A 72089-nucleotide genomic window follows, 5' to 3' on the forward strand; every position below is an offset into this window, starting at 1 on the left:
AATTCCAATATCAATCTGAGTAAGAAATTAACCAGTAATAGACCCCCATACGGTAGGAGAAAATACACAACTTAACAGCAGCAGTGACAATGTCGCACATTTCAGGGTTAGTTGTTTATAAACAGTTGCTACCTCGTCGTCTGCGATGTGCGCTGGCTTAACTCGGTGCTTCGCGAAAGGTCAAAGTAAACATTAAACAGTAAACATCTTTCATAGCTGTTCCTACCGCGGGGAGCATCGATTCTTGTAAAAAAAGCAGACACCGACTTTCCAAGAGAAAAACTATCTGTTTCGCTTTATATGTACATACTGGAGAAAAACTATTGTGTAGAGTTTAAGTAACAAATTCATGTATAAAAGGTTTCGAGATTGATATTGGAATTTTGGGTCTTTGCACGAGTACGGATTTCCAGATAGACTGACGCGATTGATCAAGGCGACGATGGATCGAGTGATGTGCGTTGTTCGAGTATCGGGGACATTCTCGAGTCCCTTTGAAACTCGAAGGGGGCTACGGCAAGGTGATGGACTTTCGGGTCTGCTATTCAACATCGCGTTAGAAGGTGTGATCAGAAGAGCTGGGATAGACACGAGTAGCACGATATTCAGGAAGTCCATGCAGCTCCTTGGCTTCGCCGATGACATTGACATCATGGCACGGAATTTTGAGACGATGGCGGAAACGTACATCAGACTGAAGGCTGAAGCTAGGCGGATTGGACTAGCCATCAACGCATCAAAGACAAAATACATGAAAGGAAGAGGTTCTAGGGAATACAATGTTAGCCTCCCACCCCGAGTTCATGTTGGACAGTGAAGTAATCGAGGTGGTCGATGAGTTCGTGTATTTGGGCTCACTGGTGACCGCTGAAAATGATACCAGCAGAGAAATTCAAAGACGCATTATGGCAGGGAATCGTGCCTACTTTGGACTCCGGAGGACGCTCCGGTAGAATAAAATTCGCCGCCGCACGAAGTTGACTGTCTACCAGACGCTGATTAGACCGGTGGTCCTCTACGGCCACGAGACCTGGACTATGCTCGTGGAGGACCAACGCGCCCTTGGTGTGTTCGAACCATCTACGGTGGAGTGCAGATGGATCACGAAACGTGGAGGAGACAAATGAACCACGAATTGCACCAGCTGCTGGGAGAACTATTGTCATGTGCATCCCTACAAATAACCACGACAATAACCATATCGTAAACAAACAAAGTCATTAACTTCAATCCGAACAAAGTTCATAGATTCAAATTACATAAAATGCAATTGCAACCATATGCGGCGATTGCGCCACAGCGTTAGAGTTATTTCATTTCCACTTTCCTCTCAACGCGTGAGGCCTATACCGAAGTGCCAACGCAAGGTGTCATGTTGCGCAGTCGGGTAGGACCACCAAGTCACCAAAAATGCAGACCTGGCAAAGATGCATATTTTGGGTATCGGCACTCCAGTCGTCTCGTTCTTACATGTAGACTAACTAGGATAAGCAAGAACATGTAAATGCTATATAAACCAAATATTTCATAATATACAAGACAATTATCGATCAGCAGTCAAACTCTCTTCACTGCGGTCCTCACTGGTAGATACTCTGTTTAGAGTCTACCATAGTTTGGATACCGCATATCAAAGAAAGCCCTTCTCCAAAGGAAGTCTGTTCGATCGATCCATGTAGGCTCAACCTGCTACATGGCGACCGTGACAGTGGGTCAGCTCGTTAAATTACTGACCAAAAAAATGCGTCGCGAATAACAAAAGTCCGTTGTAAAAGTGATAGTGCGTCGCGAAAAAAGTTCGTTTCAAAAAGCAACGCGCAGCGTGAAAGTGCCAAAAACTGTGCAAAGCTAACCGTAACATTTTAGTTCAATAGTGCGTCGCGAATACAAAAGTGTAAGCCATGGGATGGTTCAGTGCGGACGAGATTATTACGTCCAATGAGAATACGCACGATACACTTCAAACGGTGGCGTTAGCAACCATTGCATTGGTAGTTCTAGCATATGGAGTGCTGAAAATTCTGAATAATCACTATCGCAATCAATCCGAACGGGTGGCATCAACAGCCGTCCGGCTGAATGCAGCAGTTGTGTAAAGAGGATGAACATAGTGAAGTTGTTAAAACAGAAGAAAAGTGAACAACTAAATTGAAAAACAAAACGTTCGTGCAGAATTAGCATGGCAGCAAAAGAGGCCATAATAACAACGTTTAAAAGACTGCAGCAGGCAAATATCACCAACGTTCCAATAATAATAGAAACTAATCACGCGTACAAGAAAGAACTAATAAACAAACTTGAATCAACAAAAACATTAGTAATAGTAAAAAAATTCAGTAGTTCATTCTTAGTAAAAGTTTCATCAACGGTCACTAAAATTGAAGTTTTACCACGTTTTATCCATGCCAAGAAAAAGCACCTTCTTGTGTGGGCAAGGAAAATGCTACCAAAAACGAATGGGCATCTATTAGTGTCGACCAGTAAAGGAATCCTCACGCACAGTGAAGCTGTTCAACAACAGATTGGAGGACAAATACTAGGCTACGTCTATTAATGAGACTTTAAAACAATCAATAAACTGAACATATAGTGTCGAAAAAGTGAAGTAAAAATGAGTGCAGAAAAATTGACCCCCACAGAAGCAAAGGAGTTCTGGGCAGAAATAATAGCCCAAGCGGAAAAAGACTATATGGTCGAAAAAATAGCACGTTGGAAACATGAAAATGGCTTGTGCAACCCAGACAAATGTTGTACTAATCCAACAATAGTGTACATGAGAAAAGTACAAAAACTACCGTATTCATAAGAACGGTCTAGTGACTTTTGACTGAGTAAAACGTAGTAAAGAAGAAAAACTTGCATCAAGCAAAACAGTGCGCGAAGTGAGGTTTAAAAACAACACTCACCGGAAGAAATAGTGTTCAATATGATCCTGAAATACAACATGAAGATGATCTCAACGAAGACAACAAAAAGATGATCTCACCAAGGACAGCACGATGATGATCTCAACCAGGACAACACGATGATGAATTAATAAAGGTATGGACCAAATCATTGACGAAAAAATCAAAGAATTGATACACGTAAAAAATAATTTTGACAAAAACCCAAATAGAACATACAAAAGGGTTACGCTAGCAAATAAATTAAATTTGGTAGAAAAAACTTACAAATTAATCGTAGATTTACAAGTCAAAAATGAAAGCTAGTTAGATGGCACTAAATTAGAATTTAACATTAAATTAAGCCGACAATTATATAATGATCTGAAGGAATTGATCACATTCAAATTGAAAAATATCAAAGATAACTTCAAATTCAAAGCCGCAGTACACTGCGTTTTATTTTGTATAAAAGTATCAAAACCTGTAAAAATGGCGTCTATATTAGAAATAATAAAGGTTATTTCAACCTTAGTTCCAACATTTGATGGTACACAAAATAAATTAGCTAATGTATTGTCAGCGCTTAATGCATGCAAAGCATTAGTAAACGAAAACAATAAAGCAGTAGCCATACAGACTATTCTTTCAAAACTGGAAGGCAAAGCTCGCGCTGCAGTAACGGGAAATCCCGAAAGCATTGATGAAATAATTAATAAGCTAAAACTTAAGTGCAGTCATTCAACAGCACCAAATACTATTATTGCGAAATTGGGCGCAATTAAACAGAAAGAAAATTTCGGAAAATTTACTGAAGAAATCGAGAAACTCACGCTTGATCTTGAACGAGCGTATATAGAGGAAAATGTCCCACTAGAGACAGCCTCTAAACTTGCCACAAGTACCGGCATCAAAGCACTAATAAGTGGTGTAAAAAACGAGGAAACAAAGTTATTGCTTAAAGCAGGACAGTTTGCTACCTTGTCCAAGGCAGTAGAAAAGGCGTCCGAAAACGAAGCCGAGAAACAAACCAACACTGCTAATGTTTTTTCGATTCAAAGCAGAAATTTCCAAAGAGGACGTGGTTCCTCCAATAACTATAATAATAATAACTACCAAAACAACCGTGGAAATTACCAATCCAACCGCGGAAATTTCCAAAATCATCGCGGAAATTTCCAAAATCACCGAGGAAATTTCCACCAAAACAGAGGAAATTTCCAAAATTTTCAAAGTAATCGCGGAAATTTCCCTCGATTCAATAACAGAGGAAGAGGGTTTTATAACAATTCGGGACCTGGAAGCCGAGGTGTTTATTACTACATCTCGGAAAACCCGCAGGTCCCCCAACCAGAAGTTGGGGGCCAACAAATCATGCCGATTGCAACTCAGCAGCAATCACCTCGACAGCAGCCTCAACAACAACAACAACAATTCCAAATAGCTTTAGCAAACATGCAACATCCAAGACAATAAAAGGTATTTTTAATATCACGACTGCGTTTTCCAATTTTGTGATTTTGAAAACTGAATCATCACACTCCGAATGTACTTTTCTCGTAGATTCAGGAGCTGAAATTTCAGTGTTGAAACCCACAAAATTGAAGCAGGCGATACACATTGACACTCAACAAATTTGTTCGATTACTGGAATACAACATCAAGCCATTGATACACTCGGAACGATCAACGTTCCTTTACATTTACCCTATGAATGCAATGTTTCACATCAATTCCTCATTATACCCGAAAACTTACCAATACCCACAGACGGAATTTTAGGAAGAGATTTTCTGACTAAATTTCGTTGTGTAATTGACTATGACACATGGACTTTATCCAGCTTCATAAATTCCAAATTAATTGAAATTCCAATCCAAGATAATTTAAACGGTGATACACTGATACCACCACGTTGCGAAGTTTATAGACAAATTACCATACAAAACCCTCATCAAGACTACGTAATCACATCTAAAGAAATCCAACCTGGAGTATTCTGTGCAAACTCAATAATAAATTCAAACAATTCATTGATCAGATTAATTAACACAACAAACCATACAGTTAAAATTCGGAAAAATTTCCATGACCTAATACAACCTCTACAAAATTACAATGTATTTCAATTCAACCAAACAAACCAAAAGAACAGACAAGAAAAATGTTTAGCGGAACTAGATTTGACAAATACACCATACTACGTAAAAGACAAATTAAAAGACTTATGTACAAAATACAACGACCTATTTGCGCTTCAAACTGACATCCTGACTTGTAACAATTTTTATAAACAAAATATACATTTAAATGACCCAAATCCAGTATATATCAAAAATTACAGAATACCAGAAGTTCATAAGACAGAAATAGACAAGCATGTGACAAAAATGCTAGACGAAAAAATAATCCAACATTCAACATCTCCTTACAATTCCCCAGTATTGCTAGTCCCCAAGAAATCCACTGACAATGACAAAAAATGGCGTCTCGTAGTAGATTTCAGACAACTAAATAAAAAAGTAATAGCAGACAAGTTCCCACTACCGCGAATTGACGATATCCTTGACCAACTAGGTCGAGCTAAATATTTTTCAACGCTCGATCTAATGTCAGGATTTCATCAAATCGAGTTAGAGGAAAACTCAAAACAATACACAGCTTTCTCTACGAACTCTGGTCATTACGAGTTCAACCGACTACCTTTTGGACTAAATATTTCACCCAACAGTTTTCAACGCATGATGACGATAGCCCTTAGTGGACTACCGCCAGAATGTGCATTCTTATACATCGATGATATAATTATCGTCGGATGTTCTATCAACCATCATTTAAACAATCTAGAAAAAGTTTTTCAAAATCTAAGAAAACACAACCTCAAATTAAATCCAGCCAAATGTAAATTCTTTTGTGCAGACGTCACATATTTAGGTCACCACATTTCAGCTCAAGGCATTCAACCCGATAAAACTAAATACTCAACCATACTCAATTATCCACAACCACAAAATGCAGATGACGTCAGAAGATTTGTCGCATTTTGTAATTACTATCGAAGATTTATTCCATACTTTTCAGACAAAGCAGCTCCACTTAACGCTTTACTTCATAAAAAGGCTAAATTTGACTGGTCACAAGAATGCCAACAGTCTTTCGAAACTTTGAAAAATGAACTTCTTAGCCCTAAAATACTTCAATTCCCAGATTTTAGAAAACCTTTTATTCTTAGTACAGATGCTTCAAAACTAGCTTGCGGTGCTGTACTAGAACAGGATTACGACGGCATTAGACTACCCATAGCTTATGCCAGCAAGAAATTTACGAAAGGAGAAAGTAACAAATCGACAATAGAACAAGAACTTACAGCAATACACTGGGCAATATCGCACTTTAGACCTTATCTCTATGGACGGAAATTTACAGTGAAGACAGACCACAACCCCCTTGTACATCTCTTCTCTATGAAGGATCCCTCGTCAAAATTGACTAGAATGCGACTAGATTTAGAGGAATTCAATTTCGATATCGAACACGTTAAAGGAAAAGACAATGTTGGGCCCGACGCTCTCTCCCGTGTCATTATCGATTCTGAAGTTCTTAAAAACATGTCAATTTTACCAATGCAGACAAGATCTAAAACTCGAAAAATGACACAAACCCCAGTTAACGAATCTAAAGCCACTAAGATTGATCAACTTAAAGCTTATGATTCAATTAACAATATTGATGCTTTCAATTTACAGAAAGTTATATTTGAACCAAAACTCGACCATTTAAACATTATAATCAAAAATAAAAACCTGAAAGGAATTATTGCTCAAGCGCAACTATTCCATGAAAAGGGAATTATTTACTTAGAAAAATGCATACAAACGATAAATAATATGGCCAAAACGATGTGTATAAAGAAAATTGCGATCAGTGTAATGGATCCAATATTTAATTATGTTTCCCGGGAACAGTTTAAAGAAGTATGCAATGAAATTTTAAATGACGTCATAATAATACTATACACACCAGCAAAGATAATAAAAGATACAGATGAAATAAATAATCTTATCAAAGAAAACCACGATACCCCTTCGGGAGGACACGTAGGTATTAACAAATTATTACAAAAACTAAGAAGAAATTATCATTGGTCTAATATGAAAGACAGTATAAGCAAATATGTTAAAAACTGTATTTCATGTAGACAAAATAAACACAGAATTAAGACTAAAGAAATATTCGAAAAAACTACAACACCAGCAAAACCATTTGAATTAATTTCAATGGATACCGTTGGTCCAATAACGAGATCAACGAAAGGAAATCGTTACGCATTGACAATACAATGTGACTTAACGAAGTATATTATAGCAATACCATTAGTAGATAAGCAAGCTAATACTTTAGCAAAAGCATTCGTTGAAAATTTCATTTTAATCTATGGTTGTCCTATAGCAATCAAATCAGATATGGGCACTGAGTATAAAAATGAAGTGTTCCAGCAAATATGTACTATTCTTTCAATAAACCAAAAATTTGGAACAGCTTATCATCCAGAAACCATAGGAGCTCTCGAGCGAAGTCATCGTTGTTTGAATGAATACCTTAGGCAATTCATCAATGAGCAACATGATGATTGGGACTCATGGTTACCATTTTTCACTTTCTTTTACAATACAACGCCACATACAGAACATACTTTCACACCTTTTGAACTTATCTTTGGTACACAAGCAAACTATCCAACAAAACTAAAACTAGGAACTGAAATTGATCCAATCTACAATTACGAAGCATACTTTAAAGAACTAAAATACAAATTACAAATAGCAAATCAAAGAGCAAAAATGTTATTAGACAAAACAAAAGAGAAAAGAATATCAAATCAAGCAGAATATTCAAATCCAATAGAAATTCAAATAGGAGATAAAGTATGGTTAAAAAAGGAAAACCGTAGAAAATTAGATTCAGTATACACAGGACCATTTACAATAATTGATATTCAACATCCAAACGCAATAATTAAAAACCAAATAACAAATGAAAATCAAATCGTACATAAAAATAGATTAATAGTTTAAATATCTCATATAATCAAAAAAAATATTTGTAAGACAATTTAGTAAAGAATCCACCGAGCCTAGTTTCAAAAAAAAAAATGAAAATCAAAAAAAAAAAAAATTATAACGAAAATTGAAACAGGTGAAAGTTCCCAGTTTTATACTGAGGAGTGCGAAACTCGGTTAGTTAAATAAATTGTCGTAAAACCATTATAACATAATTATAAAACAAAATCAAATTTATATAGAGACATCTGGAGTAGTCACAAAATTTAGAATGGTTACATTTCATTTCATTTCATTACACCATTCTCCCAAAAAGGGAAGGTGTCATGTGCATCCCTACAAATAACCACGACAATAACCATATCGTAAACAAACAAAGTCATTAACTTCAATCCGAACAAAGTTCATAGATTCAAATTACATAAAATGCAATTGCAACCATATGCGGCGATTGCGCCACAGCGTTAGAGTTATTTCATTTCCACTTTCCTCTCAACGCGTGAGGCCTATACCGAAGTGCCAACGCAAGGTGTCATGTTGCGCAGTCGGGTAGGACCACCAAGTCACCAAAAATGCAGACCTGGCAAAGATGCATATTTTGGGTATCGGCACTCCAGTCGTCTCGTTCTTACATGTAGACTAACTAGGATAAGCAAGAACATGTAAATGCTATATAAACCAAATATTTCATAATATACAAGACAATTATCGATCAGCAGTCAAACTCTCTTCACTGCGGTCCTCACTGGTAGATACTCTGTTTAGAGTCTACCATAGTTTGGATACCGCATATCAAAGAAAGCCCTTCTCCAAAGGAAGTCTGTTCGATCGATCCATGTAGGCTCAACCTGCTACACTATCCATCGTCCACATTGCAAAAATTGGGCGACTACGGTGGGCTGGGCACGTCGTAAGAATGCCGCACGACGACCCAGTGAAAATGGTTCTAGAAAGCGACCCAACAGGAACAAGAAGAAGAGGCGCGCAGCGGGCAAGGTGGATCGACCAAGTAGAAGGTGACCTGCGGACCCTTCGCAGACTACGAGGCTGGCGAACTGTGGCCATGGATCGAGTAGAGTGGAGACGACTTCTTCGGACAGCAGAGGACAACAAGGCCTTAGCCTGATTGGTAAGGTAAGTAAGGGTGAAATTGACTAAAATTCATAGTCTGCACAGAATGGTGATGTATGAAACCATTTTAATAGATTCTCCAGACGTTTTTCTACAAGAGTGACAATATTTCAGAACGTATATTAACCACAATGAGGCATTTTTTAAGCCATTTATACAATATTTTAAGAAACTTGGGTAAATTGCTCCAAAACCCCCAACTTGCCCTATTCTGCACAGGATGAAACTATTTTCACTGGATTCCTGAGACGTTTTGCCATAAGAATGATTTTATTTGCAAAGGTTAAATCAGCGCTGATCAGAGATAATGAATTTTGCTCCTTTTATGTAGCTTTTTTCCCACAGTGCGACGCCAGGAAGGCAGCTCCCACACCTGGACCCTACCTATCGACCCATCAACTCATGAACCGGGGACCAACGGCTTTACTTCCCTTCCGAAGGAAGGCGTGATCAGAGATGTTATGCCTCAGAACATCCCGGCGGCGCCGACTGGGATTGAACCCAGGCCTGCTGGGGTGAGAAGCAATCACGCTTACCACTACACCACCGGTGCCGCTACATATATGTTGGTTGAGTGTGAGGATTGAATCCAATGGATTGTTTATAAATTGGAGTTGTTCCTAATGAATCTGTTTTCAAGCAAAATATATCAGAGTATTTGATACAAATGTTTAATATTATGTCTCGATCTGTTTCATTAAGGTGATTAAGATTTAATTCTGATCGAAGGGTATCAATTCTTTTTTTTTGTCATACTTTGGCGTTGGACCGAGTTCAAATATTTCATAATCTCTTGATTTTCGTATTTGAGGTGTAATAGATTTTAAATTAATGGGATAATTTTTCACATTCATTTTACGAACTGAAATTTTTCCATTTTCTGGTATAGCAAGAGTATTTGCAATAAATACATGATAATCAATCCGTTGTGCTAGGATCACACAAGGCTCTGTTTCGTTAGTAGAAATATATGTTATGATTTATTTTCTCGCTGGAATTGTTAAAAATGTTCCATTTGCTTTGCTCAGAGGGATGCAAATATTTGGTTGATTTGTTGTTAATGTTAAACTTGAGGTTTCAAAATCAATTCTTGATTTATACTGACTTAAAAAATCAGTCCCAATCAATCCAGTGATGTTATTTGGTAGGTTGTGGACAACATGAAATGTTAATGGAAATTTAAACTTACCATGCTTTAAAAATGTGTGCACACATCCTTGTGAAGTAGTTATTGCATTAACTCCCTTAATATTTATTTTATATTTGTCATTTATTTCAATCCATTTAGGTATGTATGTTTGGTCAATTATGCAACAAGAGGCTCCACTATCAATAACAAAATCTATACTATGATTGTATAGAATAAATTTAGCTCTAATTGCATGGTTCATTGAGAACAAGAAATAAATCATTCGAATTTGTTTCACAGTGATTTGAATTTAGTTGATCATCAGTAGCTCGCTGTGAAGAAATCAGATTAATTGAATTCCTTTTATCTTTGTAATTGTGAAAATTTCGATTATTATTTTTGTTCGGATTATAATTTTGGTTGTTTTAATAATAATCACGATTATAACGATCTTTATCAAAATTTGGCTTATTATAACTTTCGTATTTATTAAACACACTTTTTCGATTAAACCCAAATTTACGAGTATTAGGAAATGTGTATTTTTTTGGATTATTTTGGTTGTAATAAGATTGGTTAGAAAATCTTCTGCTTGTTCCAATCCATAATGCATTTTCTGGATTTTCAGCTGGAATTGAAGCTACTTCTAAAGCATCAGAAATTGCTTTATTTAGGTTTGTCGAATTTCTAGCCTTAATAAAAAAAAAAGAATTTTGGTTGTCACGAAGGCCTGCGGCAAAAGCATTCACAGCTATTGGCTCCACTATTGGTGCATCTGCAGATTCATTTACGAATGTTCCTTGTGAAACATGTGCAGCAGCAAGCTTAGCTGCAAGAATATTCATGTCATTTCCAAATTCTAAAATAGTCTTTTTGCCTTGTTTGAGGGCAAACATTTCATTTTCAATAGCTTTAGGTTTAATTTTTACACCGAATTTCAACTTTAATCTGTTAGAGACTTGATTCAATGTTGCAGTCCCATCAGTTGCTCCATGAGCTGAACCAATTAATCTGGTTTTAACGAAAACAATTATATCATTTACCGGTACTCCTGTGGAGTATGTTTGCAATAGATTTACATTTTCGATAAAGTTGAATTCCCATCAAAATGATCTACAAGCTTAAGTCAAGTTTTTCTTCATTAGCCATCTCGAATTTTCCTTCAGTTGTGTCAGTTGTTGTTTCAGATTCAGTAGCACCTTCTTCACTACCGTTTAATAATTCTATAGTATCATTAACAATTATTTTTATCCTCTTGTATCGATTGATTATTGGATTAAAATCTTTTATGTTAAAATTATTCTTATTCCCTAATAAAACTGCTTTAGCTTTTTTAATAGCTTCTCAAACATTGATTTTAGGGGTATAGTTTGGTTAAAGATGTTTTTGCATATGTTAATCTGCTTCTTTTGAAGTAGACGGTTTGGTGATTAATCTACCTAAAAGTGAGATAAAAAAAAAATTATCTGATTCAAATCCCAAGTAACATTTCAAGTTTTATCGAGGTTTTAAAGCATGCTACAAGTCTAAATCATGGTCTTCAGAACCCTAATAAAACCAAAATTGTTACTTGGGTATAGAGACTTAACGTCTTCAATAAAGTTGTAGCAAATGTTATTTTTGAATAAATATTTTAATTTTAAAAGATAGCATGTTACAATGTTCAGCGAAAATGTGTATTTTTGTACGGCAAACAACTTTGTAGAATATGTAAAAAATATCGAAAATCTAGGAAAAAAAGTTATACTTAAAAGAATGATTTGAAGGAGTAAACTCTCTGATTTTTTCCAAGAATTGCTGATTCTGGTTGCTCGCGAAGGTGTTGTTTGAGTAGCCTATTTAATAATTTCTGTCGCATCCTTTTGCTTTGCCTCTCGAAGCTTCATTTGCGTTGCAAATGCCAGCTGATTCGGTTGGTAGCGATGTCTAATACTAGCTGATTATTTCCTGTTCGTTGCATTGCAATCTTCGAAAGGAACTGCTCTTCGACCGATACTTACATCTTTCGGAGCTGATAAAACATTTGAAAGGTTTTTTGAAGTATTCGGAGCAACGTCCTAAAACCCTCTGCTTTGAGCGGCCATGTGCATTCCATTTTTAATTTTAAATAGATACAAAGATTTCCAGTATGTTTTTTATTTATTTTAGAAGGAACAACCAGAGACATCGGAATTGATTGTGTATGCTTCGATAACGTGCTCGTGGACATTTTGAAATTTCATCGTTGGCATGCCCTTCAATTCAAAGCGAGAAGAGACCAAGTTTATCAAATTCTATGGTAAAGAAGAAGAGGAGACCAAAACATTATTAAAGGGCGAACACGAAATTATTGCGACACCGAAAATGTCATGCCAATTTTCTTATAATGTTTAGAATCAAACCAAAATTTTAGGGTAGTTTTATACATATATTTACTTCAAAAATCAAAAGAAAAGTTAATCGATGGAGCCTTGAGTGTAAAATTGAACGCATTTTCGCTTGATGCCCTCCATCAAAGTCTTTACAGTGTCATCCGGTACCAGTTTCTCAGTTTTTTTTTTCCATTTTCTTAACATGTCCTTCTCGTCTTTGACTGTCTTCTTGCTCTTCCGAAGTTCCCGCTTCATTATTGCCCAGTACTGCTCCACCGAGCGCAGCTCCGGACAGTTTGGCGGATTCATCTCCTTTGGAACAAAATGGACAGAATTGGCCTCATACTACTCCAGGACACTTTAAGAATAGTGGCATGATGCCACATCTGGCCAAAATAGCGGAGTTTTGTCGTGCTGCTGCAAGAACGGCAAAAGGCGCTTCTCGAGGCACTCAGATTTGTAGATCTCGCCATTTACTGTGCCCTTTGTCACGAAAGGCTCACTCCTCAGTCCGCAAGAGCAAATGGCCTGCCAAATGAGATATTTGGAGGCGAACTTCGACATTTTCTTCTTCTTAAATTTGTCGTCCACATTGAACTTGCTCTTGCCGGTGAAAAACTCCAACCCCGGAATTTGCTTAAAATCGGCTTTTATATACGTTTCGTCGTCCATCACACAGCAGCCATATTTTGTCAGCATCTTCTCGTAGAGCTTCCCAGTTCAGCTTCGAACCTCTTCGGATACGGTTGTGTATATGTTTGTTTCTGTTTTGTGCCTGCGTTCGCTGATTTTGCCAGATTAGCGCTGGCACTCTGCCTCCCGGACGGTTATACGTGTGTGATTGGTGGTTTTCTCGCTTTCCGAGAAGTTTTGGAATCGAAAAAGAAAACGTGATGCATCATTGTTGCGACACCCCTCGTGTAGCAACGCACCTTCTCACCAGCTAAAGAAACTCCAACCTTTACTTGCCTTGGCTCGGCTGACAGTTGTTGAATGCCGATAAGGACGGTACGGGAAAATAATTGTCATTTAAGAACAAGTGAAACCATGTGACACGATGTCGCGATTACCTAAAATTATTCTTTGGATTTAGTTTAAAATTAATGAAATTGTTATCTATATTATCTGTGCTTAAATCTAAGTTGCTATTTGTAGTTGCAAAGTTGTAGGTTAAGTTGATTGGGTAAACGATCGAGCCTCTAAATTGAAACCTAATTTCGTTGTTTCTAATACGGACTCGGTTCAGGAGTTGGCCAGTTTCTTATAAAACAGTTTCGTTACCGGGTTACAACGACGGAGAATTACAAAACGAAATTTTAACGTATCCTCAATAAATCGTTAAACGTTCGGAGTCTACTTTCTCTTCGTTGGAAAACCAACAATTTAAAATTTCGTTTTTCCCGGACTGCGAAACGATGCCACTTGATCGAACCCCACAAGAGCCGGGATACAGCGAATTCGGCTGCCCGAGCTGCCCTATCTGCAAGTTGAACGATGATAGCCGGATGGTCCAATGCGATGACTGCAGCATTTGGTATCACTTTGGCTGTGTAAGTGTGACGCAAGATGTAGAGGACCACGACTGGAGCTGCCAACAATGCCAAGCAGCTAAAAAAGCAGCCAAATCCAGAGAAAAATCCCCGATTCAGAATAATCCACCCACGCAGCCCATCGAAGGTGCCACCGGTCAAATAAATTTGCAGCAGAAGGTATCGTCAAACGGCCAAGGAGATTTCGTTCCGAAGAATTTGCCCAGATCGACTAGTGGAAACATAGAACAGCTAGAGCAAAACACTACGAATGGTGGAGGAAATTTAACCGTAGCGCAAGCGGAGATACGATTGAAGATGCTTGAGGAGGAAAAAGCCCTCGAGCGCAAATATCTGGAAAGAAAGTACCAGATCATGATGGAAGCCGCCGGTGGTTCTTCCTCCCCGTTACAGGCTAGTATCACGAACGCTGGTTCCCCTGGTGCCCCACCGTTTCATTCGTCTCCGGTTACCACAAATTTACGACCGGAAGCACCTATATTTCACTCCCGCCACGAAAATTGCACTGATGCATACGATAATTCGATGATGTTGAACAGGAGCCAAATTGCTGCCCGTCAAGCCGTCCCAAGGGATCTACCAACTTTTAGTGGTGACCCTGAAGAATGGCCTCTTTTCGTGGCCACGTTTGAGAGCACAACACGGATGTGCGGCTATAGTCAGGAAGAAAATACGATTCGACTACAAAGATGCCTCCAGGGGAAAGCAAAAGAGGCTGTTCGAAGTCAGCTGTTGCACGCAACCAATGTGGACAACGTCATCTCTACACTAAGGATGCTTTTCGGTCGCCCGGAGATAATCGTGCATTCAATAATCCGCAAGATCCATGCGTTGCCAGCGCCGAGGGTCGACAGGATGGGTTCACTGGTAGACTTCGCAGTGGCCGTTCGGAATATGGTCGCTACTGTCCAAGCGTGCAATCTGGAAGGGTACCTGTACAACATATCTCTGCTACAGGAGCTTGTGGATCGTTTGCCCCCAATGATCAAATTGAATTGGGCCATGCATCGTCAGGCAATGAACCAAGTTTCGCTTGGTGACTTCAGTGCCTGGCTCAACAGTCTGGCAGAGGCGGCTAGCCTCGTAACGATTCCCCCACCGATCGCAACTGCTGAATCAAAGCCAAGGCGTGGTCGAAAGGATGACAGTTTTCTGAACGCACACCACGAAACGTCATCGTATCCGGAGCGAAAGCCGATTGGCGACGATAAACGTGAAGGATGTTTCGTCTGCGATGGGAAGTGTGCTTCGGCCGAGCACTGCAAGAAGTTCCTGAGTTATGATCACTCTACGCGATGGACGACTGTCAGAGAACGCAAACTATGCCGGCGTTGCCTCAAGAAACATCGAGGGTTCTGCAGGTCAACGAATGAATGCAGAATCAACGGGTGTACAAGCAAGCACAATCAGCTGCTACACAATAATTCGCCGCAAAAACCGCAAACGTCACAACAGCGAGATTCTGAGCCAATGCCTGCTACACCAAAGCCAGGTACGTCATCGGCTGTAACAACTACGCAAACCATCTGCAATACCCATCGTAGCGACGTCAAGGCAGTCCTGTTCCGATACGTACCCGTTGTACTGTACGGACGTGGGACTAAAATCGAAACCTATGCCTTTTTAGACGACGGTTCGTCGTTGACGTTGCTTGAGGAAGATTTGGCGACCGAATTGCAGCTCGACGGCGTCGATCACCCACTATGCTTACAATGGACAGCAGATATGTGCCGCTACGAGGATTCGTCGCAAAAGGTGTCCTTGCTAATTTCCGGTTCTCGCAATCAAGGGACACGTTATCAACTTCCGGAGGTACACACCGTCAAGCAACTCAAGCTTCCTCCTCAAACTTTGGCGTTCGACAAGTTAGCTGACACATACACATATCTCAAGGGCTTACCGGTCGATTCCTACACCAACGTGCGCCCAAGGATCCTGATTGGAATTAACAACTGGCGTGTAGGTCACGTTCTTGACAGCCGTGAAGGAAAAGAGTTCGAGCCTGTCGCATCGAAAACTCGCTTAGGGTGGATGGTATATGGCGTACATGCTGGCGATCAACACCAAGAAGGCTATACCACCCACCATAGTTACCACATCTGCCCGAACTCCGGTCAGGCTGATGACGATCTACATAGAGCTGTGAAAAGTTTCTTCGCTCTTGATAGCATTAGAATTACAAAGCCGGACAAACTGATCGTTTCCAGTGAGGATGAGCGCGCCTGGTCCATGATGCGTTCCATTACCACTCCACGGAATGGGCGCTACCAAACAGGGCTTCTCTGGAAATATGACGACGTAAGGCTACCCGACAACAAGACGATGGCGATTAAAAGATGGCAGTGTTTAGAACGCAGGATGGCCAGAGAACCCCAGCTTGGCGCAGCACTTAGAGCAAAAATGGAGGATTATTTGCGCAAAGGATACGCACGAAAGTTGACACCCGAAGAACTGACGCAATGTCATCGATTCCTGTGGAGCAGCGGTAAGGATCAAAACAACCCCGACGTATACGTCTTGATGGTTATGTCCTTCGGGGCGACGTGCTCACCCAGCCTAGCCCAATTCGTTAAAAACGAAAACGCGGAGCGCTTCCGGCGTCAGTTTCCGACTGCGGTGGATGCAATCGTAAAATAGCATTACGTTGACGACATGTACACGAGCGTCCAGAACGTGGAGGAAGCAATCGAGCTAGCGAAGGAAGTTAGAGAGATCCACTCTCGCGCTGGGTTTGAAATGACTAACTGGGTTTCTAATTCGCGTGACGTTCTCACGGCCCTTGGTGCAGTAGAAGTTGCTGAAAAGAACTTAGACACGGCGGTAGACGTCGCCAACGAGAAGGGTCTTGGCATGTGGTGGTCGACGAACTCGGATGTCTTCTCATACAAGCTGTTCCTGGAACGTAACATGGACATTCTCTCTGGAACGAGACGCCCAACTAAGCGGGAGCTACTGCGAACGATGATGAGCGTCTACGACCCACTTGGGCTCATCGCAAACTATATGATGTTTTTGAAGATGCTCTTGCAAGAAGTTTGGCGGTCTGGAGTAAGCTGGGACGAGTGCATTGCGGAACGTGAATGGGAGAAGTGGAAGATCTGGTTGCAGTTTCTACCGAAGCTTGAAAATTTGCGGATTCCTCGCTGCTACCGCCAGAAGACGTCGGTACATTCCTCCGTTCAACTCCACATATTCGTGGACGCAAGCGAGAACGGTTACGCTGCTGTGTGTTATTTCCGGTTTGAAGAGGATGATCAAATCGAATGCTCATTGATCGGAGCCAAAAGTCGTGTCGCACCGCTCAAGTTTGTATCCATACCCCGCTTAGAACTGCAGGCAGGGGTCATCGGCGCCCGATTGGCAAAAGCCGTAGAACAAGGCCACTCGTACAACATCACCAAGCGATTCTTCTGGACAGACGCTCGTGACGTCTTATGCTGGCTGAATTCCGACCATCGACGATATAGCCAGTTCGTCGCTTTCCGTGTAAGTGAGCTGTTGGAGACCACGGATGTTGCTGAATGGCGATGGGTGCCTACGAAATTGAACGTTGCCGACGAAGCCACGAAGTGGAAGCGTGCACCAAGCCTTGATTATGATAGTCGGTGGTTCAACGGCCCTGAATTTTTGCTGCAACCGGAAGAAAACTGGCCGAAGCTCCCAGCTTTAGAATCCACCAAAGAGGAGCTCCGTCAAAACCGTCAAAACTTGCTACACCACCGTGACGTTGATGATTGGGTTCTTACTCCAACAGACTTTTCATGTTGGAAACGTTTGCTTCATGCTGTGGCGTTCGTAATGCGGTTTCCCAGGAATCTCCGGAAAAAGATAGCTGCCGAACAACCTGATACTGGTCCATTGAGTGCTGATGAATTGAACGACGCTGCCAGTTATATCTATCGCCGAGCTCAAGAGGACATCTACAGTGAGGAACGAAAGCTGCTTGCGAAACCTGGACCGGCTCTTGGTACGCGGATTCTACCTAAAGATAACTCTCTGTATAAAGTGGAACCATATCTCGATAGTGCTGGGGTGATGCGTATGCGTGGTCGCATTAGCGCTTGCGATTTAATTGATGAGTCTACGAAGCATCCTGTCATCCTTCCTCGAGAGCACTACATCACATCACTGGTCGTTCAAAAAGTTCATGAGGAATTCCATCACCAATGCCACCAGACCGTGCTGAACGAAATACGGCGAAGATATTACATTCCTCGTTTGCGGGTAGTTCTCAACAAAACTCGTCGAAATTGCCAGAAATGTAAAATCATGACTGCTAAACCACAGCCTCCTTCAATGGCCGATTTACCGAAAACTCGACTCGCGGCATTTGTTAGGCCTTTCTCTTACGTGGGCATTGACTATTTCGGCCCGATGCAGGTAGTAATCGGTCGCCGTGTTGAGAAGCGCTGGGGCGTGCTAGCTACGTGTCTGACCACTCGAGCTGTGCATATCGAGCTGGCTCATTCGTTGACGACGGACTCCTGTATAATGTGCCTGCAAAACATCATAGCGCGACGGGGATCTCCAATCGAGATTGTTAGTGATCGAGGAACCAACCTGGTCGGTGCGAGTAAAGAGCTGAAGGAAGCTTTAGCTCAGGTAGATCAAGAGCGGCTGATGAAAGAGTTTACGACCGAGAACCTCAAATGGTCGTTTAACCCACCTGCTTCTCCTCATATGAGAGGAAGCTGGGAGAGACTGATACAATCAGTAAAGAAGATTTTGACCAGCATACTTCCAACTCAACGGCTGCCAACAGACGAAGTACTCAGGAACTCTCTTGTGATGATTGAGAACATCATCAACTCGCGCCCTCTGACCTATGTACCAGTTGACAGCGAGGCTGCCCCGGCTCTTACCCCGAATAGCTTTCTGCTGGGCTCTACAGATGGCTCGAAACCCCTAGTACTTCACGATGATAGCGGCTTAGCTCTCCGAAGTGCTTGGAAATCATCACAAGTCCTAGCCAATATGTTTTGGAAGAAGTGGTTGGCGGAGTACCTCCCTGAAATTACTAGAAGAACTAAATGGCTTTCGGCCGGTCGACAGATCCAGATAGGAGACATCGTGATTATCGTGGACCCAAGTTTCCCGAGAAATTGCTGGCCCAAAGGCAGGGTAGTCAACACGAAGGTATCCAAGGATGGTCAAGTACGATCGGCGACGGTACGGACGGCTTCAGGTATGTACGAGCGCCCGGCAGTTCGCCTGGCAGTGCTGGACGTCGGTGCAGACAAGAGTGATCGGGACCAGGGTCCAACCACTGGGGGGGACTGTTGCGACACCCCTCGTGTAGCAACGCACCTTCTCACCAGCTAAAGAAACTCCAACCTTTACTTGCCTTGGCTCGGCTGACAGTTGTTGAATGCCGATAGGGACGGTACGGGAAAATAATTGTCATTTAAGAACAAGTGAAACCATGTGACACGATGTCGCGATTACCTAAAATTATTCTTTGGATTTAGTTTAAAATTAATGAAATTGTTATCTATATTATCTGTGCTTAAATCTAAGTTGCTATTTGTAGTTGCAAAGTTGTAGGTTAAGTTGATTGGGTAAACGATCGAGCCTCTAAATTGAAACCTAATTTCGTTGTTTCTAATACGGACTCGGTTCAGGAGTTGGCCAGTTTCTTATAAAACAGTTTCGTTACCGGGTTACAACGACGGAGAATTACAAAACGAAATTTTAACGTATCCTCAATAAATCGTTAAACGTTCGGAGTCTACTTTCTCTTCGTTGGAAAACCAACATGCAGGCATCAGAAGAGATGTCGCTATCTGCGTTGTTTGTTTTTTCTTCGCTTGTGCTCCCGGTACAGAAATTTGTGGCGTCGCGAGTGATAGTTTTTGATTTCAGTTTGTTTACGCGTTGTATGATTTTGTGAGCGGTCGCTTCGTGTTCGCGTCATGGAGCAATCGACTACATTCGACCAGAGGATTGATCCCCGTAGGGCGGGTCTATGATCGAAGCTACTACACCAAGCGTGACATAGCTGCTTGCAAGGGATTCAGTTGGACTGATTTGGTGAGATTGTTCCTTTCTCCTACTTTTGTCTATTTAAACTTAATTTCTATGAATTCGTTTGGAATCATTTGATTCGGATGAGACTCTTAACTTTTATTTGTTTACATTGTGTTTCAATCGGTATTCTTAAGAACTTCGCAAAATAAGGTTTCAATATTTAAATTGAGCAGCTCGACTAGTCTGGTGGCTGCCGCTTTTGCTTACTGAGTAGAAGACCGTGGGAGATCCACATTGTAAAGATTCCCTATTTTCAGCTTTTTTACAGGCTGGAGTTGTTGTTTGAACCATTTAGTTTATCAATTTAATTTATCTGTATAACAATTATTCACAAGCATTCTTCCAGGTCAATTCAAGAATAGTTTGATGATGATAAATCTTTCTAATATTCACATTACAGTTATGACCCGATTCTGTCAACCTCTCCGCGCATCAGACTGTTATTTTTCAATAATTCCACATAATTGTAATTTCATACCTTCCTCCTTCAAGATGAATGTTTAAGATACACATACTTTGCTAGCTGGCAAAATGGGGTCATTGCTGTATAATTATTCTCTTTTTGCAGCTTTCATTCAGACTGGATCTATTGATTTAAATTATTTGAGTTTTCTTCCAGCTCTTTGATGACGGAACATCACTAGATTTATACTGTAATGATTCACTCTTACAGCTTTCACCCTGGTTTTGTCTGTTGATTTGATTTGTTTGAATTGGTTTTCAGCTCTTTGGTGTTGGCAGTCGCGGGCGATCAATTTTGCTCATGCTCATGCTCTAAGTTTATTTTCAGCATTTCGATGATGGAACGTCTTCAGATTTATATTATAATGGGGCTTATTACGGGTGTCACATCACGGTGAAAAGTTGTCACTTGTCGTCACGGTGAAGTGATTCCCATTTGATTTGTACGGTAATCACGGCTCTTATTCTGAGTATCACTTGCTTATCACCGTGTAGTGACACCCGAAATAAGGCCCAATGATACACCATTTGGTTTTGGCTTCGGGCAAATCCAAGTATAATGCATGATAACACTGATACATTTAAAACCATGGTCGCATCACTTATCAAGGTGAATCCTGATCCAACAAACCCAACTTACTAACAAAATCTCATTTTCCGTGTTTTTTGTTGGAGTGCAGAGGTATACACTGCCCACAAACAACAAAGGTCACTCTAATATTCCTTCCCTACTCCCACCTGATTGCAAGGACGTGGCCGGCGCCGTTATTGATCTACAACATTTAGAGTCACTGAAATTTGTACAATGAGAATGGACGGTCACTCCCAGCCCCATTCAGTTGATTCATTGTACAATTTCACTGATTCTGATCAATCACGGAGTAGCAACCAATCTAAGCTAAGCTAAGCTAGCTATTGGTTATCGTATATGTATAGTGTTTATAGTACTACATATCTTTCATTATTGACTTTACATCATTTAATATTATTGTAAAGTACATTTTATTATACTTAATTCTTAATGTTAGCTATTATGAGCGGCTCCAGGGAAGCATAGTGCCAGCTTGAAAAGAAATCTGAATCGTTCATTATCTGTTTTGTAAAAATATTGTGTTTATTGTATCTTGTTACATGGCATTATAACGCATTTTCAATATTACATTACATTTAAATAAGTATTAACCCGGTTTCACACATTTCAGGTCATCCAGGTCTTAAATAAGATGGGATCCGTTCCTTTTATCAACAGTTGTGATATTGCATCATATGCTGAAAATATATGAATTATCGCGAATTTATGTTTTTCATTACATACCAGGTGAGGGCTTAATCACAGACAAACAGACGTAACTCTTCATTAGGTATCTTCGTTCACGCATTTAACGGTTGATTTGATTATTATCAGTTCCGCGAACTACTCGCCGCAGCGCTGGCATCGGATCACTATAGAACTTTAATGCAATATTGTTTGCGAGTTAGCGAGCAAGCATGTTTTCCGCGAGAAGCCCGAGAGATGTCGTTACTGAGGTTCTATGTTTGGAGATACTATGTTTTCAAGAAAAACTTTTTCAAAGAGTTACGTCTGTTTGGCTGTGGCTTAATCATGTTTTGCCGTGGAGTGTTTTGGTTTTGAGATGCTCGATAACCTTAGAGGGATAGGTTTTGCTTAATGAGCAGAATATCATGGGTTTAATCCCAAGCTCTCCCACAACATAACACAACACAAACATATCAAGTATCATTCTAGCTAAAAATATTTATTTGCATAATATAACCTGGAAATTTCAGGGTTACATCTTCCCTATTGGAAGCTGAGGAGACATAGAGCTGCATCATATTGTATGTAAAATAATTATTATTTTCAATGCGGAATACCAGTTTTTTTTTATCCATATAAATGTATTTTCATTATAACGTATTTTAATGTTCTGATATATTTCATTTCTCCATAACATATGTTTACTATATATATAAATAAATACTGGGTTGGGAGGGAGCATCAGGGTATCATTTGACCTGAAACTGGACGATTGGAGTGGTATGACAACCGGAGTCTAGGAGGGAATAAACACTATCATTTTCTTTATCCTACCGATTCGATTGTGATGGTGTGAATTCTACTCCAACAGTTTCATGGAGATTGACGCGCCCTTCTTAACAAACCATCCTGTAGGAAGCTTAATAAGTATTGCGAATTGCGTTATTGGATTTGTTGGATCGTATCGTTGGAAGGAGATTCTTAAATTCCCGTGGATTTCGCGTAAGTGCCTCTGCTTATGGGTCCACCCCACCGTTTTTGGCCCTTCATACAGCGATATTGTGAATTCAGATCGGTAGCTCAAATTGATCTTGCTATTAAGTGGAGCTGCATACAAGACAAGATCTTCGAAGGGATGGTAACTACCTTACATACATACATACATACATACATACATCTTCTCGTAGAGCTTCCGTGCCCGAGTTTTAGCCATCGATTGTTGCCGCTCATCGCGGTTTGGGAAGTTCTGTACCTTGTATGTATGTAGTCCAGCTCTCTTCTTTGCATTCTGGACGTAGCTCTGCGACATGCCGATCTTTTTAGCCAAATCACGGCTTGAGACGTTGGGATTTGCTTTAATCATCCGCTTCACCTTTCCCTCCGTCTTTTTGTTCTGCGGTCCCGGTTTTCTTCAAGCTCCTTTGCCGTGGTCCAACGTCAACCGCTCCTGGAACCGCTTCAACACTCTGGAGACGGTTGAATGGTGAATGTTCAACATTTTTCCCAACTGCCCGTGCGACAGGTCAGGAAATTCCAGGTGTTTGGAAAGAATTTGTTCTCTCAACTCGCGTTGGTTCACCTTCATTTTCGTTGAATCGAAAAACACGACTTCGAGTTTGACAGCGTGTACACAATACACATCAATGAGAAAGTGTGCAAAATTTGGTTGATTTTTACCCAATGGTAAAAAAGTTATGCCCTGTTGAATGTGTCGCAATAATTTCGTGCTCGCCCTTTATTAGCATATAAATTTTACAAAGGAAATCACTTCTTTGCATTGCGGTTCTTGAAATTATCACATGCGCATACCTGAAGTTGATGATTCCGCCATTTTTTAACGGTTTGCAGCAGTTCACCTTTTCCGTTTCTACTCTTATAGAATTTGAAAGCTTACTATCAATAAAACGCATAAATTTGTTTACTCAAGATAAAGTTAAATTTAATTCTCCTTAAAATAATTGTTTTAAGTATAACTTTTTTCCTAGATTTTCAATATATTGAACATATTCGGCAAAGTTGTTTGCCGCACAAAAATACATATTTTCGCTGAACATTGTAACATGCTATCTTTTAAAATAAAAATATTTTTTCAAAAATTAGACATTTGCAGGAGTTTTTGAGTTATTAAAAACACCTAAAAGATCGCGTGCTGCCACATGTTCTTATAACTTTTCGGCAGTAAAATAAGTATAGATTCAGAATCCTTCCTAGAATTTTGCGCCAATTTGCGCCGGAAGTAGTTATTTGAGAAGCAAATACCACTAATATTCTTCAATTTTCTTCTCTTTAGTTGGTTGTGTATGGTTACGGCTTTTCTTCACATTGCTCTGCAATTGTAATATAATATCCTGTGTGTCTAATAACTCTTTCATACATCTTTTTATTATAACTTATATGATTTTATTTTATTTTTTTTATTTCTATAAATAGCTACAACTAACTAAATTGCAACTGAATAATGTTAACAAAATTGATTGCTGGGTAATTAAGAATATTAAAGAACTGATTTTCCAATTTCAAAAATAGTAAAAATTTATGCAACAACCGCCCAACTTAAAAAATAATAATAATGAATTTTTAATTTTGGAGTTAATTTTCTAAATCATTTACATAAACATAATCTCGTAGTCCTCCGTCAACAATGCGGTCGTGCCTTGGATACCACACTCAACTTTTTTGCATTTGATTAGAAAATAAAGTCGCTCAAAGTCCTTTGATCTTAAGTTAGTTTTCCGAGAGGAATTAAAGCTTTTTGCCAAGCTTCAACACGTGCGATGAGTAAAAACAAGTTATCCTAATATTAACTTTGATGATCTAGTAAAAAAAAAAATCGCAAATTAAATTGGAAACTCAATTCCAATTTGCATGACACAGCTCCAATTCAGCAACTTTGTATTCTTTCGTCGTCAAATATGCTCCCACGGCTAATCCAAACAGTCGAGCATTTCTGCAAAGTTTTAGGAACTCAATCCAATTTAAAACCAACTTCCACTGCAATTCCATCGTACCTATCACGACAAACGACAACGACGACGAGCGGACGCAACTTGAAACCGACCCCGTTCCTGGGAAGTGTGCAAACAGAGCAAACAACTTCTGCCAGGGATTCAGAGTTTTGAGCGAGCAGGGGAAAAAAATTGTATATAATAAAACTCGCCCGACGAACGGGGTTAAGTAGATCTCCGGGGAAAAGTTTACCCAACAGAAGCAGCATGGCCAGTAGTTCGTAGTATTAGTTGTAGGTGGCATCCGCAGCAGCAGCAGCAGAGAAGCAAACATATTTTGCTCCATCCCAGAAGAAGTGCGATGATGATGCTATTTTGCTGATGTGATGCTTGCACGGTTCGGTCTCGGGCGCTTCTCTGTTTAAGATAAGCGAACTAGAAAATGCGGCAAACTCCAAGAATGGAATCAAACAAAACAAACAGCAAAACAACCAGTCGGTGCAAAAAAAAAATAAAAAATAAAGAACGAAAATGGGAAAACAGTGGCACTCACCGGGGTGGGAAAATCCGAGCGAGAGAAACTTTCACGTTTGGCTGAGGCCACACAAACGGGAAACCGTGTGGAAAAAAGAAACCGTTGCTTTCGAGGATCACGATGATGTGGGCGACTGAGGTGCTGAAGACAATAGCATTGAAGGCTGAACGCTGAACTCTGAGCGGAAAATAAAAGGAAAAACAGTTGATCAAATATTTTGCAGCATAAAACGTATGCTGTTGTTTTTTTTTCCTAAATAAGCCAGCCGCATTAACTTCAGACTTGGAATGCATTTGGAATTTTCCTTGGAAGGCAACGGCAGATGGACGGATGTGGCATGCAACATTTTTCGAGCTGAAAGCTCAAGATTCTCCCGTAGGCACTAAATACCGAGTCGAGTCTTTGTGTTTGTTTTATTCGCTTGACGATGCGAGGAATCACCACTAACCTACTTTGAAAAGAAGTCTCAGTGAAGGAGAAAAAAAAAACTTCCCTCTTCTTGAAACGGGATGCCAGCCTATACACATCCTCTCACATCTCGTCGCAAAATAGCTGCAAAGTGGATGCAGGCTGCGAAACGAACATAAACAATGGAGCTTTTAAATAATTTGAAAAACTCATCCCCCTCTTCCATTCGGTCCGGTTTCTGGCATTTTTTTTCCCTCTCGCACACAAGCTGTAGCTCACTGACACATAGCCCCATTTTTTCCCGTTCATCCATATTTTTTTTCTCCGTCGACGGTGGTTGTTCGGTTTCGATAAACTACTCTGCTAAACTCTTCCATAGCAGCTAGCCTCCAGTCCACTCACCAGCAACAACGGGAGGGGGACCATGGACTGAGGGGTGCTGGGACGGACCAGGAATCTTTTGTTTATCCTTTCAGGCTATCGTTTATTTTCCAATTCAACTAGAAAACTTGCCAATGATGCTGGTGCTTCTGGTGCAGTGAGCGATGCCAGTCCTGGTTTTTTCATCCGTTTAGTTTTATGGCCACTCATTTTGTCGGTGGCGATGGCAAGCAAAGCACCGTGGTTCGCGTGGATCGGTGAATCGGTGAAAAGCAATATAAACATCAACTTTCATTGGGAGCGCGAAATTGTTTGCTGCTCGTCCGATGATGTGGCGGTGTTGGTGGAAGAGAACTGGAACCGACCGGAGTTGTTCGATGTTGTTTTTTGGTGTCTATATTCCACACTAGGGTAAAAATTTCGGAAGCGATGGATTCATGCTGTGTGATCAGAAATCGAATGAATATCAATCGTTTTATGGGAACGATTGATTGATTAGGTTTGCTAGACCGGTAAAATCGTATCCAAGTGTAGTAGATTGTGTTGATATTCATTGTATTTTTCTTCGTAACATGATTAATACTAGAACTAAAATTTCCAGAAAAAAAGATAGGTTAATCCAACACTACTTAGAATAAGTTGTACACTCTTTGAAAATAGTAGATCGCTTCGGCTGGTAACGGTTGAGCTGTGACCATCTGACCAAGGTATCGTCAAAATGATGTATTTCTCACTTCGAACAGGAAGGACCCAGGCGTTAACAATTAGTGGCCGATAGGCCGAAGTTGCATCCATTTATAGACCCAATTTGAGTACAGTAGACCGCCATTACATCCACGTACCTGGAGAGTTATCATGTTAAAATTGTGAGTTTTACAAATTTCGGTCCTGCTTATATAACATCCAAATAATAAGAATATCTAAACTTGCATGTTGCCTGTGAAATACCATTTGTAGCTCATGTAGCAATTACATAAAATGTTATTAAAGGCTGCATATAAGACAATAGACATATAAGAGGTTTGGAACATGTACCCTACTTAGCTCCAAACCGAAAAAAAATGTGGGGTTGTGTACAAGACACGACTGCATGGATGACACCGGGACGGAATTTGAAAATCGATCTTCTCACTCTTCGTAATGTTTTTGAAGAATGTCCTTCGGAAAGTTGTGCACTGAAAAAATAAATCACATTTCCAATAAATCACAATTCCATTAGAATTTCATATAACTTTCATGTGATTTCATAATTGGGAATCGCACTACAAAATCACATGAACCTTATGTGTTCAATGAAAATTATGTGATTTATCACATAGAATTCATTTGATCATATGAATGTTATATGAATTTCAGATAAAAATCATTAATTTTATTATTGAAAAAATATCATGTGCGTTTCCAATGGAAACTATATGAAAACGTTATCCGGTGTGCGTGGTGTTTGCAAGGGTGGGATGTACTGTGAAATTGCCTACTGATCATACATCAACGATGTGTAAATAGGTAAGGCGCAGTGAATTTGCCGTCTCTTTCATCCTCCCGCTTTTTAAATGGTTATGCGAGAGTGACGTCAAACTCCGTCTTCCATTTAAACAACCGAATAACGAAAGAGACGACAAATTCAGTGGTCCTAACCTGTTTACACTCATTGATTTTCCATATGTGAATTTGGTTCCAAACATCAACAAACCATCGTTGCTTGTTGTCGTTTGGAACCAGTTATGTGAGGTAGGCGACTATTGTTCGTATTTGTCAGTCACCTTTCCCGCTTGGGTGTTTGACGGCGTTGACCAATGATGCCATGGAGTTTCTACCACAGTTTAGTAGCTTTGTTTCAGTTTTGCTCATCACAATAGAAACAACCATAAACAAAAAACAATATCCATCGCTTTAAACACGCAGTGCACCAAATTATGATATTTCTTTCGAAAATATAAACAATTAACAACGCCATTGACGTCAAAATTGATTCCGGCATCACTGCCAGCCAGATTGATGTGATCCCACTAGTGGACCCTACACGATTGCTTTTATTGACAAGAATCGTATTGTCAATACATTCAATATTGACGTCAATACATCGGTATTGACAATATTTCTATATTCACATCATCAATATTAATGTCAATAATTCCCCTTCGCGTCAATATATTGGTACGTGAGGGGTTCGTGTTTGTGTGTCCTTTTTATTCCACGATTGCTACTGTCAAATCGACCAATCAGAAAATGCCTCGGATTTGACAGAAATTGGCTCGAAATCGCTACCCGATTGTCAAGTCCCGTCCCAGGTATTTCGGTCCTGTGTGCATATTTAAAATTTCATACTAGGATACCCTATCGCCTATTGAAGAAACGACTTCTTCGCGATTTTATTCAAAGTGCATGCTTAATAATACTTGTACTTTTTTAATAATAACTTCAGTTCAGGCTTTGTTCTTACAAATCTGGAGAATTTATTCAACCACAATCAAAAGCAGGAAATGTTGCGAAAAATCAAATATATTATATTAACAATATGATCCACTCTTTCACTTAGCTGGCGCACCGAATTTTTAGCGATGAAAGCACCTCTGTGGCCAAAAAGGCTACCAATTTATTTGTTTATCGTCACGAGGGGTAAAATATATGAAAATTTGATTAATATTTCAAATAAATGTATTCCAGCATTTTATTTTATTTGATGACAACAGTGACATGACAGACAAATTTTAAAATAATATACACAATGTAATTTATGAAAATAATTTGACTCTTACTTTTGTAATAAGTACTATATTTGCATCCCTCGATTGTAATTGAATGATTGTTGCTGACCTTTTTCAACGCTAGATGGTGCGTGAAGTAATATTTTGCGGGTCGCCATTGCAACATTTGGAAAAGGCATGAGTGGATCATATTGTTAATATCTTGATAGAGCTGGAATTAGGGCGTAACAGCTTTTGTAAACAATGACTTCTTTCGATGATTTGTAGAAAGTCAAGGCTAGTTAACGCAAATCAACAGCACCATCGGGTAGAGGAAGACTTCCTCTACCCGATGGTTATGTAGGTTTGCGTGGGCGTGCCCTGAATTCCTATAAATCATCGAGAGAAGTAATTGTTTACAAAAGCTGCTACGCCCTAATTACAGCTCTATCTGCAACACCCCAAATTGTGCGATCAATGTGATCCACAAAGTTTTCGTGAAATAATACATGCCTTGCAAACATGTGTGAGTGGCTCGCTGTGCTCAGCGTTCTCACAAATGTTTTTTTTTTTATTATTGGCAATAATGGCGACTCTGTAGCTCTTTACTCTTATGACGAAAACAATCGTGAAACATGGCAAACATCGTCGTATCCTTTCACTCCACTGAAAAATGCTATATGTGAGAAGAGATGCTGGCTCGTCGGTGCCGTCAACTCCCAATGTGATACAGAGAGAGGTAATGCAGATCGTGAAATATTGTTGTATTAGTAAACCAAAAAATCAACGTAAACGCAAGTAGTGACGTCACTCATTGCTTGTATCGTACAGGGGTTTTTCTCACACAACTTAACCGATTGCTTCACCTCGGTAATCCAGCTCATTGGTCAACTCCAACTTCTATCACAGAATGGCATACAACCTCGACAATCAAAGAAACTGTTGGAGCCGGATGTGCCGTTGCCATCATTGTTTGTAGACGTATTAAATATGAAATTCTTTCTTAATTTGAAACCCAAGCTTTTGAAACTTTTGGAGTTTCTGTCTAAACAAAATTTGGAAATATAGCTGCCTATTTTCCATTTCAATGCGTAGGCCAGCAACATAATTTTCACAACGGTTAAATCTCTTCATTATCGGTGATTATGATGCAATAATGCTCAAAGCAATTCCAATGGCTATATCAAATGCCACCGTTGTAGATCCTTTTCTCGCCGGTCCACGCAAACCAACAACATCATCGGGAAGGGGAAAGCTTCCCCTACATGGTGATGTTAATGGTTTGCGTTGGTGTCATATGGGCGGCTAGAAAAGGGTTGATGCATATATTATGTCACGCTCTAGGGGTTCTAAGATTTTGTGACAAGCAATGCATTAGGTATAGGAAAAACATCACGATGGGTGGGATGGGGGTGGGCTGAATTTCTCCTCGATTTAGCGTGCCATAATTAATGCATGGGCCCAAAGTGCATAAGAAGGTTTGTTTACAAACAGCTTGTTTGCCCTTCTAACATGTTGTTCTTGATATACTATTTAATTATTGTTCTGCAGGTTATTACACTATTCAATATCCAAACAGCCCCACATGCATTTCTTCAGCAAGAAATCCTTCAACTATTGATTTGGTCTTAACTGTCTATTTACTTTGTAGCCAATTGGTTACCCATGCTGACTTCGGTTCTGATCACCTTCCAGTAACTTTTGAAATATCCTAAAAAATAATTTCTTATCCCAACAGCTCTACTTTCAATCACCATTGAGCTGATTGGGAGCAATATCGAACATTTATGGAATATAGCTTCGATCCAAACATTCCTTTGTAAACCAAAGTTGATATTAATCATGCTCTTGAATCTCTGGCTACTTCTATAGGTGAAGCAAGAGCTGTCTCAGTACCAAAATGGGAAGTTAAATTCGATTCAATTATAATAAACGACGATCTTCCGCTCTTGATATTTACGTCTGAAAATGTCCGTAGAAGGCAATATCAAAGAACACACGATCCTGCCATGAAAGTTATCTGGCGGGATTTGCAAAAACAAATTAAAAGGCGATTCTCTGTCCTGAGGAACAAAACTTTTGAAAATAATGCTTCGAAATTTGACCCAAGTTGAAAACCCTTTTGGAAGCTCACACACAATTTGAAATTCACAGTTCCCATTATTTCAGTTTGGGTCTTGTACTCGAAAAAAATGCAACACTTTCTTTTGTGTATAACTTTTTATGGCATGGGTAAAAATAGATAAAATTGTGAGTAAAACTAGTTTAGAGTGTAATGTTTACATAAGAAACATCTCGTCACAATCTGTCAAGTGGTTATTGAGATGGCATCCAAGCAAGAAGTGCTTCGACAAAAAATTATGGAACCGGTCGTGGAAAATCCAGGTCAGTCCCCGAGGGGGACGACTCTATCTACGATGTAAAAAAGATTGTGTTTTGCTGTGGCTAGCTGCACACACGCTGAGTAGATAGAAAGAAGATTGATGACGATTCTGAAGATTTCCTGCAAAAAGATGATGAGCGATGCAAGTAAATGCGACAAATGAAAGAAGATTTTTCGAAGATTGATTCGCTAGTGTGAGATTTGTTGAGCATCTAAACTTGAGATTTAGATATGTTGCCCCCCTCGTCAGTCCCACAGGTGGATCGCGAAACAGTTTGGAATCGACAATTCGACCGTTTCCCATGTGGTAAAATCTTTCAAGGATACCAAGACGGCCCAGCGGTGAGCTGGCAGTGGAAGAAAAGCGAAGACAACCGACCCCGTGAACGCAAGGAAGGAGGGGGAGAACTGAATATTGCTGATATTCTTACGAAATGGAAAAGCGGTACCTTTCTAGAATCTGATGGACCTTGGTACTGTTGCCCGGAGTTTCTTCAACATCCGGAAGAAGATTGGCCAGCACATAAACGTCCACCACCGAATAGCAACCTGCAACGAATGCCGATAGAAACGTTGACTGTTCGTACGTACAACGCCCAGTTTGTTCCATCGACGCCCCGCTTAAACAAGAGGAATATGAGATTGCTGAGCAGGTAATCTGGAAGCAGGCACAACGAGAAGGTTACAAGGATGAAGTGGCCATTTTGGAGAAGAATCAGGAACTGCTGCCAGAAGAATGGCTGCGGATCGAGAAGTCAAGTCAGCTATATAAACAAAGTCCGTTCCTCGACGAGTATGGAGCTCTACGTATGGATGGACGGACTAGATTAGCAGAATTCGTACCGTTCGATACCCGTTTTCCCATCATACTTCCAAGGGATCACATCATCACCTATCGTCTCATCGAATCATATCATGAACGTTTTGGGCACGGCAACAAAGAAACCGTGTTCAACAAGATACGACAGCGTTTTTCGATCCCGAAGCTAAGGGCATATATTGCCAAGGTAATGAAGAATTGTCAGTGGTGTAAGGTACGCAAAACCAGACCGGAGATTCCTCGAATGTTTCCACTGCCGGCCGAACGACTCGTACCGTTTGTTAAGCCGTTCAGCTACGTTGGGGTCGATTATTTTGGTCCCATAGATGTCACTGTCGGTCGAAGAACAGAAAAAAGGTGGATTGTCCAGTTCACATGCCTGAATATTCGGACAGTCCACCTGGAGGTAGCGTACCGTTTGAACGCTGAATCATGCATCATGGCCATCCGTCGGTTCGGGATGCGGAGGGGACCACCGATTGTTATCTTCTCCGATAACGGTACTAATCTGAAGGCGGCAAACAAGGAGCTACAAGGACAGATTCAGCGCATGGATGTTGAGTGCGCAAACGTCTTCACCAACGCAAAAACTCGGTGGAGCTTCAACCCCCCCTCTGCGCCACACATGGGAGGCGTACGGGAGCGCATGGTTCGCTCAGTAAAGGAGATTATGTCGACACTCAGCAACGGACAGCGACTGAACGATGAGATATTGCTCACGGTGATCTCGGAAGCGGAGGAGATAGTCAATGCCAGGCCACTTGTCTACGTGCCGCAAGACTCGGATACAGGAGAAGCTATAACACCTAATCATTTTCTACGTGGTACTTCGTCAGGACTTAAGGATTCATCCATCGCACCGACAAATGAAGCGGAAGCATTGCGCAACACATATCAACGTTCGCAGATCATCGCCGATAAACTATGGAAGCGTTGGCTCATCGAGTATTTACCATCGTTGAATGCTCGTTCAAAGTGGTTGGAAGAGTCCAGGCCATTAGCACCTGGGGACTTGGACACGGACGCAACGGTTGGATTCGTGGTAAAGTCGAGGAAGTCATCCAAGGCAGAGATGGGCGCATAAGGCAGGCTAAGGTGCGCACATCGACTGGAGTGTACAGAAGACCGGTGAGCAAACTGGCTTTGATCAAGGTGAAGGTGTCCAGTAAATCTCGCCGGTAACTTGGTTCCGGACAAGGTTTACGGGTCGGGGAATTGTTGAAACCGTACTCTATCAGCAGTGAAGAACGTTGGTTCGTTGACAGCCGGATGAGTGAAGATAGAGAAGAAGAAGAAGTAAACGTCAAGAACAAAAACAAAAGTGTGAAAGGACAGAAGTCAGATTATTCTTTGATCGCAAATGTTAATGATTTTGATGGTAAATTTGTGAAATCCTGTATAATTCAAATTTGATCGCTACCTGAACCGTTCCTGTTTATGCGGTCGATAAAAAAGTCTTTGTACTGGGGTTCGGCACACGCTTTCACGTTGTGAAAAATATATTGAAAAACGCAAATCTTTTGAGCTGTGACTACACGAGCTGCTACAGAAACTTATTTTTTTTTCTACAAGAACTCCGAACACCTGTGAAGTTCTCTGAAATTCTAGGAACTTCATAGAAGTTCCCGAAAATTTTCAGATGCCAAAAGAACCGCTTTGAGGTTATTAAAGCTTCCAGTAAGTTCCCCGTATTTTTAGCTTGGACTTACTCAAATTAAGTAAGTTTTTAACTTTATTAAGTGATAAATTAAGTAAGTGTTAAATTTCAACATTCAATGGATTTGATTGTAAAGCTATTTCTTTAAAACTGATAGCCATGTCTTAAAAACGTTTGGATTAATTGCTGTTGTTTTTAATCCACAAAAAAAAGCATATTTTTAACGCATTTTAAAATAGTATTTTTATTATAAAACTGGAATTTATCCGTTAAAATACTGGAAAAATTTTATTAAGAAAAATGCGTGGACACCCTGTAGATAGAGAAAGATGATTAAACGCCACAATGCAAAGATTGATCAATCTTGAAATAAATTCACGCTAAAAAAGGTGAAAATAGTGACTGATTACAAGACCAAGTGACTTAAGTGACCAGTTTGAAAAAAGTGACCAAGTCACTAAAAAGTGACTCGCTACCAGCTCTGGCGTAATGGACGACAAGACGTACATTAAAGCGGACGCCAAGCAAGTCCCGCCTGGATGTTCCGGAGAAGTTCAGGCAGGCGATCTGTGGGTGCGGCGAATTCAGCAAGCCGTACATAACGACCGGCACCATCAACGGTCAAATATATAAAGAAGAATGCCTCAAGAAGCGCCTGCTGTCCTCCCTCCGGTCTCACGAATGTGACATTCTGTTTTGGCAGGATCTGGTGATGGAGCGGTACGAAGCCAACTATGTTGTTTTTGTACCGAAGGAGGCAAATCCGCAAAACTCGCCGTCGCCAGAACTTCTCCCAATGGAAAAATTCTGGGCGATTATGAAAGAAAAGCTCCGGAAAATAGGGAAGGTCTTAAAAACGACAAGGATTTGAAGAAAGAGGGGATGAAAGTGTGTAAGAAAGATGACGCAAGTGTTGCACAGGATTTGATGGGTAGCATTAAGTACAAGATGCGGGCATTTATCCTAGGAGAGGAGTTTCAATAAACTAACTTTTCAAACTATAGCTAATATGTGTTTATTTAGTTTTAAGAATATCCGACTTAAAATGAATTTTAGGTGATAATTTTTATCTGTTGCATTTTTTTCGAGTACATTCTTACTAGTTCTATTGAAAATCAGGTCTCTCTGGATTATCTGAATATTTTCTCTCGGAAAAATATTTGTGATGTTTTCTGGGGGACTGATTTGGACGAATTATATATCTAAAACAAATCAAAATATGAAAACTCCAGGTGATGATAGAATTTTCTGTATCCTCCTTGACGTTCTTGGTAAAATTTAAAAGATGTTTCCATTTGGCGCATAGTACAAATCTTGATACTTGTATAATGAGACAGGAACAGGAACAAAGTCACGCCAACGAAAAAGAAATTCGGATTGTAAAGGAGCTAAAAGTATACTACGTGAAGGCAGACAAGGGAAACGCGGTCGTTATCATGGACAAGGACGATTACGATAATCAGATAACAACGAAGATTAACAACGGACCGTATAGACAGCATCGAGTAGACCCCTTACAGAACATAGTGAAACGCGTGGAGAAAGCACTGAAGGAGTGCAAATCGATATTAGGAGATGGAGCAGGTCGTTTACGGGAACCCAATTCCATTCTATCCAGGATCAATGGTCTCCCCAAAGTCCACAAACCAGGAAATGAAATGCGAGAGATCGTGTCTGCAGTTGGTTCCCCCACCCACAAACTAGCGAAGTGGCTAGTCAAAGAGTTCCAGAGTATGTCGAATCAGTTCCAGAGTAAAGCAGTTAGTAACACCCAGGAGTTCGCCCAGCAACTACAATCTTCAGGAGACATCAACGAGGACGAGATTATGGTATCTTTCGACGTCACAGCTCTTTTTCCCAGCGTAGCGGTCAAGGAAGCGATCAACCATTTGGAGGACTGGCTATTAACACAACGAGAGGACCCGCCTTTGTATGGAAGAGAACTACTTCTCTTTCCGAGGTAACTTCTACAAGCAGACGAAAGGAGCCCCAATGGGAAACCCTCTATCCCCCTTCTTGGGTGAACTTTTCATGGCCAACTTGGAGACAATCCTGAAGGAGAAAGGACTATTAGCAAACCGTTGGGGGAGGTTTGTTGACGATATCTTCAGCGTAGTTAAACAGGAAGCCCTTCCACAAAATTTAGATGAGATCAACAGAATTCACAAGGATATCAAATTCACTCACGAGGTAGAAAAAGACGGGAAACTCGCATTTCTCGATCTTCTAGTCATCAGGGAATCGTCATCATCTTCCTTGCTTGAATACGAAATTTACAGGAAACCAACAAACACCAAAAGAGTTATCCCCTATACTTCCAACCATTCGTTCCAGCAGAAAATGGCCGCCTTTCACCACATGATTCATCGAATGCAGACTCTTCCACTCAGCGATACAGGAAAGGTTAAGGAATTACAGTACATCTTTGAAACAGCAAGACTCAACGGATACAAGGAGACCACAATCCAGGCAATCATCGATAAAAAAGCGAGAATTCTACAAAGGAGATTATTTACAACCCTCACCGCAGCATCTGAACCATTGAAACGAGTGTCCGTTCCATTTGATCAAGATATTACTTGTAAGCTAAGACCACTGTTAAAACAATTCGGATTAGATTTAGTTTTCACCAGTAGACATAACCAGTTGAAATCATTGATAGGATCCACTAAAGACCCAGCTAATGTTTTAGGTAAAGCAGGTGTATATAAAATAAGCTGTAATCATTGTAACAAAGTATATGTAGGGCAAACCAAGAGAACTTTAGCAACTAGATTTAAAGAACCTATATAGCGGAGGTTAATAAGGCCAAAAAGCAAGAGGAAAAAGGCCTAACATATGATTTCAAATCAAAGGTTGCAGAACACATCTTCACAGAGGACCACCAACTATCGACGGAGGACATCACGATTTTACGAACCGTATCTACACCATGGAAATTGGATGTTGCTGAAAGCCTCGAGATCAACAAACAACGTAATTCAAAAAAAAAAATACGTATCTGTCATGGATACCAAAATTAATTAAGTGGAATTAAATGGAAGATAAACCCTTTTGCTGTTTTATTTAGCATTCCGCTAACAACCCAATTTCATTACTTCAACGTAATTCAACTTTACTCAACAGGGATCAAGGAAACGGACACACATGGCTTTTCAAGTTACTACCTAGGACTCATCAACGTGTAAGCAGCGGAGTACCTGTTCCTATAGAAAATTAAATTTAAGTTTTTGATTTACGGTTTAGCGACTTTGTAGTCAATTTAATTGTTTATAGGAAAGTTTGAACATACTGAGAGGTAAGCACATATAATCGGTAAGAGCTTTTCAAATTACTACCTAGGACACATCAACGAGTAAGCTAGTTTCTAAGTGAAAATGTACCTGTGCTAATATATATTCGGTAAATGCGATGTTTTTCTTCAGTCGAGTATTAGTACAAGACACTGAAGAAGTCTACACATTGTAGACGAAATACGCGTATCTGTCAAGGATAAGCAAATAAATTAGTGGAATTAAATGGAAAATACTAATCCTTCTCTCTCTCTCTCTCATTATACAGGTATTCCACTAAGACGCCCACATTCATCAGGATTCTTGATACTTACTTGATCAGCTAAATAGAATTCTTTGCATTTGAAATTATACAGAATTAAAAAGTATATCAAGCAAACCACACGTGTTATTTCATCGATTGTCCGAAAAGTGTCCATAACACACAGTCACAAATGACCTGTTAAATTGACTATAATAAAAATAAATAATAACAATAATAATAAAAAATTCAATAATAGAACATTATGATTTTCACCATGGTATTCGATGAGTTTCCGTATAAATCTGTGCTAATTCACTAAAGCATATGCTGGTAAAATGAGATGGATTTAACTTAATTTTTGGACAATAAAAACAAATCTTATTAAAATTCCCAAAATTTTGCGATCACATTGCTTTTTTAGCTCATACAATTTGACGTTCCACTGCATTCGGAAATAATTAGAACAAAGCATCCAATAATGTTCCTTCAAAGACACCATGAGGAAAATTTGAGGTTATTAAGCTTGAACAAGTCAAACATTAGACAGTTGTCGGACTTAGTTTCACTGCTACAACTAAATTAATTTAGTAGAATCACTTAGACCTAAATGTGGCCCACTTATCCTAACCCATACTTGATTATTAAATGGAGTTTGTTCCACTCAGTTTTTTCAGCTTTTATAAGAACGAGCATTCAAGCTCCCAGAATGCGACATACGATACACAACAATAATTCCGTGGAATCACTCTACAGCATTGAATTTTCAAGAACCGCTCAATTCAAGCACAAAGCAAGGTCACCCAGCCCCAATCTAAATAATCAGTTTCCCACTGAGTGCCGCAGTACTGATTCAATCAAATAAAAACGTCGCTAAAACGCAACAAACCAGGCACACAATTTGTCGTCTCCGATAAAAACGGCGGCAGCTTTGGTATTTTTTTTATCGCAAGCAATCACCCCGGCGGCCTCGGCGCTTTGCTGGTGATTCTCGAACCGGATCAACGAACCGAATCAAACGGAGAGTTGTAAAGAAGTTGTACAACATCAGTGCTCTTCCTTGCGTACGAGGCGTCCGATCGGCGACGGCAACGTCAGCTAAAGTGCCGTTCACCCCTCGCATGGCAGCAACCCACCTCCATCCGGCCAGGAGGAATCAAAGAATCTCGGAATGTGAAAGCTCGACAAGCGAAAGATGCAGTAGCAAAAAGGGGTTGGAAAATCTAATAAAGTATAAATTGCAAAAATATCGTTCATAGACTGTTGGGAGTGAATGGGTCTGTGTGAGTGTGCGTCGAACGGAAAGTGAAGCCTTAAAGCAAAAAGGCGACTGCATGGTGGGGAATCGATAGAAAAGAGATACCAATTTTATAACAAGACCGTAGTCAGGCTAGGTGAAGTCCTGCCATCGCCGTCAGAAGAGCAAAAATGCTGGAAGGCAACAAGGCGATGAATGGATCGAACACGACGAATACGAACACGACGACGACGATGAGGATTATAATAAATTTTTATATCGACGAATGAAGGCATGTTAATAAAAATAAAATGGAAAAGGAGGTTCTCCGGAGGGGAAGGCGTCTTCGTCGTCTTTTGATCCAGCATCGGACCGAGGGGAGGCGAGGAGTTGCTGCAGGTGGATGCCAAAGTGAAATCTAATGACGATCGAGATTTATATTGGCGCATCTTGAGGGGGTTTTTGCTGGCGAAGTTGGTGAAAACGGTGAACCAAATAAATTAGCAGCAGATTGTCTCCGTTCAGGTATTTACCTGCGTTCATGAAGAGGTGTTTGAGAGTCTCAGCTTTTCGAAGATTGGAAACAGAAAAAAAAACGCTACGTTAAATCCAAACTACACCGCTCGAAAATTCTTGTAAATTTCTGCGCTCGATTTGGCGTAAATTAACACGATAGTTTGCATGTATTTATGTGAACATCGTGTAATTGGCTAAATTAAATACAGTAAACAACCCAAGGGGCCAGGCCAAAAGTCTACGCTAGTCTACGATGGGGGAGGTGGGGTATTTGACAAAGTCTAAGTACTCAAGTAACAATTCAAGCTGAACTGTAAGAACAGAAGCTGGTTTTTGGTTGATTTAAGGTGTACAAAGCTGATTAACTGGGGCTTCCCTTAGCTCAGTCGGTAAAGGCGCAGCTACAAAGCAAGACCATGCTGGAGGTGGCTGGGTTCGATTCCCGGTCCGGTCTAGGAATTTTTCTGGTTGGAAAATTTCTCGACTTCCCTGGGCATATTGTATGATTGGACTTGCCACACAATCATATCAATGCAAAAATGGTACAGGCATCGAAAGCTCTCTATTAATAACTGTGGAAGTGCATCTTGAACACTAAGTTGAGAGCACGCAATAAGCTAATATGCGATATGCAATAAGCTTGAAATGCGAAGAAGAAGAAGAAAGCTGATTAACACCACGCTGAATATATAGTTGATGAGTAGTGCATAATTGATCTAAAGATTTAACAAGACTTATTCAAGCTTAACAGTTCTCCACAAATCAGCAAATGCGCTACAAATATTTTGATAGCCTGATATAAGATTAGTAATCTTTTGCAGAATTTCGTAAAATGTCGTCAGTGTCGCTCCTTGCATTTCCGGAGTTTAGTTCTTCTAAATTCACTGCCTGCCTTACTAATCCCAAGCTGCGCCAGCACTTGGAGACAAGGAAGGCAAGTTTTTTTAATGGCTCCAGTTGTAAGTGGACTACGACGTCGGTAGTATTAATATTTGTATGTCTGTGTTTTGACTGTTCGTCACTTTATATAACACTGAACTTTCAGACCGTATTCCAAAAATGTAACTCACTTATGGCCTCCAAATGACCTTCAAAATAATTCGCGCACTTGTGTCCACATTGTGTTGACTAAGCTTGAAAATGAGAGGAATGTTTTACTGTCACAATTTATTGCTTACAATTCTTCATTGCTGTATAATATTCTTCCGGTTGCTATTATTCAACTTAAATTTGACGTGCTTCAAGTGCTTTGCCACACATATGCCTAAGTGGTCCAGTAGGTATGGTTGACGTCTGTGAATCAGCGACTACTGTTTCGAATCCCAAAATGCAAAGGTACTTTTTAGACTTATAATATAAATATAAAGATGTAAATCCAACTAGTCAGCAACAAAATAAAGCAGTCCCATAAAAAAACATTAGATATGAAGTGGTGGTCATCCATTCCATTTTTTTAAATAAAACTAGAAGGTTGAACAAGGGTTGGAAAAGACTGTTATTTAATGCCTTAAAAAGCTTATCATTTGTTACTGTTGAGCTTTCGGCTGATTAAAATCACCAGATTTAGATGTTTAAAAGCTGAACAAAGGTTAAAGTGGTCTATGTACCGCAGTTATTCAAAATAAGGCTGAATTGAAATCGATGAAACAATACTTGTCAAACATCAAATTGTTACCTGGGTAGGTTAATTTTCGTCCCCAAAATATCAGATTTCTCATAGAACTACAAATAAAAATCTCTGCAGATATGGGAAATGAAGTAAATTTCCTGTTCATTCACGAAACATATTTGAGTCTTTTTTTCAAATCAAAGACATTTCTAGATAGAACTGGAATTAGGGCATAACCGAGGGGCACGCACTTCTAGGTACGAGTGCGTGATATTTAAAATACATCGTAGTAATTTAAATACTTTAAAGACAGTAATAATTTCAAATGAAATACTTTAGCGGTATTGAAAGTTATCAACAAATTATTAACGATAATTAATGTAATGAAAAATAATTAAACTGGATAGAAAAAAAAAATTAAAATATCAAATTTTGTCGGAAATTAAAGTATTTAATGAAATTAAGAGTGTATTTAAAGTAATGCATGCAGTGATGGCAAGATTTTAAATATTTGGTCAGTAAGATAAGTAGTATTGAAAGACTAGTGCGTGCCTCTCGGGTGTAACAGTCTTTGTAAACAACCCAACAAACAATTTTAGCTGCAGCTTAGCTTATACAGGCAAAAATTAGCTGCATAAGGCCAATTTTGGCTGTATAAGCTAATCTGCAGCTAAAATTGTTTGTTGGGAATGACTCTCTCGTTAATTTCTAGGAATTCAAGGCACGCCTACACAAACCAACATATCCATCTAGTAGTGGAAATCTTCCCCTACTCGATGGCGATGTCGATTTTCCAGGGAGAGCCATGACTTTTGAGAATTCATCGAGAGAAGCCATTGTTTACAAAAGTTGTTACGCCCTAATTCTAGGGTTGGGATGTGCTGTGAAATATGCCTATACTGATCATCCATCCACGATATGTAATACCCCGTTTACATTACAGCGTATATCACGTGAATCAGATTCTCTTACGTTGAACATGAACGTCCGAGATAAATCATCTTCCGGAATTGGTGTGAGGGGTCGAGAGTTAAGACACATCTCGACTTGCGCCAATAAGGTCAGAAGATCTTCATAAGCTATATTGACATTACCGATCGCCTCCAGAAGGTGTGTTTTCGCCGATTTGACTGCGGCCTCCCAGAGACCTCCGAAGTGTGGTGCTCGGGGCGGAATGAACTTCCAAGAGATTTCGTTGGATGAACCAGTCGAAAATTTGTTCACGATCGGAAGTTTCGACCTTCAGAATGCGGTAGATCCTGTTAAGGGCATGCGAAGCACCTTTGAAGGTAGTTGCATTGTCGGAATGGAGTTCGACGACCTTTCCTCGACGGGCGACTAGGCGACAGAGTGCAGCTAGAAAAGCAGTGGTTGTTAAGTCGCTAACCAGCTCAATATGGACAGCCCTGGTTGAGAAGCAGACGAAAATTGCCACGTACACTTTGGTGGGGCCACGCTTTCGAATTGCAGACTTTACGTAGAATGTTCCACAATAATCGACACCGCACACGGAAAACGGACGAGTCGGCGAAATTCGCGATACCGGCAGATCGGCTGTGCTCTGCTGGACTAGAGTGGGCTTGGATCGGAAACAAGTGTGGCATTGGTGGTAAACGGACTTGACAAGATTTCTACCGCCGAGGATCCAGAACTTCTGGCGAAGACTGGCTAACAGGAGTTGTGGACTTGCGTGCAGTAGTCTTACGTGGTAACTGCTAGCCAGCAGAGCAGCTAGCGGATGTTTGGCGGACACCGCGATTGGATATTTGATCACGTCGAACAGCGCGGCATTACGTAGACGACCACCAACGCGGAGAGTACCGTCTTCATCTACGAACGGTGTTAACCATTTCAGTGCTGATGACTTGGCGACACGGTCGCCGTTTGAGAGATCTGACAGCTCCTCAGTGAAACTATCGCGCTGTGCTAAGCGGCAGAGTAGTTGTTCGGCGTATTGTAGCTCGGCAGTGTTCAGTGGTAGAACGGAAGATGATTTATCTCGGACGTTCATGTTCAACGTAACAGAATCCGACCCGGAACGACGCAGCTGTGCGCGATCCTGCAATCGCTGCAGATAGCGACCGCAGAATGCTACTACTCGTTGTAGTTTTTTGTAACGAGAGTAACATGAAAACAAATCCTCGCAGAAGTTTGTTTGTGCAGTGGCCATTGCCACGATCGGAACCTTGCGCCCTTCTTCAGATGCCGTGGAGAAACATTCGATGATGGTCTTTGGCCAGCGATCAGAAGTGAGCTCGAGCCAAGACGGACCATTCCACCAACGAGATCAATTCAGGATATCCGACGGATTTAAGCCACGCGAAATGTCATCTGCGGGATTCTCGGAACCGGCGATTCCATTCGCAGATTCCGAACGTACGTAACAGCATACACCATACGCGACAGTGGATGCATCGGCAAAGAAATGCAGCTGAACAGTACCACCTCCGGAAGAAAACATTAGACAAGGAACACGGACTTCACCGAGAATATGGAGTGTGGTGTGAAACTGCTTCCATTCATGTTGTTGCTTTTCTGGTAGCAGGGAGTCCCACTCACAAAAAACTCCGTCTCGTTTTAACGACCATAGACGCTGCATGAATAGCTTCGCCTTTGTTATTACTGGACTAGGATAGTGGGTCGAATATCTGGGCGATGTATGAAAACACTTTGCGCTTAGTGAGGGTAGCAGCAGAAAGGGGTATTTCCACTTTGAAACGGAGATTATCTGCCTTTGGATCCCATAATATGCCCAGCGTGGAGATTGTCTGTTCATCTTGCAGATCATGGAGAGAATGAATGGCCAAATCTTCTGGCGGAACGTCCTGTAGTACTTCACGGGAGTTTGATGCCCATTTCTCTAATGTGACGCTTACTTGTCGACGGAGGGTTATGGCAGATGCTACATCCGGAGCCCCAGATAACAAATCGTCGACGTAAAAATCTTCTAAAACAGAATCAACTGCAGCAGGATACAATTCTCCATGATCCTTGGCAATCTGCTGGAGTGTTTTCGTTGCCAGGTACGGAGCGCTAGCCGTACCGTATGTAATTCGAATGTAGCGATAGGGTCGGATGGAAGTCTGCGATACCGTATACGTAGGAATGGACGGTCGTCGGGATGATGCAACACTTGCCTGTACATCTTTTCGACATCTGCTACAAATGCGATGAGTCGCGTTCGGAACCTCGTGTAGATCGTGTAGAGTTCTTGCTGAACCACCGGTCCAACAAGCAGGGTATCGTTTAAGGAGTGGCCTGATGAAGTCTTACATGATGCGTCGAAGACTACCCTGACCTTTGTGGTCGTGCTAGACTCTTTAAAGACGACGTGATGCGGAATGTAGCAGTGTGGATCTTGGTCATTAACCGGCTCTGGCACTTCCTTCATGTGGCCAAGTTGTAAATACTCCTCCATGAACCGATGATACGAGTCCTTGGTTGCGGGATCTCTTTCAAGTCGACGTTCCAGGCTCAGAAATTGTCTATCTGCAATTGACCTGGATTCGCCGAGAGCCTTTTCAAGGTCTTCAACCCTTGGGAGACGCACGATATATCTTCCTTTGGGATCGCGCGTAGTAGTTGTCGAATACAGCTCCTCACATCGACCTTCTTCTACAGATCGAACTGGCTCGGATGGAATCGTCTCCATGTCCCAAAACTTTTGTAGAGCAGTTTCCAGACGATCGTCAGCGGTAGATAGATAGCAGAAATGTGGAATACAGGTAGCCGAGCGAGATGCGGGACCAGTGACCGCCCAACCAAATGAAGTTTCGACTACCCACGGAAGACCTTCACCAAGCGAAATCTTCCGTCCCGTGTGGAGTTCCCAGTAAGTTTCACTCCCGATGACAAGATCAATACTTCCAGGAATACTGAACTGGGGATCTGCTAGCTTCACATTCGGAATCTTCCATCCCGATATATCAATAGGCGTTGTTGGAAGCTCCGATGACGGCTGCTTCAGTACCAAAAACTGCAATTTCATCGAGATCGTTCGATCTCCCGACTCGATGGTTGCGGTAATGGCACTACTGAACTTTTGTGTGGATGATCCGATGCCTGTAACGGACACGTTTACAGTTGATCGGCGACTGTAGAGATTCTTAACCAGTGGTTTTGAAATGAAATTCGACGTCGATGCCGAATCGAGGAGAGCTCGGGCCTTGTGCAGTTTACCATGATCGTCGACGATGTTGATGACAACCGTTTCCAACAATGTCATGGTGCATGCAGTTTGGACTGCCATGCTGACTTGGCGGGAGCCAGGGGATTCCACGATTTGTGACGTGGAAGGAAGCGGCTGTTGAACTGAGGAAGCTGTTGGGACAGCTGAAATCGATGACACGGTAGATGACACAGCTGAACTAGTTTGAATGGCTAGCGTCGCAGATACCTTTGCCGGAGCGGGATCGTGCAGAAGCGAGTGATGTTTCTCGTGACAAGTACGGCATGTAAATTTGGAACCACACTTCTTGGACTGGTGACCGAAGCTGAGGCAGTTCCAACACAATCGTTTCTGGGAAACTACCTCTCGTCGTTGACTGACGTTCTTTCCAAGAAACGCTGATAAGAGGCGAATAAAGGCACGCATAGGGAAGAAAATAAAAATAATTAAAAACTATCGTTGACTAACAAAGGTGACAACTAATACAAATAATACAATAATGCCGCGTTCGAGTGGACTCCTGTCGCAACCATCTACTTCGAAAGCAAATCGTAATCGAGCGGATCCGAGCAGCAGCCAGCAACGGACACCACCGAATCAACAGAATGGCGACGCCGACGATGTGCACCATGACCAGTTGGTTATCAATTACCTGAACCTATCGGTCAACAAGCATCCAATTAAGAAGGTCGATCTGGTGAAAAACGGCCTCGGTGGAAACAGCCGTCTCTTCCCGAAGGTCATACCACAGGCGATGAGCGAGCTGGCTAATGTCTACGGATACAAGATAATCGAAACGGATCGAAACAACACGAGTCGATTTTGAGAGGAAATGTCATCCAAACAGTTTGTTTACATCATATTTTTTCCCTTGATTTGTTTTTTGTCGATCTTGTTTTCTGTGCTGAGCACGAATGCTACCGACGCCAGGGAGGCAGCTCCCACACCTGGACCCTAGCTATCGACCCATGAACTCATGAACCTGGGACCAACGGCTTTCTCTTCCGAAGGGATCAGAGATGTTAAGCCTCAGAACATCCCGACGGCGCCGACTGAAATTGAACTCAGACCTGCTGGGGTGATAGATAATCACGCTTAGCACACCATCGGCGCCGCTATTTACATCATACACCCAAAAAATTCCACACGTCATCATCACGTGTCTCACACTTATATTTTTCGCATATTGTGAAACACATCCATTGCATGTGTGAATCTTATGCTATGAATCATGCCTGAACACTATGGATTTGAATTGTGACACACTTGGATTCTACATATGTGCCTCATTTGGTGATATCAATAGCTTTGCACATCATAGTTCATTATTCTACTTAATCGACTTCTACTTTACCGACTGAATCGACAAATATATAAACAAAGCTGCCAAAAGCCAGAGCTTTCACATATCTTTTAATGGATCTGATTTGGGATTCGATGGGTTGTGGGGTGTTGGGGTGTGCTGCTGCCGGAGTCTTCGTTCGATCTCACTGTGCCACGGTTGTTCTCATATATGAGGCGGGTTGATAGGATAAAGTCACAACTCTTGTTTTCGATGTTTACCTTTCTGAGCAAGCAGATTTGCAAAACACTTTAAATCCATCTGTTTTGAACAATAGTGTGATTCAATGTGCAATACACTTGAATAGATAGTGAAAGTTTTTCAACATTTCAAAGTTTGAAACACTATAAATCAACGTGTATAATACATTGAACCAAGGTGAGATACACTTAAAGTAAATGTGATTGTGCATTTAAAAATCAAGTGTTTAAACACTTCGATCAAACGTGTGGAATTTTTTGAGTGTACATATGCTTCACGCTGCAAACTTCAGCCCTCATCATTATGTTGAGTGTTCCCCTATACACCACCAGAGGCTGAAACGATCGCTTAGTTTCTATTGGAGTCACCTATAAATACGTTAATGTGATTTGTTTGACCAATTTTTTTCTATCATGTAAATTTAGAGCTGGCTACTTTCTGATTTACCATATGTTTGCACAACAACCACAACCACGTCGAATCCATATACCCTTTTAAAGAGCGCCCATAATTTCAATCAAGGGAATAGCATATAAAATTGGAGTACGCAAATTTCCTGAAATTTTTTAAACATTCCATCAAGAGAAGAATTTCTAGAAAATTCCAAGCGAATTCTTAGAAGAACTTAGAGGAGAACTTTAAGATAGTTTTGATAATAATTTAACCTCTGAGTAGTAACCTCGAACGCAGGAACAATTTTAAGATCCAGGAAAAATACATCGAAAGACATACCGTATGTGTGATGATGTTTGCACCATCGTACAAATAAAGTTCCCGTTTCACCTGTGCATACAATGCCTTGGGTTTCCTTGCATGCACGTAACCTATAGCTCATACCGTAGTAGGCTGTGTATAAAAGAAAATAATTTACACTTCTATTTTATTTATTTTATTTCTGCATCAACAGTCTCGTGGCCTCAATGATGGTAAGTTTACCACTGACTGTGATGTACATTATAAAACATTAGTAAAATCTAAAAACTACTCGTAACGACTTGTTGCCCAAGAAAATAGAGCGGTAAGTTTTCGTCGCAGTAACTCACGTAACATTTCACATGTCAAACACAGATGCAACTCAGTTGAATAATCCTTGAAGACCGATGATAGTACTCTGCAAGCCGTATTTAGTTCTAATAAGTGGCAATCGAAGCATCTGGTTGTTTCTCAAGGACCTAGGCTGCACAATAATGTTTATCTGCGTTGAACTGACTCGATTCGCTCAACTCCATAATGATAAAAAAAGGGTTCCAAACAGCTGCACTATATTCTAATGAAGATCGTACTAGGGAACAGTATAACGATTTAAGGCAGTACACGTCAGTGAAATCCTTAGCTGTCCGAAAAAAAACAAAAACCCCAAATGAGCTGTTTGAACGTCAGTGTGGAATCCAAGATAATACCCAGATCCTTCACGTGACTTACTCATCCAATTGAATTACCCAGGAGTGTGTAATTGAACATTAAGGACTCGTTTTTGCGAGAGAAGGTGATTATCGAGCACTTGTTAGGTTTTACTTTCCTGCGGTTCAAGTAACACCAGTCACTGAATCCATCAATCTGATGTTGTAGCAACATAGCGTCAGCATACGTTTGAATCTTGAGAAAAATCTTAAGATCATCAGCGAATGACAAACGAGGTGTCTCTAGCACAAAGTTCACATCGTTGAAATAAATAAAGAAAATTATTGACCCGAGGTGACTTCCTTGATGAATACCCGAAGTTGCTGGGAAAGCGATCGAATTGCAATCCTCAATAGACACACTGAGTTGGCGTTCGATAAGATACGACTGGAACCAAGATAGTAGACATCCATTAATCCCTAGCCGTTCCAATTTAGCGATGGTGGTAGCGGGATTGATCTTATCAAAATGGGGATGTCGCTCAACTAGGTTTCTCGTAACGTACGAGGTGAAGCATAGCAGGTTAGTAGTCGTTGATCCGTGTTGGTCTTCATGGAGATACTGTTAACAGTGCGATAACAGTGCGATAACAGTGGCTCCATAACAACTAATTCGAAGACATTCAAAGTGTTTTTATGTTACTTCATACGCGAGGAGGACGCACATCTTTTAACTGTAGACTCGAAGACATACTTCAAGTCTCCGTGTACATCGTACGGGTAAGGCGAAATATGTGCATCTGACTTTAAAAACCGTCGCATTAATGGCCCTTCGCTCATTTTCAACTTCTATTCAATTTTCATACTGCCGTACTCTAACGGAACTATCCACCTACCCTCTTCTAAAGATCATTCTCTAGCTAATAAATTATCACACTAAAGCTTCATGTTAGCATTTCCAACCAACTCTAATTCGAAGAGTTTTGAGATAGCGCACAGCAAGGTGATTCCACGGTAGTTTTCTAAATCCTTCCTGTCCCCTTTCTTATGAACTGTATACATTTGAGTGTTCTTCCAGCAGATCGGGAAGATTCCAGTGCTCAAAGACAATCCGAAGAGATGACTCAGAGGCTTCAGTAAACACGATAAGTGTTCCTTATGATTGTTGAAAACACCGGTTCTCGTCCGATCACCGAAGTTAAGCAACGTTGGGCGCCAATTGATAGTTATTTACTTTATAATGGTTTAGGCGTGTAAGAGGTGCTTTACCTACCCGGCCATTCAGGGTCGTATATACAATTGATCTCCAGGAGAAATTGCAATGGGGCAGACATTCATCCCAATTTTGGTGGAAAGGTGGAATTTTCAATAAGATGGCGGAAAACAAGATTTTCTTTACAAAACAAAATTTGAATACATATACAGTTAAATTTTAGACGGCCAGACATTTTTATTTAGACAAAACCCAGATAATTAGGAAAGCTGGGTTTCTTCTTTTTTTTTAGGTTAACCTTTACGTATTGTTCGAATTTCGTGAGCTCACCGTTGCGGCCGTTTGATGGTCGACATGCTGGGACATCGAGACTGACTGCTACCGTTGAATCTCCGGAATACAGCGACTTCTTCTTCTTCTTTTTCTTCCTTTTCTTCTTCTTCTGGGTTTCTTCGCTTCAGCACTGTTCCCACAATTGGCTAGCGAATCACAAAACTTTGTCGGTACGGCCAGATATGACGAAGGCCACAGTTCCGAGTCCGAGGAGTGGTACCAAACGCGCGCACAATTTATTCGTGGTCCTTCATGCGAGCTTGCACCAATGAGTCGGACAGCCACAGACTTGGCGAAATACTATTGTTTTTTACTCCTGCCCGCTCTACCACTATTTACTATTTTCACTGCAGTTTTTTTTTATTTTGCACCACTGGCTCTCATGATTTTTTTTTTTCGTACGTAAGTTCTTGCCGCGATAATCTCACGTTGACTATTAAAGTCAACGTGAGATTATCGCGGCAAGAACTTACGTTTAAGTTTTAGGTGCACTGAATTTTCTAACCGTTCGTGGTGCATCTCAACGTTGACCCGTACAATGTTAACGTGTTTAGGTGTTTTTTTATAGTATTTTAGCCGTGGTTTATTTATAATTTTGAATAATTATTCACCTTAGAATTAATATTTAGTTCGTAAGTTTTACGTAGGTTTAGAATTTAGTTTTATTAATCACTACAACTCACGCGGAACTGTTTAGCAGTTAGTTTTAGGCGTACTATATTGCGAACCGACAACGAACATCACTCCTCCGGACTATTAATTTACAAAAAAAGACCTGACCCTATTCGACCACCCCTTTTTATAGTGGTCGATGAGTCAGCGCAATTGAAGCGACCCCATCATGATTATCATCACAAATACAGATGACGACGATGACGATGAATCACGATGATGGACGAACGATGACAGGAGTGATGACGGAACGATGACAGGCGTGATGACGGTACGAAAACACGGGCGAAAACTTACACACTAGAATGGTTTCGGTTGGTATCAAACAAAATTACTCATTTACTCCGACAAAGTGGCTGCATGCATAGCCCTAACAAATTCAAAATCCCTAACACTTGCTTCCGCGAATAAATAAATAAATATGAAAAATATTGAATAAATAAATAAATATGAAAAATATTGAATAGATAATTAAATAAGTAAATAAATAAATAAATAAATAAATAAATAAATAAATAAATAAATAAATAAATAAATAAATAAATAAATAAATAAATAAATAAAAAATCTAATATTTACAGCTGGAGTAATAACAAAAATCAAAACAAATATTTTGATACACGGGATACCAACCAGGAAGTCTACAATTAACTGATTTTTTTAGAGGTCAGAAGGACCTCCATCTAAGCCTCTGGTAACTAGTCTAGCCACGGTCACCGTCTGAGGTGGGCATTACTTGTGCCATCTTTTAAATATACAGTTAATTATACACACCCTTAAACTACAAAATGAAAAATAAACTTCACTCAAACACTACACAAAGCGGAGACAGACATTTATTTGACATTCGAGCACCAGGGAAATCTTAGACGACACAAAACATAAATATTTACAATTTTTCAGTGTGTCTAAACCTCCAACTGGCCTTTCCACCAAACAATTTATTGTGACCCGAAAGTCGTCGGTCACATCCTTCAGGAAAACGGACGGTATTATGTCTGGTCCGAGATTGTGAGACGACTTCAGCTTGGGTGGTACCGATGAGATGAGAGCTTCATCGACCGGGATTTCGTTCAGCACGTAATTGAAGCAGCTATAGCAACTTGTTGGGACGATACACTTTCGTTGGCAAATACGCTAGAAAATTTGTTCGCGAATAGCTGGCAAATTTCTTCAAGGCTAGATGCAACGTTAACTCCTAACTTCATGGTAGAAGGGAGACCGGACTCTTTACGCTGATCATTCACGTACTTGCAAAAACTCCGTGGATTGGACTTGAATTCGCTCTGCAGGTTCTGCTGGTAGTAGGAAAAGCTCTCCAATGTTGCCTTTTTGTACGCCAAGTTTAGCCTCACGTAATAGTCTCGAAGTGATCTAGTGCGGTATCTCGTAAACCATCTTAACGCAGCTCTCTTGATTGATTTCATCTTACGAAGACTTTTCGTTTGCCACGGATGACGAGCTCGATCTCGATGCACCGTTTTTGGCACATGCCTATCGATAAGATATGAAAGAACATTAGCAAAAGTCCGTGTGGCAATTTTCACGTCGGTCCTATCGAGGACAGCTTCCCAATCGATGCTTGATAAGACCTCAGCGATACTATCAACAATCAATACGAAACTAACTATTTTAAATTGGCTCACTACTTGACTAGCCTATTGGTCCCAAGCAAACGATTAACGTACCCCATTCTAGTCGAAATTCTAATACTACACAGTGTTTGTTTGGATTCGCTATGAAAGTTTGACAGATAAAATGAGGGGTTAGTGGATTTTTCTATGTTTCGAGGGGTGAATCGATTAGCTTGGGACCGAAGAGAGTACCAGAGCTGAGCCAAAAAGTTGAGCACGTTTCTTCGGGACCTTCTGGTCTTAGAGTTACCTCTATGATACTATTGTGATCCGCTCCCCGGAAATTGTAGGTATCAGTAGAGAGACTAACTGTGGATTCGATTATGCGACGTTCTATCAACTGGTGCAATTTTGATTAAAGTAGTCGATCACGTTCAGAAATAACGTCAAATGGAACGCGAAAGTAGACAACATATTGTGCACAAACACCTGGAAAAGCCGGAGTGGTCCGGTACCAAGCTGGCTAAAGTGCTGAAGATGCCGAAAACAACAGTTTGTCGGTGCTCAAAACCTACAAGGAATCCCTGAGGGTGGAAAGGAATCAGCGGACCTACGAAAAAACTGGTACAAGAGATCGTCAGCTGAGCAGAAGGTGTTGAGGTGCGTTAAAGCCAACCCCGGTCTTTCGATCCGAGATGTGGCCAGAAGGTACAACGCCAACTTTCAAACGGTACGGAACATCCTTGCCAGGGAAGGATACAAGTAGTACATCCGAACCGGCACATGAAGCAGAATTCCGTGGCTAAAAAGCGGGGAACGATCTTGTACTACCGTGTTTTGACGAAACACAAAGGCAGCACTCAATTTTAAGCAGCTTCCCGGTCAAAAGTTTTACATCGCGACTGTACGTGGGGATGTGCCGGGAAGATTTAAGTTCGTGTTTGGCGACACGTGAAGAAGGCCATGATTTGGTAAGCGATTTGCAGTTGTGGCCTGAAAACGGAACCATTCGTCACATCCTCGACGATAACATCCCAAGTTTACATCGAAGAATGCCTGATAAAGCGTGTATTGCCGTTCATCCGCAAGCATAGGGGCAAGTCATCATTTGGCCCGATTTGGCCAGCTGCCAATACTTTAAGGTGATTCTGGAGTGGTATGCTGCCAACAAGATCGATTTTGTCCCCAAGCTAATGAATCCTCCGAATTGCCCGGAATTTCGACCAATTGAAAAAATACTGAGCAATTTCGAAGCAGAGACTTTGACGAAGCGGACATCCAGCAAACGCGGGCAAAATGCAAAAAATGCGCTGATTCCGTTTCTGTTTCCACTGTGCGGGCGCTTATGAGCTCCATCAAGAGGAAGGTTCGAGATTTCGTTCGAACTGGAGAAATGTAACCATCTAATGCTTTTAATTTGAAGTTCTTATAAAAGTACTGTGAAGCAACCATTAATGGAATGTATAAACTTATTGAATCACGAATTACAGGTCTTTTTGTGCGTTCCAATTTACTTTTGGTCAGCCTTTATGATTGTTTTGATTCGCTATGAAAGTTTGACAGATAAAATGAGGGTTTCGTGGATTTTCCAATGTTTCGAGGGTTGCATCGATAAGCTTGGGACCGAAGAGAGTACCAGAGCTGAGCCAAAAAGTTGAGCACGTTTCTTCGGGACCTTCTGGTCTTAGAGTTACCTCTATGGTAGTACCGTTGTACCAATCGGTGGAAATAAACGATTTTAAAATGGCTCACTACTTGACTAGCCTATTGGTAGGGTTACCATATCAAAAACTTGAAAAGGAGGACATTTCATTTGAGGTTTGGAGATTAAGGAGGACAATTATTCTTTTTCTTATTATTATTATTATTTAACTTTATTAGGGAGGCTTTCAGCCTTGGGCTGGTTCGCCTCCAAAAATTCCTTTTCTTAACATTAAAGGAGGACAATGAGTTTTTATCAAACGATTTAATAATATGTTCACTATAACAAAATTCATGATTTGCGATTGTTCATAACTTGTAGTCGTTATTAATTCAAATAATCTTGTCGTTATACTTCTGAAAAATGCATCAAACTAGCCCTCATAATTAATGTTTGATACTTGGAAATGATCTAGTCTAGCTTATTTGCATGACAAATACAGCTTTACAGCCTTAAAACCATCTGAAATTGTATAATGTACAAAAATCAAGATACACGTCATCGCTGATTGAAACCGAAGTGACTGTTTGTAAAATCAGATACGTCGATTTGAATATTTATCTTGGAATATCTAAAATCTCATAGAAACAGAACGTCAAAATCGAAAACATGTTGCATTCAATCTGTTGTTTTATTTATTTATTTTTTATTTAATTTAATTTTTCTAATAAACGGAAGTCTGGCGCTGGACCATTCCGTTGCCCATGCTGTCTGCGCTGTGCAAATGATCCATCTCTTCACGTCCTGCATCGGTACCTTGTGCGAGTACCGAGGACCAGATGGGCCTGACCCAGGTAGGTTGTTCGTCTCGATGTTCCCTGGGATCCCGCAGTGTCCGGGAATCCATGTGTAGGTAGTGTTTGGTGGCGCAACCTTCAGGATGCCCTGGATCCAGGGGTGAACCGGGACCTCCGACAAAAGGGCCTGAATAACACTGTGGGAGTCCGACAGGATCAGGATTGGGCGATCCGCAGGAACCGTAACGGCATGAAGAATAGCCGCTGCTTCTGCCGAGAACACCGAACATTGTTTTGGCAGACTTCTACTCGTCACCAGCGATTCCCATTCCGACTGCAGCTCTCGATCTTGACCCATCCGTGTAACGATGCATGTAGTTTGGGTACAATCCAGTCAGCTCTGCTACCGATCTCCCAAGGGCTACGGAATTGTCCCCGGCTCTGAACTTCTTCTTTATCCAGCTGTCGATGTTTGGTGCGGGAGATTGCCAACTCTTATCTCCGTACCAGTGAATCTTGGCCACTGAGCGGATCTCTGCGTTTACGATTGTACGGAGAACTCTGTCCCCCTCGCTAAGGAGGCAGATTCTGTCGTTTCCGGCGGTATTTGCTGAAAATGCAGCGGCTTTGTTGGCAATTCCTGCATAGATGCGGTACCGGAAAGGGAGAATGCCGGCTTCAACACAGCTAGCATCGGCTGGCGTCGAGGATAGGAGACCGGAGATGATGCGCGTGTAGCTATTGTACACCGGAGCGAGTATTTGTATTGCCTTGTCGGTGGCGATGCAGGTCAGCTCGAGTCCATACATCAGCCGGCTGTCTACGATGGCCCGGGCAACACGAAAACGTACTTCTCTGTTGTTGGACTGGTGGGTACGGGAGATTGTGCGGATGAAGATAAGCCTGCTGCGACAGCTGGCCTTGACCCCTTGAAGGTGGTGGTCAAAACTGAGCGACCAATCAATGACAACCCCCAGCAGTTTCACAGTTTTCTTCAATGGGATAGCTTGATTACCGATCTTTATGGAAGTCCCGCAGACCAGATGTCAATACTGGCAAACGTGGCACCTAGCGCTATTTTCAGCAGATAGCTGAAAACCTTTCGAAGCGGCCCATCTGGCTACGGCGGAAACCCCTGTTTGGGCTCTAATCCTCGTTCGTCCCGGAGTTTGACCTGTGGCTACGATTAGAACGTCGTCTGCGTACACGAAAATGCAGATGTTCGCTGGTAACCGGTAACACTGTTCATGGCTACCAGGAACAAAGTGACAGCGATCACTGAACCTTGGGGAACGCCAGTTTCCTCGCAGAAAGTGCGGGATTTGGTATTACCTACCGAGGCTAGTCAAGAAATTTTGGACGAAATGGATGATATGGCCGCTAAGGCCCCAGCTGACGAGTTGCTTCAATACCGTGGGCGTCCGTACGGTTGAAGGCTTTCGCCCGTACATGGACGCCCGCAGTACTGAAGCAACTCAATCTGTGTAGTTGTGATCAATTTGGTGAATTTTAACTTAAATTTGACAGATAGAAAATTTTCAAATAAACATGCTATTGTACCAGACTTATTTCTGGCAGACCAGGAATTAATTTTGACAAACACCTTTTCGGAAATCACACTATCAACAACAGAGAGATATTCGAACATTGTAATTTATTTTCGAAATGTCAAATTTAAGTAAAAATTCAGAAAGAAATGGAACGCAGTGTTACATTTGATGAATTTTCACTGATACTTCGAAAATAAATTATAATGTTTGAAGATCTCTCTGTTGTTCATCGTCCAACTTTCGAGAAATTATTTGTCAAAATTGATTCCTGGTATGTCTGAAATAAGCAAGTTTATTTGAAAATTTTCCATCTGTCAAATTTAAGTGAAAGTTTACCAAATAGATCGCAGCCTAAATGTGCGGGGGTTGACAGCTGTAGTATACTCCTAGTCTCACCATCGAATGGTATTTGCTAGATAAGATGAGGTTAAACAAATAAGCTCTGCAAAAAACGCTCTTTGAAAACAATTTTATGAATATGTAACTGGAATAAATGCAAGGATTAAAAAGGAGAACATTTTCGGGCAAAAGGAGGATGTAGAAAAATTATTGAAAAAGGAGGACATGTCCTCCTTTAGGATACCATATGGTAACCCTGCTTATTGGTCCCAGGTCATCTATAAGCTTACCTCATAAGCGATGCCGGTGGTGTAGTGGTAAGTGTGATTACCTCTCACCCTGCTGCAGACCTGAGTTCAATCCCAGTCGGCGTCGCCGGGATGTTCTTAGGCATAAAATCTCTGATCACGCTTTCCTTTGGAAGGGAAGAAAAGCCGTTGGTCCCCGGTTCATGAGTTGATGGGTCGATAGGTAGGGTGTGTGTGGGAGTTGCCTCCCGGGCGTCGCACAGTGGTCCAGATCTGTAAAAACCCGGTCAAAAGTGATTATCTCACGAACGATGCATTTTAGACATGTGGTGTCTTCAGAAAAGTCTCTGGATATGAAAAGCCCCTTCTTATGACATTGACAGATCAATGATTAATCCCTCTAGAAGTCAGATCGAATTTTTTTTTTGTCAAAGTTTCATATTTTGGATCGGTGTCTTCGGCAAAGTTTTAGAAAATATCATAACAAGAAACTTTGCTGAAGACACTAGGTGTCCATTTCTTTACCCTATTGAAATATGGAACGTTTTTTATAGAAACCCCCTTAATTTAAGTTTTTGCTCTATAACAATGTTCATTCAACTGCTACAGGCTTAAAATGTTCTACAAAATTTTTCAAAACATCAAAACACACAAAATTTCTGAACATTATAGGATACTAAATTGCATAATAGGTCAGTTATTATTGATTTTTCCGAAAAAATAATAATTTTTGGCCACTTAATTATGATTTACTACCATTCTCCACGAAATCTGCATAACGTTTTTGGTGCAACCACCCCCCGAGTATCTAGACAGAAAACCTTAGTTTCACGTACCCACTTACAAATTGTAGATGTCTCCACCGTACGTAAACAATGGGTTCAGCAATCGTTGGTGGCACAACTTTTTTCACATCAGAAAACATGTATTTGTTTCACTTCATGTGGACGTCGAAAGCAGGCCAAGAATAAATTTTGAGTGAGACGTATTACTGATGTTGCATTATTTTCCTTATATCTTGGAATTTAATCGATTTGATGAAATCAAAATTCATTATTTGGTCTGGTCTCCCAAGTAACAATTCAGTAACCATTTGGCATCCACTCTGATTTATGATGGTTTTATAACGGTAATGAACAATCCTTTTAGTTTAAATACAGTATTTCAAAGTGTATACCACTCCTACTTAGTAATTCAGCTTTTTGCTGTTTTAAAAACCTTTTATATGCTGGCAATAAAGTCAAAAACTGTCTTGTTTTAAAATAAATTTAAATCAGTTCTCAATCCCTCCTTAAAACTGTTCTGTAATTCAAGCATAAATGTCATTAGCCATTGTTTATTAATGTCTTGATAAAATACTTTATAAACGTGTTCTATCATTATAAAAGCAACCCTAAAACCATTAGAGCAAAAAGTATTTATTGTTGCTTTCCAGGCTTTTTAAAGTGCATCATAAACTCCCCAATTACTCTGTTTACAAATTGAGCTTAAAAGATGGTTCCTCATAATAAATAAAAGCCAAATTTATGACAAGGAAATCTCGAAGGATAGACGAAGTAGGATGAGAAATTCAAGTCGATTTCAGCAAAATCTACTTCTTTAGAAGAACCAGCACACCATCAACGACTGACCATCTGGCGGAGAAGAGCAAACCGAGTGGGCCCCTCGAATTCATAAAACATTGTCGAAAGTTTAAAAAACATACCAGTCTTCTCCAGATCTTGCGAATAGATGACAACCGACAGCAAACCACTGAAACTGTTAGTTAGCGGAGATTAGCTGGTTTCCGATCCATAGCAGCGATTTTATTCGGCGAAAGAATCAACTCTTCGAAAAATTCACCAAGCTTACATCCCTGCATCGTTGGATGGTGCACTTCCGTAACCATCCGGAAGAAGGGGATCTTTTTTGGGAACGATTGCGCTGCTTGCTGTTCGAAATGCGAAATGTTGTGAAACGGTATCGCAAACTATCTGAGTAACTGCTCACAATCTATCGGGAGAAAACCACCTGGAAGAACCCTGGATCCCACAGCGCAACTATCGCAAGATAAACAAACTTTGACGTTTAACTTTTGGCAGGCAACTTTGCCTCCATAAATGCTGCCATAAAACTGAACGGGTTAGGATCAAGCAAAATGGCTTTAGATAAATACAATTCAGCCTGCAAGTTTTCTTCATAAAAGCCATTTTAAAACCTTATTAATTTGTTAAGGAATTCATGAAAGCAAAACAGTTTTTTCACATATGACCTATGAAAATCAACTTTTATGCCACCGCCATGTTACAATTAGTTTGCTTGTGTTTTAGAATCTTCGATTTTCAATCTATATTTCCTCAGATATAACTATGGTTTGGTAAATTTAGCAATGAGCAAACATTTAAATGCGAAAATAATAAAAAAAAGTCTCCCAAGCTCGAGCTGAAGAATATATTTTTTTTTTTCAATGTTAAATAATTAGTCAAACCGACGTTTTACGAGGGTGGACTTATTTTTTTCGATGTTTTCACGTACATTTCACATAAAATTTAATATGGCACTTAAAACTAGGCCACTTTAAGAGAACTATTGTAATAAATTTGGATATTGAACAAGATTTTTATACCATCAGTTTCTATTTTGATTATTTCGATAAGATTGGATTCATAAATCCTTTTCTATCTTGATTGATGCTTTCCTAGTGGATTTAGCATGCGGTTAGGGGAAATGGCGCGGAAAGGGTTTTTATTGTTGCTAAATAGCTTTTATTGTTGCTTTCAAATGGTTCTCAATGCGTTCGTCATAAAACCTTTTGCAGTAAATCAATCTTGAAAAGCTTCGAGAATACACCCTTCAGAACCTTCTCCAGGGTGGGCCAACTAGACATATTCTAGTCTTAATGAGTTTTTGGTGGATGCATTAATGGCAAAATAGCCTTGACCAGGGTTTTATGAATGTTGTTTTATAGTTGTTTTGTAGTATTTAATGAAACTTAAAATGTTACTTGGGCTGGTTAATTCCTCGGGGGCATCTGGGACATGCCCAGAACTGACCAATGTGATCCACGGGGCTCGAAATGGCCACAACTGAAATGGTTATCTTATTTCGAAGTAGTTTGTTTTGTCACATGATAGGTTTTATTTCTTACCGGTCAAATTTAGTATCATGGCTCACATTCCCCGAAACATGTTCCTGCCGCATTTCCAGCACCAGTTGAACGATTCTGAATCTGTTCAATAATGTTTTTTTTTAAAGACTTTATTTAAGAGATTTTTAGCCTTAGGCTAGTTCATCTCTTATGTTCAATAATGTTCTATGGATAAGGCTATGGGATCATGATACTTTTCATTTGAAGGTTGTTGCTTGCAATTCGTATTAGTTATTACCGATAAATACGACTTAGCTCCAAAAATCCATGTTTATCGGAAACAGTTGACCGATTCTAAATTTGATCAACAGCATTCAATGTGACCATAATACCTTTTGTTAGCTGGTTGTTTCGTTTATTCGGTTATGTGGTTGCTGAAAAACACCACTTAGTTCGCGAATTTCGCGATTTTCGTGTCTTGTTCCGTCCATATCTTCGGCACCAGTTGTTCGATTGAAAATCTATTAAAACCCGCATTAAAAATAACCATAAGAAGCGCCTAACCTCCAATTCGGGTTATTATCCCATTTTTATGTGGTATGGTCGTACCATCTATGATATCGTTAGTGTATGGTACATGTTTATTAGGGCATTCAACAGAATCATGGTACCTTTCATTTGATGGCTGTTGTTTTGAATTCAGTAGAGTGGTTGCCGAGAAATTCGTTTGAGAAAAATGTGTTACGCGCTCTCACACGCTATATATACAGGCAGACATTTTCCAATCCCGTCATGTTGAGTCGATTGCATAACTATGAGAAAAAATATCAATGTTTTTTAAAAAACAAAACTTAAAAATGTTTAAAATTAGTTGATCAAAAATAAGACCAATTGTAAATTTACTCCACCATTATTCGATCTGACAGAACCAGAGGACCAGAATTTTCGGGGTAACTTGACATTATACTGGAGCTGTCAAATAGCTCCCGGGGTGGGTGCAACGTACATAGCATGCGTTGCTTTTTTGTGTACCCTTCGGTCTTTAAAAATCACATGGTTGTGAGTCCGCACGTGTTTTTCGAGAGATTAAAATTCCAGTATCCAAATCGTGTGCTTGAAGCCGAAATTTAGCAGGTTTGTTTATCCCTTCTTATCATTTGAATAGTGAATGAATTACGTTTTTCATAGAATGAAGCCATTTTCTTCAACGCGACGGAAGCTGCTAGAAATTATCCGTGAGAAATCAGCTTTTAGTAGAGATGAGCAGAAAAACCACGTCACTTCTTATGTGTTGAATTGCGTTTGTTCATTGAATGCAACAAATCCAACGAATCTCATCATTCAACATGTTCGAAGCATAATTTCATCATTTTGTGGTATGTTTTGATTATTAATACTAACTACCAATAGCTTAAGACCCATTCAATATATCTAAAATAGACAAGCTTTATGAGCGATGGGACAAATGTCACAGAAAATTTTCTGCTTTTGAAGCTAAGTATAGTAAGTGGCTTGATGAGGATGTTTTGTTTTATATCGAGGATACTTCTGTGGAAATGAAGGAAAAGGAGGCGAATAAAGGTCGGCCATCTGTGGCTTTCGAGAATTCATCAGCTCGCAGTAAGCGGCGGAAAACAGAGACACTCAGAGAGCAGCATAGTGGTGCAGAGTTGCTGCATGCAGCTGCCATGCAGTTCAGAACCGTTGGGAATGAGTCTGCAGCAAAGCTGCTTCAATTTGTTGCTAAAAATTCTCAAAAAGCCAGTGATTTTCTTGATGCGTACAAGAATACAGAGATGCATTCATTGCCTGTCAAACTGACTCCTGAGGAAGGTGTTTCATTGATCATTGAAGCTGATCTAAGTAAAAATCAATATAATTTGCTTAGGTCTGTTGGAAAAGCGCACCATGCTGACATTTTCCCTGCATATAATGTGGTACTAGAGGCCAAGAAAAAAGCGTACCCCCCCCCCAGCAGAAGCTATCACAGTATCTGAAACAAGTGCAGAAGTTAAGCTCCAGGATTTGGTAGACTTGGACGCTAAAAGGATCGCGGAACACTTGGAAAGTGAAGGATTGTTGGAAAATTCAATTGAGATGAGATTGGAGTTGCTGCATAAGTGGGGCTGTGATGGCAGTAGTGGGCACTCACAGTATAAACAGTCGATTTCCTCCGAGTCTTCAGATGATAGCTCTGTACTGTTGACAGCTATAGTGCCACTACAGTTGAGAACTATCAATGAATCCGGTCCTCCAATCACCATTTGGACAAATCCTGCGCCCTCGTCAACAAGGTTTTGCAAGCCTATCCGCATACAATTCATAAAAGAAAATAAAATAACCTTGAAGCGTGAAGAACAGTATGTATCTGACCAAATTGCGTCACTGCAGCCATCCATGGTACAACTGAAAAATGGAAATGAGTTGAAAATATATCATCGTCTCAGTATGACCATGATTGACGGAAAAGCTCGAACCATCCTGACGGATACGTCATCGATGGCTACCTGCTATGCCTGTGGAGCAACTCCATCCGCAATGGCTGTGGATCAAGTGTTATTGCGACCAGTAAACGCTTCAACATTTAAATACGGAATTGCAGTACTTCATGCACGGATTCGCTTTCTGGAGCTAGAGTTGCATGTTTTCTACAAAATGGAGCTTAAAAATGGAGCGTAAACCAGCAATTGTATAAAGAAAGGAAAGAGATGATCCAGAAACGATTAAAGGAAGAACTGGGATTGCTCGTCGATGTTGTCAAGCCAGGAAGCGGAACTACCAATGATGGCAATACGGCTCGCAAATTTTTTGATAATATTTCCATTGTGGCAGATATCACTGGGTTCGACAGAGAAGTTATGGAGCGATTCTCGGTGATTTTAACTACTCTAGCCTGTGGTCGCGAAATTGATACCGAGAAGTTCAGAATATTCGCACTGGAGACAGCCCGTTTATTTGAGAAAAAGTATCCTTGGTACTACATGCCATCATCAGTGCACTTTATACTAATTCATGGTGCTGATGTAATGGAGTCGATGGAGCTTCCGATGGGTCTTTACTCGGAAGAAGCGTTAGAAGCTCGGAATAAAAATGTAAGGTCATTTCGAGAGCATCGGACGCGAAAGACCTCTCGCCAAGCCACAATGACGGATCTGTTGCAAAGATTAATTTTAACGGGTAAGAAAATTCTTTTAAAAACAGGAAAAATAAGAAATAACATATCTCTTGGTTTATTACAGGCGATATACTTTTGTCAATGACCAGACCAATGAAATCCAAGTTATCCCAAACATTACCTGATGCTGTGCAAAATTTGTTGAAATTATAATGCATGAATGAAGACTGTTTGAAATTAGCCAAGTTTTTATATAATATTAATATCTGTTACTTAATATGTACGTTTACCAAACCATGATTGTGCCAAGCTAACAATAAAGTATTAGCAAAACTGAAAAAGAAGTAAGGCTTTGAAAAAATAAAGAAAGCTTAATTTTGTTTTGCGGCAGCAAACCGCCATCAAACTGCAAAAAACATATATTTTTCAATAAAAATAAAGAATTACTTCTATTTGAGAATACAGTACGGTGGAATATTTTGAAAATATATGGCCCTACTTTGAAGCAGTAGAGGTTCAAAGAATATTATATGTACGAAAAACTCAATATTAAGGTGTTTCCATAGAAAACATCGCATATTACGCATTATGTTACCTCTAACTCATGTTTCTGCATGTTTCTGCATGAAATGTCGAATGTTTTGATAAAAACACACCTAAACGATTATTTTGCAATTGATTTCATCGTGGGATTTCGTGGAGAATAGTAGTAAATCATAATTAAGTGGCCAAAAATTATTATTTTTTCGGAAAAATCAATAATAACTGACCTATTATGCCATTAAGTATCCTATAATGTTCAAAAATTTTGTGTGTTTTGATGTTTTGAAAAATTTTGTAGAACATTTCAAACCAGTAGCAGTTAAATGAAAATTGTTATAGAGCAAAAACTTAAATTAAGGGGGTTTCTATAAAAAACGTTCCATATTTCAATGGGGTAAAGAAATGGACATCTAGTGTCTTCAGCAAAGTTTCTTGTTATGATATTTTCTAAAACTATGCCGAAGACACCGATCCAAAATATGAAACTTTGACAAAAATAAATTTTCGATCTCACTTCTAGGGGGATTAATCATTGATCTGTCAATGTCATAAGAAGGGACTTTTCATATCCAGAAACTTTCCTGAAGACACCACATGTCTAAAATGCATCGTTCGTGAGATAATCACTTTTGACCGGGTTATTACAGATCTGGACCACTGTGCGTCGGTAGCATTGGTGCTCAGCACGGAAAACAAAATCGACGGAAGACAAATCAATGAGAAAAAAAAGCTTACCTCATTCTAGTTCTACACTATGTTTGTTTTGATTCGCTATGAAAGTTTGACAGATAAAATGAAGGGTTCGTGGATTTTCGTATGTTTCGAGGGTTGTATCTTTTTTACAAAAGTCGCCCAGAAAAATTGGCACCTAGTAACTTTTGTAACCGGGAAATTTCTGAGATTTATACCGGTAAAATTGGCTGCAATTATTAATTTAACTGGACAGCAAATATTCGTTTTTGTCAGCCAAATGTTTGGTACTCACCTTTTCCAACAATTTCCCATAAAGCCACAAGAAATCTGAACTACACTTATCTTCCCACAGCATCGCAGTCAAAATCTTGCCAACTCTATAATACAGCTCCATTACCCATCCCATCACAATTTTGATGGCCAATCATCAAGTTGGTAACATCCTATTTTTACGAATCTGACTTCCACTTCTCACCGGTTATCATCGCATCTAAACAATCGCTGTTCCCGCCACTAAAAATCACAGCCATTAACCGACGACCATCCCAACTTAACAACGATAACAAAATCTCCAACCACACCCACTACAGTCTGTTGCCATCACTACCTTTGTTTCACCCGTCATCATCATCATCGTCATCAGCGTCGTCATCGTGAGCAATGGGACCGACGGTTATTACTAATAAAAAGGTCAAACATTTCATAGCGACAGTCGCGCCCGATCAACGAACGCCCGGAGTGCATCACCGAAAACTTTCACCTTTCTACCGCCCCCGCATTCCACCCATTCCCGAAGATTGGGTGATAAAGTACATCATAGTTGCTGCTAACAACCAGCCACCCACTCATTCAAACAAAACTTTTCTGATTCCAAATTCCATGGCCCCGACGCAAAGACTCCAACGTTCGTTCGTTGTTTGGCAATCGTTAAATTTTATCCTTATGGTCCTCTCTGGCTCGTCCTGGTGCCAGCGCCCGCGCGCCGCTCAGTGATTTCGGATTATTGGACACGTCGTAAAATAAATTAAATCGAAATGAAAGCCGCGGCGACCCGCTTCTGTTCGAAAAATCATGGCTTGTATTTCATTAAACGAAATTATTTTGATTGTTTGTTACTGTATGCTGTGTGTGTTTTACCATTTGGTTTGTTTAGGATTTTTCTCTTTTTTGCATAATTGTTACTTTTTTTTATATAAAAAAAATATCTGCGACTAAACTTAAATCATTACCTAGATGTTTTTTTTTTGTATTTTTTCCTTAATTGTTTTGATTTACTTTTCTTTAAACTTTTTCCTTAATTTACATCAATCTCTTTTAAATCGAACTTCGCTCGCCTTAACAGATATTTATACAGTAACTTGCTTCTTCAATAAATCATCTGAACTTTTGTGTTTCTTTTCGCTAGACTAAAAAATAAATCTACTCAAAGTTATAAATAGTTTCTTGTTTCTGGCTTCTCCCCGCGACTCTCCTTTCCAAAAAAACAATAATCATTAACCCTCCCAAGTACTATTGGGGGCAGTGTTTAACAGTTGCTTTTTTTTTCCTTTAAATGTTTTCCTTTCTTTTGATCAAATCGTTTCGCTTATCTTTTCGCAAAAGACAAAAGTTTGATTTCACGTTTATCTAAATTCGTTTGTCTGGTGACAAATCCGCTCTACACTTGTTTTTGGTATTGTTTCACTCGAATATCAGTCACTCAGTCTTCGCTCGCACCGTCATTCTTGCACTTCATTTTAAAAATTACCCAACACTACAAGTAAATGGAGGAAAAGGTACAAGTCCCCTTTTGATCGGGGTTGTTGGGTCGGTTGGTAGCTCTCCTATTTACAGCACCGGTGCTTTCCGGTTGACGTCGGCATCTTGGGCAGGATCACCGCTGCTGCCGCCGTCGTCCGGGACACACTGCTAAGCTCCTGCCAGGGTGGTGAACTCGATGTCGCCGCCGCGGGGAAGAATCAGGTCCGGATCTGCAATATAGACTGGCGGTGTGAGAGGCGAGGTGGTTTCAAATGGGTAAATGAGGAGAAATCGGATGGTTAGTATGGTTTTTTTTTGAGATTCGAGGAAATTTATGAAAAGAATCAGCATTTTTTTATGGAATGTGTTTGCAATTTAAGATTAACTGGAACGCATTAAAGAACTGTAAAATCCCCTCTGTGTTAACCCTTTTATGAATGTTTTTGGCAGAATTTTTCGATATGATTAAAAATAAGTAGAAGATAGTCGGTAAACACGGAAATCTTCCCAATCCAAGTAACATTGTTAATTTGATGTGGGTTCTGTAGACCATGATTTAGACTTGTACAGTAATTGCATTGCGATTATCAGAGCCTTCTCTAGCATCTAGTTTATGATATATGTTGGTTATATAGGAATCGATTGGGGCATCTGAAGGGTCAGTTTCGGCAACAAATTGGGGGTGAAATTTCAAAAAACCAAAATTGACCGCATTACGAAAAGTGGTCAGGTTTTGACCACAATTAACTCTGTCAATAGCGGATGGATTTAAATTCTAAAGAAGTCAATAGATTACAAATTTTACTACAAATCTGCTAAATTAAACACTTTATAAATATTCACTACTGAAAATAACACAAATGTCCAACTGTTGCAATGGTGATCAAAATTATCCCTGATTTCCTGCAAACACAGATTTCCCTAACACAGATTTCAAAATCGAATTCGATCCTGTCTCCCTGAACGGTGAAGAGGTCTGAAGTAGGAAACAGAGCTATTGAGAAAAGTGGCGGCTCCAAGCAGGGCGGAAACAAGGGCGCTCCCCCGAAACCCCCGAAAAAAAAACTGCCCCTAAGAGCAGCACTGCCCGGAACAAGACGAAGGGCGAGGCTCTCATCATCAAGACGGAAGCGTCGAAGTACGCGGAAGTTTTGAGGAAGATGAGAGCGGACGAGCGTCTTCCGGAGATGGGCAGCATCGTGAGGAGCATCAGGCGCACTCGTACCGGCGAGATGCTCCTGGTGCTAAAGCGTGGCGCCAAAGACCAGGGACCGGCTTACCAGAAACTGGCAGAGGAGGTGGTTGGTAATGGAGTGCAGGTGAAGTCGCTAGGCTCGACAATCACCATCCAAGTTAAGGACTTGAACGAGGTGACAGAGGCGACCGAACTAGTCACGCCGCTCAGGGAGCAGTGACAAATCGAGGTACCGCCAATAGCGGTTACCCTGAGGAAGGGACTGTTCTCTACCCAGGTGGCTACCGTCAAGCTCTCGGCAGCAGATGCCAGAAAGGCGGCAGCCACAGGGAAGGTGCGAGTGGGCTGGTCGATTTGCCCCGTGAGCATTCCCCAACCGGTTACAGGGCCATTTGGCTCGTGACTGCAAGAACACCGATAGAAGCAAGCTGTGCAGACGGTGCGGCTCGGAGGGCCATAAGGCGCAAGGTTGCCAAAAGCCGCCGAAGTGCACAATATGCGTGGGGAAAGGGAAATCCCCTACCAACCACATGGCAGGTGGCCCACGCAGCCCGGGAGCCAAGAGCAATGCTCAGCCATGTTCGAGGTAGCGCAGTTGAACCTGAACCATTGCGCGGCTCCCCAGCTACTGTTGAAATTCTAGTACTACACTATGTTTGTTTTGATTCGCTATGAAATTTTGACAGATAAAATGAGGGGTTCGTAGATTTTCCTATATTTCGAGGGGTGCATTGATTAGCTTGGGACCGAAGATAGTACCAGAGCTGAGCCAAAAACTTGAACACGTTTCTTCGAGACCTACTAGTCTTAGAGTAACCTCTATGGTAGTAGCTATTGAGCTCCGCCCAGGTGGTCCATCGAGCAGTTCTCACTGCGGTACTTGTCGGCCTAAGACCGGTGGTCATTGCGGGCGACTTTATCACATGGGCGGTGGACTGGGGCAGCCACTACACCAACCAGAGAGGATGCATCCTACTGGAGGCAATGGCCAAACTGGACGTTGTACTAGCCAGCCAACACCGGTTCGGTCAGTACCTACAGAATCCGTCATTGATGTGACGTACTGCAGCCCGTGTTTGGAGGGCAACCTACACTGAAGGGTCGATGAGGGTTACACCCACAGCGACCACCAGGCGATTCTCTACAGTGTGGGGCAAGGTGAGAGGTGAGTGGCAGGAGGGAGTCCCTCATGCGCTCGAGGCTGGTAGACGTCGTTCTTCGATGAAGAGGTCTTCAGCGAAGCACTGAGGCGGGAGCGAATAACCATTGATCTGACGGGGGAAGAGCTGATAGCATCGCTGACAAGGGCGTGCGATACAATAATGCATAAGAGAGCCTATCTCAGGCATGGCCATAGACCGGTGTACGTACTGGTGAAGCGAGTCGATTGGTATGCTCAGGGCGTCTTGCCTCCAACGGGCTCGTACGACCGAATCTTGAGAGGAACACTGCGTCGCTCTTCGAGCGGCTAAGGTGGCCCTCAACAGAGAGATCGCCAGACGCAAGCGCGCGTGCTACGACAGCTTATGCCAAAGCGCTAACACGAACCCCCTGGGGGGATGCCTACAAAGCGGTCATGGCCAAGACCCGTGGCGTGGCGGCACCCCCGGAGAGATCGCCGGCGATGCTGGCATCGATCGTACAGTTCTTGTTTCCACGTAGGGACGTTCACTCCTGGCCGCGGGGTATCCCTGTCGCGGAACAGGGAGTGAACTGATCGACATTGTCAAGTCGCTGGTGGTGGACAAGGCCCGGGCCCGGACGGGATCCCAGTTTTGGCTCTGAGGGCGGCCGTTGCGGAAAATCCAGACATGTTCAGGTCTGTATTTCAGACCTGTCTGGACGTAGGCATCTTCCCAGATGCGTGGAACCGGCAGAGGCTGGTGCTTCTCCCGAAGTCAGGGAAACTCCCTGGGGACCCGTCAGCATACAGGCCCATCTGTTTGCTGGACACCACTGGTAAACTGCTTGAGAGGGTCACCCTAACGGGCTGTCGGCATGAAGTAATTCGCCTCCTCGTGGTGTGCCCTGGAAACGCTAATTATCGAAACCAAGGGAGAGATATTGCGGCTAAACGAACTACCGCAGAGTAGGGACGCTGGAACCCCAACCAGCTCGTCCCAAGAGGTTGAGAAGCCCTGCACAAACCCTCGTTGTGCAAAGGCAGGAGTGACGCCGGGTTCTTAGAGTGCTTAGCACACGCAGCTGGTAAGCGGTCACATCTGTCCTAAGCTGCCCTGTTGGACAGTTGGCTGGCTATCACGTCTGCTCTAGAACTCGGGCGAACAACGAACAGCGAACAACAAGAGGAAGGCCCTGCACAGCTGCTCACTGTGCAGTAGCAAGTGTCACGTCGGACACAACACCAAGTGATGCGCCATAGCGCAACCGGCCCCCTCCCATGACGTAATGCTTTCGGGCGGTTCCGGGGAGGGCAAGGGCCTAGAGCACAGGGTAAGGTTTAGTGGGTTGGGAGAGCTATTTCTCCCATCCCCACACCCTGAGTTATATTCTCAGGAGTCTGGGAACAGATTCCCCCCAGTATAAAAAAAGGCTGTCGGCTTACACCGAAGGTGTAGACGGCCTGTCAAGCAGCCAGTACGGGTTCCGCAAGGGCAGATCAACGGTGGAAGCCATCCACGACGTCATTCAGTCAGCAGAGGTGGTCCATCGGAAACGAAGGAGTATTCGTTACTGCGCGGTGGTAACTTTAGACGTGAAGAACGCGTTCAACAGCGCTTGCTGGGGGGCGATAGCCCGCTCGCTACACCAACTCCGAATCCCCGGAGGGCTGTACAAGATTCTGGAGATCTACTTCCAGAATCGTGTGTTGAAGTATGACACAGAAGATGGCGAAAAATGCGTTAGAGTCACCGCAGTAGTGCCACAAGGCTCCATCCTGGGCCCGGTGTTATGGAACGTCATGTACGATGGAGTGTTTAGGATAAGATTCCCAGTAGGCGTGAAAATTGTTGGTTTTGCCGACGATGGCACGCTGGTAGTCTACGGGGAATTCCTCGAAGAGGTAGAGCTGACAGCGGCTCACTCCGTTGAGCTTGTGGAGGAATGGATGAGATCCAGCAAACTGGAGCTTGCCCACCAGAAGACGGAGGTTGTCGTAGTCAATGCGACGTTGACAGTTGGCGAGAGCACAATTAGGTCTGTGCACTCTCTGAAACTCCTGGGGGTTATGCTCGATGATAAGCTCAGCTTCGGCTGCCACGTCGAGTACGCCTGCAAGAGAGCGTCTACGACTGTGGGGGCATTATCCCGCATGATGTCAAACAGCTCGGCGGTGAGTGCCAGTAAGTGCAGGCTCCTCGCCGGGGTCGTAGTATCTATCCTCAGATACGGAGGCCCTGCGTGGGCTGCGGTGCTGGATATTGACTGCCACAGGCGGAAATTAGAGAGCACACATAGGCTAATGTGCTTGAGGGTGGCCAGTGCATACCGCACCATCTCGAGGGAGGCCTTCTGTGTCATAGCAGGGATGATGCCAATCGGCCTTATCATTAAGGAGGATGGGGAGTGCTATGACACGAGGAGCGTTCGAGAGGTGCGCAACAACGCGCGTGTGTTACCTTCCGTGTCAAGCTGGGTCAATAGGCTCCATGGGGAAGTAAACTTCCACCTGACACAGTTCCTGTCAGGCCATGGCTGCTTTAGGAGTTACTTGCATAGGTTCGGACATGCAAGTACTCCCACCTGCCCCGCGTGCGCTGGTGTCGAAGAGACGGCGGAACACGTTCGAGCCAGTAATGAGCGTTATGCTACCGATATGCGGAGCGGACACCAGTCCGGATAACATCGTCCCTAGGATGTGTGGTATTATCACACTAAAGCTTCATGTTAGATAGCATGTCCAATTAACTCTGAAAATCACAAACTTCGCGTATGAAGTAACCTAAAATCACTTTGAATATATCTAGGTGTTTTTCCGTAGTTCCTCCCTTGGCAATTCAGTATTTTAAACTGGTTCTGCTATTACTAATACATCATCTGCAAACACTACTGCTACTTATCCTCTAAAATATTACGATACTTTTTCTTTAATTCCTTAAGCACTTTCTGTATAATAAGCGTAAATATGGACGGTGATAACGGGCATCACTGCCTTAAGCCTTTTGCATTAAATATTTTCTCTGTACAAACACTCTATTAAGCAAATGCTACTGGACCGATAATTCCTTCAAATTTGCTGGTACAGTTGTTATATCCACTATATCCTTAGACTTAATCAAAGTGCTCAAACAAACAACAAAGTATTTATTATGGATTAAACCGGAACAATGCAGATGCTAGATGGAGGAATGGGATTTTTTTTAAATTTCACCCTAATTGCCCATTTGGCCAATGACCCATTCGGACTGACGATATGCATCTAATATAGAGCTTCCAAAGCTTTCTATCAGCCCTATATCGCATGATGATATCTCAAAACGGTGGGCAGTCAAAAAATGCCAAAAACCATGTGTTGTCAAATCCTGTATATCTCAGTAAACTTGAGAATTCCTTCCAGCTTTATTTAAAGTCCTATTTTTGAAGCAAAAAACCATCCACCACAGGCCAATTTATGTCATCAACAAACAGAAGAAAAGTTCCTGCCCCACCCTCAAAAGTAAAACAGTAAACAACTAAACATCAACAAGGTCCAACCAACTTTTGCTCCTTCACTCCGACCAGAAACAGCAGCAATAACGAGAAAGCAGCCAACACGCAAAGAGATATTATTAAAACCAGCACACATAATTGAATTTTGGGGACACCCTACGGGTCGTCTTTTAGTAGGTGAACAAATAGGAGCGCAATTTCCTCCCAGATTAATATCAGAATAAATTCAATTGCAAATGTCATTCGGAGCGGAGCAGAAGACTTGTTTTGCATAATTTTTCAGCTCTTTGAAGTTGAAATTGAGCTGAGGACTGGAATTGTTAAGCCTGATCGATCACTCAATTAATTCGATTCAAAGACCCAAGAGCTAGTGGATTTGCTTTGTGTGTCACATATGCTGATCAAAATTGAATGCATTCTGGAAATTGTTTATTCAAGTCCTTCCATCTCAGCATATTATTTGATCACTGACTGGGCAAAACTTGTTCTCCTGCCTCACTCAATCAATTTACTTAGGATCTGTCACCTGAAAGTGAAACTTCAATCTACACACACAACCCTTTTCTTCCCTCTCCCAGACGAACCCAGCCAAGCTTTCGTGTCAAATATTGAATTTCAACAAACTCAAATACATCTCGTTCTGGAAGTTGTCACCCCTTTCACTAACAGAACAGGATTACCGAACACATACCACATTCACTCGGATCCTTCCATCGAAGGCGAACACGTGATAACACCCACCCCCGGAAGCATGAGGCCCACATAACCAATGTTGACACAGCCTTTTTTTCCTGCGTTCTGAAATCAAATTTTCACCGGAAGCGACCACTGACTGACAAAGGCACGGTGTTTATAAATTCATCGCCGCGTGAATTTGAAATTTCACTCGATACACTTTGGACGACCAAGTGGAGAAATACCAGCCCTTCAAAATCAAACAGAAATCCTAAACAAATTTTCGCCTTCCCACTAACAGCCAAGCTCGTCAGTCGATTACTTTTGTTGGAGAACGAAAGAGTTTCCGATGGGGATCCTTTTCCCCCGCTGCAACCCCTTCTCGACCATCACCATTCCGGTCCCAGAGATCCGTTCTTCCAATAATAAGCATCGTTCGTTGGCAAGAAAGCCAGAGCTCTTCCGC

The 72089-nt window shown here is 41.2% G+C and overlaps 3 protein-coding genes across 6 annotated transcripts in view; 2 read left to right on the forward strand and 1 right to left on the reverse strand.

Moving 5' to 3' along the window:
* The first annotated feature begins 16758 nt into the window (after positions 1-16758).
* LOC135704132 (uncharacterized) lies at positions 16759-19428 on the forward strand. Its single transcript, XM_065225571.1, has one exon. It carries the CDS (start codon positions 16759-16761, stop codon positions 19426-19428), a length of 2670 nt encoding a protein of 889 aa, XP_065081643.1.
* Positions 19429-32451: 13023 nt separating this feature from the next.
* LOC135704133 (uncharacterized) lies at positions 32452-33096 on the forward strand. The gene has a single exon (XM_065225572.1). The coding sequence runs from the start codon at positions 32452-32454 to the stop codon at positions 33094-33096; it is 645 nt and encodes a 214-aa protein (XP_065081644.1).
* A 31593-nt stretch (positions 33097-64689) lies between these two features.
* The window catches only part of side (sidestep), a 671279-nt gene continuing 663879 nt past the window's right edge, over positions 64690-72089 (reverse strand). For 3 of the 4 annotated variants that reach the window (XM_065225556.1, XM_065225558.1, XM_065225555.1), the window contains one exon: positions 64690-65384. In XM_065225556.1, coding sequence (XP_065081628.1) covers positions 65311-65384 — 74 coding nt within the window. In that variant the 3' untranslated portion in view covers positions 64690-65310. The remainder of the gene's footprint in view (positions 65385-72089) is intronic. The other variant, XM_065225557.1, reaches the window with a different exon arrangement.

Source organism: Ochlerotatus camptorhynchus, unplaced genomic scaffold (assembly GCF_037179485.1).
Source record: "Ochlerotatus camptorhynchus isolate MF236.1 unplaced genomic scaffold, CSIRO-AGI_Acam_v1.1 ptg000231l, whole genome shotgun sequence".
Lineage (NCBI taxonomy): Eukaryota > Metazoa > Arthropoda > Insecta > Diptera > Culicidae > Ochlerotatus > Ochlerotatus camptorhynchus.

Coding starts and splice junctions, on each gene's coding strand:
- LOC135704132 (XM_065225571.1), top strand. CDS start 16,759: ATGTACACGAGCGTCCAGAACGTGGAGGAAGCAATCGAGCTAGCGAAG.
- LOC135704133 (XM_065225572.1), top strand. CDS start 32,452: ATGGCCATCCGTCGGTTCGGGATGCGGAGGGGACCACCGATTGTTATC.